At 54.9% G+C, this 60452-nt stretch overlaps 1 protein-coding gene across 1 annotated transcript; it reads left to right on the top strand.

Moving 5' to 3' along the window:
* Positions 1–2999: 2999 nt before the first annotated feature.
* LOC144954027 (CAP-Gly domain-containing linker protein 3-like) lies at positions 3000–38948 on the top strand (the record flags this gene model as incomplete). Its single annotated transcript, XM_078884609.1, has 6 exons — positions 3000–3134; positions 7526–7619; positions 24344–24505; positions 35743–35861; positions 36626–36862; positions 38772–38948. Coding segments are annotated over exons 2-6 (789 nt in total), but the record flags the coding sequence as incomplete, so codon positions are not given.
* Positions 38949–60452: the final 21504 nt, after the last annotated feature.

Below are 60452 nucleotides of genomic sequence, written 5' to 3'. Positions count from 1 at the left end.
CCACCCACACCCACCCCCCACCCCACCCACCCACATCACCCAACCCACCACCTCACCCACGCACACCCACCACCACCCACTCACCCCCCCACCCACCCACCCACCCCCCCCACCCACCCCACCCACCCACCCCCCCCACCTCAACCCACCCACCCACTCTCCCACTCACTCACCCACATCACACCACCCACTCACTCACTCCACCCACTCACCCACCCACTCACCCACCCACTCACCCACTCACTCACGCCACCCAACCCACTCCACCCACCCACACCCACCCACCCACTCACCCACCCACTCACCCACCCCCCACCCACACCACCCACCCACCACCCCACCCACCCACTCACCCACCCACCCACCCCCCCACCCACCCACTCACCCACCCACCCACCCCCACCCACACCACCCACTCACCACCCACCCACCCACCACCCACCCACCCACCCCACCACCCACCCACTCACCCACCCACTCACCCACTCACCCACCCTCCCACTCACCCACCCACTCACCCACCCACTCCACTCACCCACCCACTCACCCACCAACCACTCACCCACCACACCCACCCCCCACTCACCCACCCACCCACTCACCCACCCACCCACCCACACCCACCCACTCACTCACCCACTCACCCACCCACTCACACCACCCACCCACCCACCCACCACCCACCCCACTCACCACTCACCCACTCCACCCACTCACCCACCCACTCACACCCCCCCACACCACCCACCCACCCACCCACCCACCCACACACCACACCACCCACTCCACCCACTCACCCACTCACTCACTCACCCACTCACCCACCCACTCACTCACTCACCCCACCCACTCACCCACCCACCCCACCCACTCACCCACCCACCCACCCACTCACCACCCAACCACTCACACCACTCACCCAACTCACCACCACCCACCCACTCACCCACCCACCCACCCACCCACTCACCCACCCACCCACCCACCCACTCACCCACCCCCCCACCCACCCCCCCACCCACCACCCACCCACCCACTCACCCACCCACCCCCCCACCCACCCACTCACCCACCCACCCACCACCCACCCACCCACTCACCCACCCACCCACCCACCCACTCACCCACCCACCCACCCACTCACCCACCCTCCCACTCACCCACCCACTCACCCACCCACTCACCCACCCACCCACCCACTCACCCACCCACCACCCACTCACCCCACCAACCCACTCACCCACTCACCCACCCCCCCACTCACCCACCCACCCACTCACCCACCCACCCCACTCACCCACCCACCCACTCACCCACTCACCCCCCCACCCACCCACTACTCACCCCCCACCCACCCACCCACTCATCCCCCCACCCACCCACCCACTCACCCACCCACCCACCCACTCACCCACCCACCACCCACCCACTCACCCACCCACCCACTCACCCACCCACTCACCCCCCACCCCACCCACCACCCACCCCCCCACCCACCCACCCACTCACCCCCACCCACTCACCCACTTACTCACCCACCCACTCACCACCCACCCACCCCACCCACCCACCCACCCACTCACCCACCCACCCCACCCTCACTCACTCACTCACCCACCCACCCACTCACCCACTCACCCACCCACCCACCCACTCACACCACCCACCCACTCACCCACTCCCCCCACCCACCCCCCACCCACCACCCACCCACCCACTCACCCACCCACCCACCCCCCCACCCACCCACTCACCCACCCACCCACCACCCACCCACCCACTCACCTCACTCACCCACCCACTCACCCACCCACTCACCCACCCTCCCACTCACCCACCCACTCACCCACCCACCCCCACACCCCACCCACCCACTCACCCACCCACCCACTCACCCACCAACCCACTCACCCACTCACCCACCCGCACTCACCCACCCACCCACACCCACCCACCCACTCACCCACCCACCACTCACCCACCCACTCACCCACCCACCCACCCACCCACTCACCCACCCCCCCACCCACCCCCCCACCACCACCCACCCACCCACTCACCCACCCACCCACCCCCCCACCCACCCCCCACCCACCCACCACTCACCCACCCACCCACCCACTCACCCACCCACTCACCCACTCACCCACCCTCCCACTCACCCACCCACTCACCCACCCACCCACCCACTCACCCCACCCACTCACCCACCAACCCACTCACCCACTCACCCACCCCCCACTCACCACCCACCCACTCACCCACCCACCCACCACTCACCCCACTCCCTCACCACCCACTCACCCACCCACTCACCCACCCACCCACCACCCACCCACTCACTCACTCACTCACCCACCCACCCACCCACCCACTCACCCACCCACTCACCCCCCCACCCACCCACCCACCCCCCACCCACCCACCCACTCACCCACCCACCCACCCACTCACCCACTCACTCACTCACCCACTCACCCACCCACTCACTCACTCACCCACCCACTCACCCACCCACTCACCCACCCACTCACCCACCCACCCACCCACCCACTCACCCACCCACACCACTCACCCACTCACTCACCCACTCACCCACCCACCCACTCACCCACCCACCCACCCACCCACCCACCCACTCACCCACCCACCCACCCACCCACTCACCCAGCCACCCACCCACTCACCCACCCACCCACCCACCCACCCACCCACTCACCCACCCACCCACTCACCCACCCACCCACTCACCCACCCACCCACTCACTCACTCACTCTCTCACCCACCCACCCACCCACTCACCACCACCCACCCACTCACCCACTCACCACCACCACCACCCACTCACCCACCACCCACTCACCCACTCACCCACCCACCCACCCACCCACTCACCCACCCACCCACTCACCCACCCATCCACTCACCCACCCACCCACCCACTCACCCACTCACCCACCCACTCACCCACCCACTCACCCCCCACCTTCCAGGCTTTTCGTTTTTCGACCCGGCCGACGCGGCTTGCCAGGGAATCCTCGCCGACCCGTCCACCTCAGTGGCTCAGCTGTTCGCGGTTGTGCGTCAGTGGGTACCACAGGTGCAACAGAGAGTGGAGCTCATCGGAGAGCAGGTGGGTGGGTGGGTGGGTGAGTGGGTGGGTGAGTGGGTGGGTGGGTGGGTGAGTGGGTGGGTGAGTGGGTGGGTGGGTGAGTGAGTGGGTGGGTGGGTGGGGGGTAGGTGAGTTGGTGGGTGGGGGGTGAGTGTCTGTGTGGGTGGGTGGGTGGGTGAGTGAGTGGGTGGGTGAGTGTGTGGGTGGGGGGGTGGGTGGGTGAGTGTGTGGGTGGGGGGGTGGGTGAGTGTCTGGGTGGGTGAGTGTGTGAGTGAGTGGGTGGGTGGGTGAGTGTGTGAGTGGGTGGGTGGGTGGGTGACTGTGTGCTTGGGTGAGTGGTGGGTGGGGGGATGAGTGTGTGCTTGGGTTAGTGGGTGGGTGAGTGTGTGGGTGGGTGAGTGGGTGAGTGAGTGAGTGGGTGGGTGAGTGGGTGGGTGGGTGGGTGAGTGGGTGGGTGAGTGGGTGGGTGAGTGGGTGGGTGGGGGGGTGAGTGGGTGGGTGGGTGAGTGGGTGAGTGGGTGAGTGAGTGGGTGAGTGGGTGGGTGAGTGTGTGGGTGGGGGGGTGGGTGGGTGAGTGTGTGGGTGTGGGGGTGGGTGAGTGTCTGGGTGGGTTGGTTGGTGAGTGGGTGGCTCGGTCTGTGGGTGGGTGAGTGTCTCAGTGTGGGTGTCTATGGGTCTCTGTGTGGGTCTCTATGAGTCTGTGTGGGTCTCTATGAGTCTCTGTGTGGGTCTCTATGAGTCTCTGTGTGGGTCTCTATGAGTCTGTGTGGGTCTCTATGAGTCTCTGTGTGGGTCTCTATGGGTCTCTGTGTGGGTGTCTATGGGTCTCTGTGTGGGTCTCTATGAGTGTCTCTGTGTGGGTCTCTGAGTCTCTGTGTGGGTCTCTATGAGTCTCTGTGTGGGTCTCTATGAGTCTCTGTGTGGGTCTCTATGAGTGTCTATGGGTCTCTGTGTGGGTCTCTATGAGTGTCTCTGTGTGGGTGTCTATGAGTCTCTGTGTGGGTGTCTATGAGTCTCTGTGTGGGTGTCTATGAGTCTCTGTGTGGGTCTCTATGAGTCTCTGTGTGGGTGTCTATGAGTCTCTGTGTGGGTCTCTATGAGTGTCTATGGGTCTCTGTGTGGGTCTCTATGAGTCTCTGTGTGGGTGTCTATGAGTCTCTGTGTGGGTGTCTATGAGTCTCTGTGTGGGTCTCTATGAGTCTCTGTGTGGGTGTCTATGAGTCTCTGTGTGGGTCTCTATGAGTGTCTATGGGTCTCTGTGTGGGTGTCTATGAGTCTCTGTGTGGGTGTCTATGAGTCTCTGTGTGGGTGTCTATGAGTCTCTGTGTGGGTCTCTATGAGTCTCTGTGTGGGTGTCTATGAGTCTCTGTGTGGGTCTCTATGAGTGTCTATGGGTCTCTGTGTGGGTCTCTATGAGTTTCTCTGTGTGGGTCTCTATGAGTCTCTGTGTGGGTCTCTATGAGTGTCTATGGGTCTCTGTGTGGGTCTCTATGAGTGTCTCTGTGTGGGTGTCTATGAGTCTCTGTGTGGGTGTCTATGAGTCTCTGTGTGGGTCTCTATGAGTGTCTCTGTGCGGGTCTCTATGAGTCTCTGTGTGGGTCTCTATGAGTGTCTATGGGTCTCTGTGTGGGTCTCTATGAGTGTCTCTGTGTGGGTCTCTATGAGTGTCTCTGTGTGGGTGTCTATGAGTCTCTGTGTGGGTGTCTATGAGTCTCTGTGTGGGTCTCTATGAGTGTCTCTGTGCGGGTCTCTATGAGTCTCTGTGTGGGTCTCTATGAGTGTCTATGGGTCTCTGTGTGGGTCTCTATGAGTGTCTCTGTGTGGGTGTCTATGAGTGTCTCTGTGTGGGTGTCTATGGGTCTCTGTGTGGGTCTCTATGAGTGTCTATGGGTCTCTGTGTGGGGCTCTATGAGTGTCTCTGTGTGGGTGTCTATGAGTCTCTGTGTGGGTCTCTATGAGTGTCTCTGTGTAGGTCTCTATGAATGTCTCTGTGTGGGTCTCTACGAGTCTATGAGTCTCTGTGTGGGTGTCTATGGGTCTCTGTTTGGGTCTCTATGGGTCTCTGTGTGGGTCTCTATGGGTCTCTGTGTGGGTGTCTATGAGTCTCTGTGTGGGTCTCTATGAGTGTCTCTGTGTAGGTCTCTATGAATGTCTCTGTGCGGGTCTCTATGAGTCTCTATGAGTCTCTGTGTGGGTGTCTATGGGTCTCTGTTTGGGTCTCTATGGGTCTCTGTGTGGGTCTCTATGGGTCTCTGTGTGGGTCTCTATGGGTCTCTGTGTGGGTCTCTATGAGTCTCTGTGCGGGTCTCTATGAATGTCTCTGTGTGGGTCTCTATGGGTCTCTGTGTGGGTGTCTATGGGTCTCTGTGTGGGTCTCTATGAGTGTCTCTGTGCGGGTCTCTATGGGTCTCTGTGTGGGTCTCTATGAGTGTCTATGGGTCTCTGTGTGGGTCTCTATGAGTGTCTCTGTGTGGGTCTCTATGAGTCTCTGTGTGGGTCTCTATGAGTGTCTATGGGTCTCTGTGTGGGTCTCTATGAGTGTCTCTGTGTGGGTGTCTATGAGTGTCTCTGTGTGGGTGTCTATGGGTCTCTGTGTGGGTCTCTATGAGTGTCTATGGGTCTCTGTGTGGGTCTCTATGAGTGTCTCTGTGTGGGTGTCTATGAGTCTCTGTGTGGGTCTCTATGAGTGTCTCTGTGTAGGTCTCTATGAATGTCTCTGTGCGGGTCTCTACGAGTCTATGAGTCTCTGTGTGGGTGTCTATGGGTCTCTGTTTGGGTCTCTATGGGTCTCTGTGTGGGTCTCTATGGGTCTCTGTGTGGGTGTCTATGAGTCTCTGTGTGGGTCTCTATGAGTGTCTCTGTGTAGGTCTCTATGAATGTCTCTGTGCGGGTCTCTATGAGTCTCTATGAGTCTCTGTGTGGGTGTCTATGGGTCTCTGTTTGGGTCTCTATGGGTCTCTGTGTGGGTCTCTATGGGTCTCTGTGTGGGTCTCTATGGGTCTCTGTGTGGGTCTCTATGAGTCTCTGTGCGGGTCTCTATGAATGTCTCTGTGTGGGTCTCTATGGGTCTCTGTGTGGGTGTCTATGGGTCTCTGTGTGGGTCTCTATGAGTGTCTCTGTGCGGGTCTCTATGGGTCTCTGTGTGGGTCTCTATGAGTGTCTATGGGTCTCTGTGTGGGTCTCTATGAGTGTCTCTGTGTGGGTCTCTATGAGTCTCTGTCTGGGTCTCTATGAGTGTCTATGGGTCTCTGTGTGGGTCTCTATGAGTGTCTCTGTGCGGGTCTCTATGGGTCTCTGTGTGGGTGTCTATGAGTCTCTGTGCGGGTCTCTATGAGTCTCTGTGTGGGTGTCTATGAGTCTCTGTGTGGGTCTCTATGAGTCTCTGTGTGGGTCTCTATGAGTGTCTATGGGTCTCTGTGTGGGTCTCTATGAGTGTCTCTGTGTGGGTGTCTATGAGTCTCTGTGTGGGTGTCTATGAGTCTCTGTGTGGGTCTCTATGAGTCTCTGTGTGGGTGTCTATGAGTCTCTGTGTGGGTCTCTATGAGTGTCTATGGGTCTCTGTGTGGGTCTCTATGAGTCTCTGTGTGGGTGTCTATGAGTCTCTGTGTGGGTGTCTATGAGTCTCTGTGTGGGTCTCTATGAGTCTCTGTGTGGGTGTCTATGAGTCTCTGTGTGGGTCTCTATGAGTGTCTATGGGTCTCTGTGTGGGTCTCTATGAGTGTCTCTGTGTGGGTCTCTATGAGTCTCTGTGTGGGTCTCTATGAGTGTCTATGGGTCTCTGTTTGGGTCTCTATGAGTGTCTCTGTGCGGGTCTCTATGGGTCTCTGTGTGGGTGTCTATGAGTCTCTGTGCGGGTCTCTATGAATGTCTCTGTGCGGGTCTCTATGAGTGTCTCTGTGTGGGTCTCTATGAGTGTTTCTGTGTGGGTCTCTATGAGTCTCTGTGTGGGTCTCTATGAGTGTCTATGGGTCTCTGTGTGGGTCTCTATGAGTGTCTCTGTGTGGGTGTCTATGAGTCTCTGTGTGGGTGTCTATGAGTCTCTGTGCGGGTCTCTATGAATGTCTCTGTGCGGGTCTCTACGAGTCTATGAGTCTCTGTGTGGGTGTCTATGGGTCTCTGTGTGGGTCTCTATGAGTCTCTGTGTGGGTGTCTATGAGTCTCTGTGTGGGTCTCTATGAGTGTCTATGGGTCTCTGTGTGGGTCTCTATGAGTCTCTGTGTGGGTCTCTATGAGTGTCTCTGTGTGGGTCTCTATGAATGTCTCTGTGCGGGTCTCTATGAGTGTCTATGGGTCTCTGTGTGGGTCTCTATGAGTGTCTCTGTGTGGGTGTCTATGAGTCTCTGTGTGGGTGTCTATGAGTCTCTGTGCGGGTCTCTATGAATGTCTCTGTGCGGGTCTCTATGTTGCTACAGATGCTGCTTCGAGACTTCAACGTCAACGACAGAGACGGACTCACCGACATGACGCTGCTCCACTATGCTTGCAAGGCCGGAGCTCAGGGAGTTGGTGAGACCCATAGAGACCCACAGAGACACACAGAGACCCATAGAGACCCATAGAGACCCACAGAGACACACAGAGACCCACAGACACACACAGAGACCCACAGAGACCCACACAGAGACCCATAGAGACCCACACAGAGACCCATAGAGACCCACAGAGACTCACACAGAGACCCATAGAGACCCACACAGAGACCCATAGAGACTCACAGAGACACACAGAGACCCATAGAGACCCACAGACACCCACAGAGACACAGAGACCCATAGAGACCCATAGAGACCCACACAGAGACCCATAGAGACCCACACAGAGACCCATAGAGACCCACAGAGACTCACACAGAGACCCATAGAGACCCACACAGAGACCCATAGAGACTCACAGAGACACACAGAGACCCATAGAGACCCACAGACACCCACAGAGACACAGAGACCCATAGAGACCCATAGAGACCCATAGAGACACATAGAGAATCACAGAGACCCATAGAGACTCACAGATACCCATAGAGACTCACAGAGACAGAGACACACAGAGACACATAAACACACACAGAGTCCCACAGAGACACAGAGACCCATAGAGACCCATAGAGACTCACAGAGACCCATAGAGACTCACAGAGACCCACAGAGACCCATAGAGACCCATAGAGACTCACAGAGACCCATAGAGACTCACAGAGACCCATAGAGACTCACAGAGACACACAGAGTCCCACAGAGACACAGAGACCCATAGAGACCCATAGAGATCCACAGAGACCCATAGAGACCCACAGAGACCCATAGAGACCCACAGAGACACTTAGAGACACACAGAGACACACAGAGACCCATAGAGACCCACACAGAGACACCCATAGAGACCCACACAGAGACACTCATAGAGACCCACAGAGACCCATAGAGACACACAGAGACACACAGAGACCCATAGAGACACACAGAGACACACAGAGAGACACAGATACACAGAGACACACAGAGACCCACAGAGACACACAGAGAGACACAGATACACAGAGACACACAGAGACCCACAGACACACACAGAGACCCACAGAGACCCACACAGAGACCCATAGAGACCCACACAGAGACCCATAGAGACCCACAGAGACTCATAGACACCCATAGAGACTCACAGAGACACACAGAGACCCATAGAGACCCACAGACACCCACAGAGACACAGAGACCCATAGAGACCCATAGAGACCCATAGAGACCCATAGAGACACATAGAGACTCACAGAGACCCATAGAGACTCACAGATACCCATAGAGACTCACAGAGACAGAGACACACAGAGACACATAAACACACACAGAGACCCACAGAGACACAGAGACCCATAGAGACCCATAGAGACTCACAGAGACCCATAGAGACTCACAGAGACCCACAGAGACACACAGAGACAGAGACACACAAAGACACATAAACACACAAAGAGACCCACAGAGACACAGAGATCCACAGAGACACATAGAGACACACAGAGACCCATAGAGACCCACAGAGATCCACAGAGACACATAGAGACACACAGAGACCCATAGAGACCCACAGAGACACACAGAGATACACAGACACACAGAGACACACAGAGACCCACAGAGACACACAGAAACCCATAGAGACACATAGAGATCCACAGAGACCCATAGAGACCCACAGAGACACACAGAGACCCACAGAGACACACAGAGAGACACAGATACACAGAGACACACAGAGACCCACAGACACACACAGAGAGACACAGAGACCCACAGAGACCCATAGAGACCCATAGAGACACATAGAGACACACAGAGATACATAGAGACACGCAGAGACCCATAGAGACACACAGAGACACACAGAGACACACAGAGACACACAGAGAGACACAGAGACACAGAGACACACAGATACCCACAGACACACACAGAGACCCATAGAGACCCACAGAGACACAAAGACACACACAGACACACAGAGACCCATAGAGACCCACAGAGACACACAGAGACACATAAACACACACAGAGACCCACAGAGACCCATAGAGACTCACAGAGACCCATAGAGACCCACAGAGACCCACAGAGACCCATAGAGACCCACAGAGACCCACAGAGACCCATAGAGACTCAAAGAGACCCATAGAGACCCACAGAGACCCACAGAGACCCACAGAGATGCAGAGACACACAGAGACCCATAGAGACCCATAGAGATCCATAGAGACCCATAGAGACCCATAGAGACACACAGAGACCCATAGAGACCCATAGAGACCCATAGAGACACACAGAGACCCATAGAGACACACAGAGACTCACAGAGATCCATAGAGATCCATAGAGACCCATAGAGACCCATAGAGACCCATAGAGACACACAGAGACTCACAGAGACCCATAGAGACCCATAGAGACACACAGACCCATAGAGACTCATAGAGACACACAGAGACCCACAGAGACGCAGAGACACACAGAGACTCACAGAGACCCATAGAGACCCATAGAGACCCACAGAGACCCACAGAGACCCACAGAGACACACAGAGACCCACAGAGACACACAGAGACCCACAGAGACCCACAGAGACACACAGAGACCCACAGAGACCCACAGAGACCCACAGAGACTCACAGAGACGCACAGAGACGCACAGAGACCCACAGAGACACACAGAGAGACACAGAGACCCACAGAGACCCACAGAGACACACAGAGACCCACAGAGACACACAGAGACACACAGAGACCCACAGAGACACACAGAGACCCACAGAGACCCACAGAGACACACAGAGACAGAGACACACAAAGACACATAAACACACACAGAGACCCACAGAGACACAGAGATCCACAGAGACACATAGAGACACACAGAGACCCATAGAGACCCACAGAGATCCACAGAGACACATAGAGACACACAGAGACCCATAGAGACCCACAGAGACACACAGAGATACACAGACACACAGAGACACACAGAGACCCACAGAGACACACAGAAACCCATAGAGACACATAGAGATCCACAGAGACCCATAGAGACCCACAGAGACACACAGAGACCCACAGAGACACACAGAGAGACACAGATACACAGAGACACACAGAGACCCACAGACACACACAGAGAGACACAGAGACCCACAGAGACCCATAGAGACCCATAGAGACACATAGAGACACACAGAGATACATAGAGACACGCAGAGACCCATAGAGACACACAGAGACACACAGAGACACACAGAGACACACAGAGAGACACAGAGACACAGAGACACACAGATACCCACAGACACACACAGAGACCCATAGAGACCCACAGAGACACAAAGACACACACAGACACACAGAGACCCATAGAGACCCACAGAGACACACAGAGACACATAAACACACACAGAGACCCACAGAGACCCATAGAGACTCACAGAGACCCATAGAGACCCACAGAGACCCACAGAGACCCATAGAGACCCACAGAGACCCACAGAGACCCATAGAGACTCAAAGAGACCCATAGAGACCCACAGAGACCCACAGAGACCCACAGAGATGCAGAGACACACAGAGACCCATAGAGACCCATAGAGATCCATAGAGACCCATAGAGACCCATAGAGACACACAGAGACCCATAGAGACCCATAGAGACCCATAGAGACACACAGAGACCCATAGAGACACACAGAGACTCACAGAGATCCATAGAGATCCATAGAGACCCATAGAGACCCATAGAGACCCATAGAGACACACAGAGACTCACAGAGACCCATAGAGACCCATAGAGACACACAGACCCATAGAGACTCATAGAGACACACAGAGACCCACAGAGACGCAGAGACACACAGAGACTCACAGAGACCCATAGAGACCCATAGAGACACACAGAGACCCACAGAGACCCACAGAGACCCACAGAGACACACAGAGACCCACAGAGACACACAGAGACCCACAGAGACCCACAGAGACACACAGAGACCCACAGAGACCCACAGAGACCCACAGAGACTCACAGAGACGCACAGAGACGCACAGAGACCCACAGAGACACACAGAGAGACACAGAGACCCACAGAGACCCACAGAGACACACAGAGACCCACAGAGACACACAGAGACCCACAGAGACCCACAGAGACACACAGAGACCCACAGAGACCCACAGAGACACACAGAGACAGAGACACACAAAGACACATAAACACACACAGAGACCCACAGAGACACAGAGATCCACAGAGACACATAGAGACACACAGAGACCCATAGAGACCCACAGAGATCCACAGAGACACATAGAGACACACAGAGACCCATAGAGACCCACAGAGACACACAGAGATACACAGACACACAGAGACACACAGAGACCCACAGAGACACACAGAAACCCATAGAGACACATAGAGATCCACAGAGACCCATAGAGACCCACAGAGACACACAGAGACCCACAGAGACACACAGAGAGACACAGATACACAGAGACACACAGAGACCCACAGACACACACAGAGAGACACAGAGACCCACAGAGACCCATAGAGACCCATAGAGACACATAGAGACACACAGAGATACATAGAGACACGCAGAGACCCATAGAGACACACAGAGACACACAGAGACACACAGAGACACACAGAGAGACACAGAGACACAGAGACACACAGATACCCACAGACACACACAGAGACCCATAGAGACCCACAGAGACACAAAGACACACACAGACACACAGAGACCCATAGAGACCCACAGAGACACACAGAGACACATAAACACACACAGAGACCCACAGAGACCCATAGAGACTCACAGAGACCCATAGAGACCCACAGAGACCCACAGAGACCCATAGAGACCCACAGAGACCCACAGAGACCCATAGAGACTCAAAGAGACCCATAGAGACCCACAGAGACCCACAGAGACCCATAGAGATCCATAGAGACCCATAGAGACCCATAGAGACACACAGAGACCCATAGAGACCCATAGAGACCCATAGAGACACACAGAGACCCATAGAGACACACAGAGACTCACAGAGATCCATAGAGATCCATAGAGACCCATAGAGACCCATAGAGACCCATAGAGACACACAGAGACTCACAGAGACCCATAGAGACCCATAGAGACACACAGACCCATAGAGACTCATAGAGACACACAGAGACCCACAGAGACGCAGAGACACACAGAGACTCACAGAGACCCATAGAGACCCATAGAGACACACAGAGACCCACAGAGACCCACAGAGACCCACAGAGACACACAGAGACCCACAGAGACACACAGAGACCCACAGAGACCCACAGAGACACACAGAGACCCACAGAGACCCACAGAGACTCACAGAGACGCACAGAGACGCACAGAGACCCACAGAGACACACAGAGAGACACAGAGACCCACAGAGACCCACAGAGACACACAGAGACCCACAGAGACACACAGAGACACACAGAGACCCACAGAGACACACAGAGACCCACAGAGACCCACAGAGACACACAGAGACCCACAGAGACCCACAGAGACCCACAGAGACTCACAGAGACGCACAGAGACGCACAAAGACACACAGAGACACACAGAGACCCACAGAGACTCACAGAGACACTCAGAGACCCACAGAGACCCACAGAGACCCACAGAGACCCACAAAGACCCACAGAGACCCATAGAGACCCATAGAGACTCACAGAGACCCACAGAGACGCACAGAGACCCACAAGAGACCCGCAGAGACCCACAGAGACACGCAGAGACCCACAGAGACCCACAGAGACCCACAGAGACCCACAGAGACACGCAGAGACCCATAGAGACCCATAGAGACACACAGAGACACACAGAGACCCATAGAGACCCATAGAGACCCATAGAGACACACAGAGACACACAGAGACACACAGAGACCCATAGAGACCCATAGAGACCCATAGAGACACACAGAGAGACACAGAGACCCATAGAGACCCATAGAGACCCATAGAGACACACAGAGACACACAGAGACCCATAGAGACCCATAGAGACCCATAGAGACACACAGAGAGACACAGAGACACAGAAACACACAGAGAAACACAGAGACCCACAGAGACCCACAGAGACACACAGAGACCCATAGAGACCCACAGAGACCCACAGAGACACACAGAGACCCACAGAGACCCACAGAGACCCACAGAGACACACAGAGACCCACAGAGACCCACAGAGACACACAGAGACTCAGAGACCCACAGAGACCCACAGAGACTCACAGAGACACACAGAGACTCAGAGACACACTGAGACCCACAGAGACCCACAGAGACCCATAGAGACCCACAGAGACCCACAGAGACACACAGAGACACACAGAGACCCATAGAGACCCATAGAGACACACAGAGAGACACAGAGACACAGAAACACACAGAGAAACACAGAGACCCACAGAGACCCACAGAGACACACAGAGACCCACAGAGACCCACAGAGACACACAGAGACCCACAGAGACCCACAGAGACCCACAGAGACCCACAGAGACTCACAGAGACTCAGAGACTCACAGAGACCCACAGAGACTCACAGAGACCCACAGAGACCCACAGAGACCCACAGAGACCCACAGAGACACACAGAGACACACAGAGACCCATAGAGACCCATAGAGACACAGAGAGACCCACAGAGACCCACAGAGACCCACAGAGACACGCAGAGACCCATAGAGACCCATAGAGACCCATAGAGACACACAGAGACACACAGAGACCCATAGAGACCCATAGAGACCCATAGAGACACACAGAGACACACAGAGACACACAGAGACCCATAGAGACCCATAGAGACCCATAGAGACCCACAAGAGACCCGCAGAGACCCACAGAGACACGCAGAGACCCATAGAGACCCACAGAGACCCACAGAGACCCACAGAGACCCACAGAGACACGCAGAGACCCATAGAGACCCATAGAGACCCATAGAGACACACAGAGACACACAGAGACCCATAGAGACTCACAGAGACCCATAGAGACCCACAGAGACCCATAGAGACCCACAGAGACCCATAGAGACCCACAGAGACCCACAGAGACCCATAGAGACACACAGAGACACACAGAGACCCACAGAGACACACAGAGACCCATAGAGACCCACAGAGACCCATAGAGACACACAGAGACACACAGAGACCCATAGAGACCCACAGAGACCCATAGAGACACACAGAGACCCACAGAGACCCATAGAGACCCACAGAGACACACAGAGACCCATAGAGACCCACAGAGACACACAGAGACCCATAGAGACACACAGAGACACACAGAGACCCATAGAGACACACAGAGACACACAGAGACCCATAGAGACCCACAGAGACACACAGAGAACCACAGAGACCCATAGAGACCCACAGAGAGACACACAGAGACCCATAGAGACACACAGAGACCCATAGAGACCCACAGAGACACACAGAGACCCATAGAGACCCACAGAGACCCACAGAGACACTTAGAGACACACAGAGACACACAGAGACCCATAGAGACACACAGAGACACACAGAGACCCACAGAGACACACAGAGACACACAGAGACCCATAGAGACACACAGAGACCCATAGAGACCCACAGAGAGACACACAGAGACCCACAGAGACACACAGAGACACACAGAGACCCATAGAGACCCACAGAGACCCACAGAGACACTTAGAGACACACAGAGACACACAGAGACCCATAGAGACACACAGAGACACACATAGACCCATAGAGACACACAGGGACCCATAGAGACCCACAAAGAGACACAGAGACCCATAGAGACACACAGAGACCCATAGAGACCCACAGAGACACACAGAGACCCATAGAGACCCACAGAGACCCACAGAGACACTTAGAGACACACAGAGACACACAGAGACCCATAGAGACACACAGAGACACACAGAGACCCATAGAGACCCACAGAGACACACAGAGACCCATAGAGACACACAGAGACACACAGAGACCCACAGAGACCCATAGAGACCCATAGAGACCCACAGAAACACACAGAGACCCATAGAGACACACAGAGACCCACAGAGACCCACAGAGACCCACAGAGACCCATAGAGACCCACAGAGACCCACAGAGACCCATAGAGACCCACAGAGACCCATAGAGACACTTAGAGACACACAGAGACACACAGAGACCCATAGAGACACACAGAGACACACAGAGACCCACAGAGACCCATAGAGACCCATAGAGACCCACAGAGACACACAGAGACCCATAGAGACTCACAGAGACACACAGAGACCCATAGAGACCCATAGAGACTCACAGAGACACACAGAGACACACAGAGAGACACAGAGACCCATAGAGATACACAGAGTCCCACAGAGACCCATAGAGACACAGAGACACACAGAGACTCACAGAGACCGATAGAGACACACAGAGACCCACAGACACACTTAGAGACACACAGAGACACATAGAGACCCATAGAGACCCATAGACACCCACAGAGACCCATATAGACACACAGAGACACACAGAGAGACACATAGAGACCCATAGAGACCCATAGACACCCACAGAGACCCATAGAGACACACAGAGACACACAGAGACCCATAGAGACCCACAGAGACCCATAGAGACCCATAGACACCCACAGAGACCCATGGAGACACACAGAGACACTTAGAGACACACAGAGACCCACAGAGACCCATAGACACCCACAGAGACCCATAGAGACACACAGAGACACACATAGACCCACAGAGACCCATAGAGACCCACAGAGACCCACAGAGACCCATAGAGACACACAGAGACACACAGAGACCCACAGAGACCCATAGAGACCCACAGAGACCCACAGAGAGACACATAGACCCATAGAGACTCACAGAGAGACACAGAGACCCACAGAGAGACACAGAGACACACAGAGACCCATAGAGACCCACAGAGACACACAGAGACCCACAGAGACCCACAGAGACCCATAGAGACCCATAGAGACCCACAGAGACACAGAGACACATAGATACCCATAGAGACCCATAGAGACCCACAGAGACACACAGAGACCCACAGAGACCCACAGAGACCCATAGAGACCCACAGAGACCCATAGAGACACAGAGACGCACAGAGACCCACAGAGACCCATAGAGACCCATAGAGACCCACAGAGACACACAGAGACCCACAGAGACCCACAGAGATCCATAGAGACCCACAGAGACACACAGAGAGACACAGAGACACACAGAGAGACACAGAGACCCATAGAGACACACAGAGAGACACAGAGACACACAGAGACACACAGAGACCTACAGAGACACACAGAGAGACACAGAGACACACAGAGACACACAGAGACCTACAGAGACACACAGAGATCCACAGAGACACACAGAGACTCACAGAGACTCACAGAGACACACAGAGACTCACATAGACCCACAGAGACCCACAGAGACCCACAGAGACACGCAGAGACCGATAGAGACACACAGAGAGACACAGAGACCCATAGAGACCCACAGAGATCCATAGAGATCCATAGAGACCCACAGAGATACACAGAGACCCACAGAGACACGCAGAGACACACAGAGACCCACAGAGACACACAGAGACACACAGAGACACACAGAAAATGACAGAGACTCACAGAGACACACAGAGACACTTAGAGACACACAGAGACCCACAGAGACCCATAGACACCCACAGAGACCCATAGAGACACACAGAGACACACATAGACCCACAGAGACCCATAGAGACCCACAGAGACCCACAGAGACCCATAGAGACACACAGAGACACACAGAGACCCACAGAGACCCATAGAGACCCACAGAGACCCACAGAGAGACACATAGACCCATAGAGACTCACAGAGAGACACAGAGACCCACAGAGACACACAGAGACCCATAGAGACCCACAGAGACACACAGAGACCCACAGAGACCCACAGAGACCCATAGAGACCCATAGAGACCCACAGAGACACATAGATACCCATAGAGACCCATAGAGACCCACAGAGACACACAGAGACCCACAGAGACCCACAGAGACCCATAGAGACCCATAGAGACCCACAGAGACCCATAGAGACACAGAGACCCACAGAGACCCACAGAGACCCATAGAGACCCATAGAGACCCACAGAGACACACAGAGACCCACAGAGACCCACAGAGATCCATAGAGACCCACAGAGACACACAGAGAGACACAGAGACACACAGAGAGACACAGAGACCCATAGAGACACACAGAGAGACACAGAGACACACAGAGACACACAGAGACCTACAGAGACACACAGAGAGACACAGAGACACACAGAGACACACAGAGACACACAGAGACCCACAGAGACCCATAGAGACCCACAGAGACCCATAGAGACACAGAGACGCACAGAGACCCACAGAGACCCATAGAGACCCATAGAGACCCACAGAGACACACAGAGACCCACAGAGACCCACAGAGATCCATAGAGACCCACAGAGACACACAGAGAGACACAGAGACACACAGAGAGACACAGAGACCCATAGAGACACACAGAGAGACACAGAGACACACAGAGACACACAGAGACCTACAGAGACACACAGAGAGACACAGAGACACACAGAGACACACAGAGACCTACAGAGACACACAGAGATCCACAGAGACACACAGAGACTCACAGAGACTCACAGAGACTCACAGAGACACACAGAGACTCACAGAGACCCACAGAGACCCACAGAGACCCACAGAGACACGCAGAGACCGATAGAGACACACAGAGAGACACAGAGACCCATAGAGACCCACAGAGATCCATAGAGATCCATAGAGACCCACAGAGATACACAGAGACCCACAGAGACACGCAGAGACACACAGAGACCCACAGAGACACACAGAGACACACAGAGACACACAGAAAATGACAGAGACTCACAGAGACACACAGAGACACTTAGAGACACACAGAGACCCACAGAGACCCATAGACACCCACAGAGACCCATAGAGACACACAGAGACACACATAGACCCACAGAGACCCATAGAGACCCACAGAGACCCACAGAGACCCATAGAGACACACAGAGACACACAGAGACCCACAGAGACCCATAGAGACCCACAGAGACCCACAGAGAGACACATAGACCCATAGAGACTCACAGAGAGACACAGAGACCCACAGAGACACACAGAGACCCATAGAGACCCACAGAGACACACAGAGACCCACAGAGACCCACAGAGACCCATAGAGACCCATAGAGACCCACAGAGACACAGAGACACATAGATACCCATAGAGACCCATAGAGACCCACAGAGACACACAGAGACCCACAGAGACCCACAGAGACCCATAGAGACCCATAGAGACCCACAGAGACCCATAGAGACACAGAGACCCACAGAGACCCACAGAGACCCATAGAGACCCATAGAGACCCACAGAGACACACAGAGACCCACAGAGACCCACAGAGATCCATAGAGACCCACAGAGACACACAGAGAGACACAGAGACACACAGAGAGACACAGAGACCCATAGAGACACACAGAGAGACACAGAGACACACAGAGACACACAGAGACCTACAGAGACACACAGAGAGACACAGAGACACACAGAGACACACAGAGACACACAGAGACCCATAGAGACTCACAGAGACTCACAGAGACTCACAGAGACACACAGAGACTCACAGAGACTCACAGAGACCCACAGAGACCCACAGAGACCCACAGAGACACGCAGAGACCGATAGAGACACACAGAGAGACACAGAGACCCATAGAGACCCACAGAGATCCATAGAGATCCATAGAGACCCACAGAGATACACAGAGACCCACAGAGACACGCAGAGACACACAGAGACACACAGAAAATGACAGAGACTCACAGAGACACACAGAGACACTTAGAGACACACAGAGACCCACAGAGACCCATAGACACCCACAGAGACCCATAGAGACACACAGAGACACACATAGACCCACAGAGACCCATAGAGACCCACAGAGACCCTCAGAGACCCATAGAGACACACAGAGACACACAGAGACCCACAGAGACCCATAGAGACCCACAGAGACCCACAGAGAGACACATAGACCCATAGAGACTCACAGAGAGACACAGAGACCCACAGAGAGACACAGAGACACACAGAGACCCATAGAGACCCACAGAGACACACAGAGACCCACAGAGACCCACAGAGACCCATAGAGACCCATAGAGACCCACAGAGACACAGAGACACATAGATACCCATAGAGACCCATAGAGACCCACAGAGACACACAGAGACCCACAGAGACCCACAGAGACCCATAGAGACCCATAGAGACCCACAGAGACCCATAGAGACACAGAGACCCACAGAGACCCACAGAGACCCATAGAGACCCATAGAGACCCACAGAGACACACAGAGACCCACAGAGACCCACAGAGATCCATAGAGACCCACAGAGACACACAGAGAGACACAGAGACACACAGAGAGACACAGAGACCCATAGAGACACACAGAGAGACACAGAGACACACAGAGACACACAGAAACCTACAGAGACACACAGAGAGACACAGAGACACACAGAGACACACAGAGACACACAGAGACACACAGAGACCCATAGAGACTCACAGAGACTCACAGAGACACACAGAGACTCACAGAGACTCACAGAGACCCACAGAGACCCACAGAGACCCACAGAGACACGCAGAGACCGATAGAGACACACAGAGAGACACAGAGACCCATAGAGACCCACAGAGATCCATAGAGATCCATAGAGACCCACAGAGATACACAGAGACCCACAGAGACACGCAGAGACACACAGACACCCACAGAGACACACAGAGACACACAGAGACACACAGAAAATGACAGAGACTCACAGAGACACACAGAGACACGCAGAGACACACAGAGACCCACAGAGACCCACAGAGACTCACAGAGACCCACAGAAACCCACAGAAACTCACAGAGATACACAGAGACACACAGAGACCCGCAGAGACCCACAGACTCACAGAGACCCACAGAGATACACAGAGACACACAGAGACCCACAGAGACACACAGAGAGACACAGAGAGACACAGAGACCCATAGAGACACACAGAGACACACAGAGAGACACAGAGACAGACAGAGACCCAGAGACCCACAGAGACACACAGAGACACACAGTGACACACAGAGACCCACAGAGACCCACAGAGACACGCAGAGTCTCATAGAGACCCACAGAGACCCACAGACACCCACAGAGACCCACAGAGACTCACAGAGACTCACAGAGCCCCACAGAGACTCACAGAGACCCACAGAGACCCACAGAGAGACACAGAGACACACAGAGACACACAGTGACACACAGAGACCCACAGAGACCCACAGAGACACACAGAGACACGCAGAGTCTCATAGAGACACACAGAGACACACAGAGAGACACAGAGACACACAGAGAGACACACAGTGACACACAGAGACACACAGAGACACACAGTGACCCACAGAGACACACAGCGACCCACAGAGACACACAGAGACCCACAGAGACCCACAGAGACCCACAGAGACCCATAAAGACCCACAGAGACACACAGAGACACACAGAGACTCACAGAGACCCATAAAGACCCACAGAGACCCATAAAAACGCACAGAGACACACAGAGACACACAGAGACACACAGAGACTCACAGAGACCCATAAAGACCCACAGAGACCCATAAAAACGCACAGAGACCCACAGAGACCCACAGAGACCCACAGAGACCCACAGAGACCCACGGAGACGCACAGAGACCCACAGAGACCCAAACTCATAGAGACCCACAGGGTCTGGATTGATCCCACGACCTCCCGCGTACCAGGCGAGGCAGTCAACATCTCATCAGGGTCGGGATCGATCCCACGACCTCCTGCGTACTAGGCGAGGCAGTCAACATCTCATCAGGGTCGGGATCGATCCCACGACCTCCTGCGTACCAGGCGAGGCAGTCAACATCTCACCAGGGTCGGGATCGAACCCACGACCTCCTGCGTACCAGGCGAGGCAGTCAACATCTCACCAGGGTCGGGATCGAACCCACGACCTCCTGCGTACCAGGCGAGGCAGTCAACATCTCACCAGGGTCGGGATCGATCCCACGACCTCCTGCGTACCAGGCGAGGCAGTCAACATCTCACCAGGGTCGGGATCGATCCCACGACCTCCTGCGTACCAGGCGAGGCAGTCAACATCTCACCAGGATCGGGATCGAACCCACGACCTCCTCGGTACCAGGCGAGGTAGTCAACATCTCATCAGGATCGGGATCGATCCCACGACCTCCTGTGTACCAGGCGAGGTAGTCAACATCTCATCAGGATCGGGATTGAACCCACGACCTCCTGCGTACCAGGCGAGGTAGTCAACATCTCATCAGGATCGGGATCGATCCCACGACCTCCTGTGTACCAGGCGAGGCAGTCAACATCTTATCAGGATCGGGATCGAACCCACGACCTCCTGTGTACCAGGCGAGGTAGTCAACATCTCATCAGGATCGGGATCGATCCCACGACCTCCTGTGTACCAGGCGAGGTAGTCAACATCTCATCAGGGTCGGGATCGAACCTACGACCTCCTGCGTACCAGGCGAGGTAGTCAACATCTCATCAGGATCGGGATTGAACCCACGACCTCCTGCGTACCAGGCGAGGTAGTCAACATCTCATCAGGATCGGGATCGAACCCACGACCTCCTGCGTACCAGGCGAGGTAGTCAACATCTCACCAGCGTCGGGATCGAACCCACGACCTCCTGTGTACCAGGCGAGGTAGTCAACATCTCACCAGGGTCGGGATCGAACCCACGACCTCCTGCGTACCAGGCGAGGTAGTCAACATCTCATCAGGGTCGGGATCGATCCCACGACCTCCCGCGTACCAGGCGAGGCAGTCAACATCTCATCAGGGTCGGGATCGATCCCACGACCTCCCGCGTACCAGGCGAGGTAGTCAACATCTCATCAGGGTCGGGATCGATCCCACGACCTCCCGCGTACCAGGCGAGGTAGTCAACATCTCATCAGGGTCGGGATCGATCCCACGACCTCCTGCGTACCAGGCGAGGCAGTCAACATCTCATCAGGGTCGGGATCGAACCCACGACCTCCTGTACACCAGGCGAGGCAGTCAACATCTTATCAGGGTCGGGATCGAACCCACGACCTCCTGCGTACCAGGCGAGGCAGTCAACATCTCATCAGGGTCGGGATCGATCCCACGACCTCCTGCGTACCAGGCGAGGCAGTCAACATCTCATCAGGATCGGGATCGAACCCACGACCTCCTGCGTACCAGGCGAGGTAGTCAACATCTCATCAGGGTCGGGATCGATCCCACGACCTCCTGCGTACCAGGCGAGGCAGTCAACATCTCATCAGGGTCGGGATCGAACCCACGACCTCCTGTGTACCAGGCGAGGCAGTCAACATCTCATCAGGGTCGGGATCGATCCCACGACCTCCTGCGTACCAGGCGAGGCAGTCAACATCTCATCAGGGTCGGGATCGAACCCACGACCTCCTGTGTACCAGGCGAGGCAGTCAACATCTCATCAGGGTCGGGATCGAACCCACGACCTCCTGTACACCAGGCGAGGTAGTCAACATCTCATCAGGGTCGGGATCGAACCCACGACCTCCTGCGTACCAGGCGAGGTAGTCAACATCTCATCAGGGTCGGGATCGAACCCACGACCTCCTGTACACCAGGCGAGGCAGTCAACATCTCACCAGGGTCGGGATCGAACCCACGACCTCCTGTGTACCAGGCGAGGTAGTCAACATCTCATCAGGATCGGGATTGAACCCACGACCTCCTGTACACCAGGCGAGGCAGTCAACATCTCACCAGGGTCGGGATCGAACCCACGACCTCCTGCGTACCAGGCGAGGCAGTCAACATCTCATCAGGGTCGGGATCGAACCCACGACCTCCTGCGTACCAGGCGAGGCAGTCAACATCTCATCAGGGTCGGGATCGATCCCACGACCTCCTGCGTACCAGGCGAGGTGGTCAACATCTCATCAGGGTCGGGATCGATCCCACGACCTCCTGCGTACCAGGCGAGGCAGTCAACATCTCATCAGGGTCGGGATCGAACCCACGACCTCCTGCATACCAGGCGAGGCAGTCAACATCTCATCAGGGTCGGGATCGAACCCACGACCTCCTGTACACCAGGCGAGGTAGTCAACATCTCACCAGGGTCGGGATCGAACCCACGACCTCCTGCGTACCAGGCGAGGTAGTCAACATCTCATCAGGGTCGGGATCGAACCCACGACCTCCTGCGTACCAGGCGAGGCAGTCAACATCTCTTCAGGGTCGGGATCGAACCCACGACCTCCTGCGCACCAGGCGAGGCAGTCAACATCTCATCAGGGTCGGGATCGAACCCACGACCTCCTGCGTACCAGGCGAGGCAGTCAACATCTCACCTGATGGTGACCCCGTCTCGACCTGTGTGTGTTCCCCTCCTGCCCGCAGGGTGTCCCGAGGCTGCAGGGCGCCTGGCCCAGCGACTCCTTGAGCTGGGAGCCGACCCAGCCGTGCGCTGCCGTTGGACGGACATGAACGCCCTGCACTACGCTGCCTACTTTGACAGCCCTGCACTCGTCAGGGTGCTGGCTCTCAGCATCAACCCGCCAGGTACCTGCTAAGTCAGTTAGTCAGTCAGTTAGTTAGTCAGTCAGTCACTCAGTCAGTCAGTCACTCAATCACTCACTCAGTCAGTTAGTTAGTTAGTCAGTTAGTTAGTCAGTTAGTCAGTTAGTTAGTTAGTCAGTCAGTTAGTTAGTCAGTTAGTTAGTCAGTCAGTTAGTTAGTTAGTTAGTCAGTCAGTTAGTTAGTCAGTTAGTTAGTCAGTCAGTTAGTTAGTTAGTCAGTCAGTCAGTTAGTTAGTCAGTCAGTCAGTCAGTTAGTTAGTTAGTTAGTCAATCAGTTAGTTAGTTAGTCAGTTAGTCAGTTAGTTAGTTAGTCAGTCAGTCAGTCAGTCAGTTAGTTAGTCAGTCAGTCAGTTAGTTAGTCAGTTAGTTAGTCAGTCAGTTAGTTAGTTAGTCAGTTAGTTAGTCAGTCAGTTAGTTAGTTAGTCAGTCAGTTAGTTAGTGAGTCAGTTAGTTAGTCAGTCAGTCAGTCAGTCAGTTAGTTAGTCAGTTAGTTAGTCAGTCAGTTAGTTAGTTAGTCAGTTAGTTAGTCAGTCAGTTAGTTAGTTAGTCAGTCAGTTAGTTAGTTAGTCAGTTAGTTAGTCAGTCAGTCAGTTAGTCAGTTAGTTAGTTAGTTAGTTAGTTTGTCAGTTAGTTAGTCAGTCAGTTTGTCAGTGAGTTAGTCAGTTAGTTAGTTAGTCAGTTAGTCAGTTAGTCAGTGAGTTAGTCAGTTAGTTAGTTAGTCAGTTAGTCAGTTAGTCAGTTAGTCAGTTAGTCAGTTAGTCAGTTAGTTAGTTAGACAGTTAGTCAGTCAGTTAGTTAGTTAGTTAGTCAGTCAGTTAGTCAGTTAGTTAGTTAGTTAGTCAGTTAGTCAGTTAGTCAGTTAGTTAGTCAGTTAGTCAGTCAGTTAGTTAATTAGTTAGTCAGTCAGTTAGTCAGTTAGTTAGTTAGTTAGTCAGTTAGTCAGTCAGTTAGTTAGTTAGTTAGTCAGTTAGTCAGTCAGTTAGTTAGTTAGTCAGTTAGTCAGTCAGTTAGTTAGTTAGTTAGTTAGTTAGTTAGTTAGTTAGTCAGTTAGTCAGTTAGTCAGTTAGTTAGTCAGTTAGTCAGTTAGTCAGTTAGTTAGTTAGTCAGTTAGTCAGTCAGTTAGTTAGCTAGTTAGTTAGTTAGTCAGTCAGTCAGTTAGTTAGTTAGTTAGTCAGTTAGTCAGTCAGTTAGTCAGTTAGTTAGTTAGTTAGTTAGTCAGTTAGTCAGTCAGTTAGTTAGTTAGTCAGTCAGTCAGTTAGTCAGTTAGTTAGTTAGTCAGTTAGTCAGTCAGTTAGTTAGTTAGTTAGTCAGTCAGTTAGTTAGTTAGTTAGTCAGTTAGTCAGTCAGTTAGTCAGTTAGTTAGTTAGTTAGTCAGTTAGTCAGTCAGTTAGTTAGTCAGTTAGTTAGTTAGTCAGTTAGTCAGTTAGTTAGTCAGTTAGTTAGTTAGTTAGTTAGTTAGTCAGTTAGTCAGTCAGTTAGTCAGTTAGTTAGTCAGTTAGTCAGTTAGTCAGTCAGTTAGTTAGTTAGTCAGTTAGTTAGTTAGTTAGTTAGTCAGTTAGTCAGTTAGTTAGTTAGTTAGTCAGTTAGTCAGTCAGTTAGTTAGTTAGTTAGTCAGTTAGTTAGTCAGTTAGTCAGTCAGTTAGTTAGTTAGTCAGTCAGTTAGTTAGTCAGTTAGTCAGTCAGTTAGTTAGTTAGTCAGTCAGTTAGTTAGTTAGTCAGTCAGTCAGTTAGTTAGTCAGTTAGTTAGTTAGTCAGTTAGTTAGTCAGTCAGTTAGTTAGTCAGTTAGTTAGTCAGTTAGTCAGTTAGTTAGTCAGTTAGTTAGTTAGTCAGTTAGTAAATCAGTTAGTTAGTCAGTTAGTTAGTTAGTCAGTTAGTTAGTTAGTTAGTCAGTTAGTCAGTTAGTAAATCAGTTAGTTAGTCAGTTAGTTAGTCAGTTAGTTAGTTAGTCAGTTAGTAAATCAGTTAGTTAGTCAGTTAGTTAGTTAGTCAGTTAGTTAGTCAGTTAGTTAGTTAGTCAGTTAGTTAGTTAGTCAGTTAGTCAGTTAGTTAGTTAGTCAGTCAGTTAGTTAGTTAGTCAGTCAGTTAGTCAGTTAGTCAGTTAGTTAGTCAGTCAGTTAGTTAGTTAGTTAGTCAGTCAGTCAGTTAGTTAGTTAGTTAGTTAGTTAGTTAGTCAGTCAGTTAGTTAGTTAGTCAGTTAGTTAGTTAGTCAGTCAGTCAGTTAGTTAGTCAGTTAGTTAGTTAGTCAGTTAGTTAGTCAGTCAGTTAGTTAGTCAGTTAGTTAGTCAGTTAGTTAGTTAGTCAGTTAGTAAATCAGTTAGTTAGTCAGTTAGTTAGTTAGTCAGTTAGTCAGTTAGTTAGTTAGTTAGTCAGTTAGTTAGTTAGTCAGTCAGTTAGTTAGTTAGTCAGTTAGTTAGTTAGTCAGTCAGTCAGTTAGTTAGTCAGTTAGTTAGTTAGTCAGTTAGTTAGTCAGTCAGTTAGTTAGTCAGTTAGTTAGTCAGTTAGTTAGTTAGTCAGTTAGTAAATCAGTTAGTTAGTCAGTTAGTTAGTTAGTCAGTTAGTCAGTTAGTTAGTTAGTTAGTCAGTTAGTCAGTTAGTTAGTCAGTTAGTTAGTTAGTCAGTTAGTTAGTTAGTCAGTCAGTTAGTTAGTTAGTTAGTCAGTCAGTTAGTTAGTTAGTTAGTTAGTCAGTTAGTTAGTTAGTTAGTCAGTTAGTCAGTTAGTTAGTCAGTTAGTTAGTTAGTTAGTCAGTTAGTCAGTTAGTCAGTTAGTTAGTCAGTTAGTTAGTTAGTCAGTTAGTTAGTTAGTCAGTTAGTTAGTTAGTTAGTTAGTCAGTCAGTTAGTTAGTTAGTCAGTCAGTTAGTCAGTTAGTTAGTTAGTTAGTTAGTCAGTTAGTTAGTCAGTCAGTTAGTTAGTTAGTTAGTTAGTTAGTCAGTTAGTTAGTCAGTCAGTTAGTTAGTTAGTTAGTCAGTCAGTTAGTTAGTTAGTCAGTCAGTTAGTCAGTTAGTTAGTTAGTTAGTTAGTCAGTTAGTTAGTCAGTCAGTTAGTTAGTTAGTTAGTCAGTTAGTCAGTTAGTTAGTCAGTCAGTTAGTTAGTTAGTTAGTTAGTTAGTCAGGCAGTTAGTTAGTTAGTCAGTCAGTTAGTTAGTCAGTTAGTTAGTTAGTCAGTCAGTTACTTAGTTAGTTAGTCAGTTAGTTAGTTAGTCAGTTAGTTAGTCAGTCAGTTAGTCAGTTAGTCAGTTAGTTAGTCAGTCAGTCAGTCAGTTAGTTAGTCAGTTAGTTAGTCAGTTAGTCAGTCAGTTAGTTAGTTAGTCAGTCAGTTAGTTAGTTAGTCAGTCAGTCAGTTAGTTAGTCAGTTAGTTAGTTAGTTAGTCAGTTAGTCAGTCAGTTAGTTAGTCAGTTAGTTAGTCAGTTAGTCAGTTAGTTAGTCAGTTAGTTAGTTAGTCAGTTAGTAAATCAGTTAGTTAGTCAGTTAGTTAGTTAGTCAGTTAGTCAGTTAGTTAGTTAGTTAGTTAGTCAGTTAGTTAGTTAGTCAGTCAGTTAGTTAGTTAGTCAGTCAGTTAGTCAGTTAGTCAGTTAGTTAGTCAGTCAGTTAGTTAGTTAGTTAGTCAGTCAGTTAGTTAGTTAGTTAGTCAGTCAGTTAGTTAGTTAGTCAGTCAGTCAGTTAGTTAGTTAGTCAGTCAGTTAGTTAGTTAGTCAGTTAGTTAGTTAGTCAGTCAGTTAGTTAGTTAGTCAGTTAGTTAGTTAGTTAGTCAGTTAGTTAGTTAGTCAGTCAGTTAGTTAGTTAGTTAGTCAGTCAGTTAGTTAGTTAGTCAGTCAGTCAGTTAGTTAGTTAGTCAGTCAGTTAGTTAGTTAGTCAGTTAGTTAGTTAGTCAGTCAGTTAGTTAGTTAGTCAGTTAGTTAGTTAGTTAGTCAGTTAGTTAGTTAGTCAGTTAGTTAGTCAGTTAGTCAGTCACTCGCTCACTCGCTTACTCGCTCGCTCGCTCAATCACTCAATCACTCAATCACTCACTCGCTCAGTCAGTCACTCAATCACTCACTCAGTCACTCAGTCACTCACTCACTCAGTCAGTCACTCACTCACTCAGTCAGTCACTCAGTCACTCACTCACTCAGTCACTCACTCTCTCGCTCACTCACTCACTCGCTCACTCAGTCAGTCACCTACTCAGTCACTCACTCACTCAATCACTCACTCACTTAGTCACTCACTCACTCAGTCACTCACTCACTCAGTCACTCACTCACTCGGTCACTCACTCACTCACTCAGTCACTCACTCATTCACTCACTCAGTCACTCAGTCACTCAATCACTTACCTACTCGTTCACTCAGTTACTCACTCACTCAGTCACTCAGCTACTCACTCACTCAGTCACTCAGCCACTCACTCAGTCACTCACTCAGTCACTCACTCAGTCACTCAGTTACTCACTCAGTTACTCAGTCACTCACTCAGTCACTCGCTCACTCACTCAGTCAGTCACTCACTCAGTCACTCAGTCAGTCACTCAGTCACTCACTCGCTCAGTCACTCACTCACTCAGTCACTCAGTCACTCACTCAGTCACTCACTCAGTCACTCAGTCACTCAGTCACTCAGTCACTCACTCAGTCACTCGCTCACTCACTCGCTCAGTCACTCACTCACTCAGTCACTCAGTCAGTCACTCAGTCACTCACTCGCTCAGTCACTCACTCACTCAGTCACTCAGTCACTCACTCAGTCACTCACTCACTCAGTCACTCAGTCAGTCACTCAGCCACTCACTCAGTCACTCACTCACTCAGTCACTCACTCAGTCACTCAGTTACTCACTCAGTTACTCAGTCACTCACTCAGTCACTCGCTCACTCACTCAGTCAGTCACTCACTCAGTCACTCAGTCAGTCACTCAGTCACTCACTCGCTCAGTCACTCACTCACTCAGTCACTCACTCAGTCACTCACTCACTCAGTCACTCAGTCACTCAGTCACTCAGTCACTCACTCAGTCACTCGCTCACTCACTCGCTCAGTCACTCACTCACTCAGTCACTCAGTCAGTCACTCAGTCACTCACTCGCTCAGTCACTCACTCACTCAGTCACTCAGTCACTCACTCAGTCACTCACTCACTCAGTCACTCAGTCAGTCACTCAGCCACTCACTCAGTCACTCACTCACTCAGTCACTCACTCAGTCACTCAGTTACTCACTCAGTTACTCAGTCACTCACTCAGTCACTCGCTCACTCACTCAGTCAGTCACTCACTCACTCAGTCACTCAGTCAGTCACTCAGTCACTCACTCGCTCAGTCACTCACTCACTCAGTCACTCAGTCACTCACTCAGTCACTCACTCACTCAGTCACTCAGTCACTCAGTCACTCAGTCACTCACTCAGTCACTCGCTCACTCACTCGCTCAGTCACTCACTCACTCACTCACTCAGTCAGTCACTCAGTCACTCACTCGCTCAGTCACTCACTCACTCAGTCACTCAGTCACTCACTCAGTCACTCACTCACTCAGTCACTCAGTCAGTCACTCAGCCACTCACTCAGTCACTCAGTCAGTCACTCAGCCACTCACTCAGTTACTCACTCAGTTACTCAGTCACTCAGTCACTCACTCAGTCACTCGCTCACTCACTCGCTCAGTCACTCACTCACTCAGTCACTCAGTCAGTCACTCAGTCACTCACTCGCTCAGTCACTCACTCACTCAGTCACTCAGTCACTCACTCAGTCACTCACTCACTCAGTCACTCAGTCAGTCACTCAGCCACTCACTCAGTCACTCACTCACTCAGTCACTCACTCAGTCACTCACTCACTCAGTCACTCACTCAGTCACTCACTCACTCAGTCACTCACTCAGTCACTCAGTTACTCACTCAGTCACTCACTCAGTCACTCACTCACTCAGTCACTCACTCACTCAGTCACTCAGTCAGTCACTCAGTCACTCACTCGCTCAGTCACTCACTCACTCAGTCACTCAGTCACTCACTCAGTCACTCACTCACTCAGTCACTCAGTCACTCAGTCACTCAGTCACTCACTCAGTCACTCGCTCACTCACTCGCTCAGTCACTCACTCACTCAGTCACTCAGTCAGTCACTCAGTCACTCACTCGCTCAGTCACTCACTCACTCAGTCACTCAGTCACTCACTCAGTCACTCACTCAGTCACTCAGTCAGTCACTCAGCCACTCACTCAGTCACTCACTCACTCAGTCACTCACTCAGTCACTCAGTTACTCACTCAGTTACTCAGTCACTCACTCAGTCACTCGCTCACTCACTCAGTCAGTCACTCACTCACTCAGTCACTCAGTCAGTCACTCAGTCACTCACTCGCTCAGTCACTCACTCACTCAGTCACTCAGTCACTCACTCAGTCACTCACTCACTCAGTCACTCAGTCACTCAGTCACTCAGTCACTCACTCAGTCACTCGCTCACTCACTCGCTCAGTCACTCACTCACTCAGTCACTCAGTCAGTCACTCAGTCACTCACTCGCTCAGTCACTCACTCACTCAGTCACTCAGTCACTCACTCAGTCACTCAGTCACTCAGTCAGTCACTCAGCCACTCACTCAGTCACTCAGTCAGTCACTCAGCCACTCACTCAGTTACTCACTCAGTTACTCAGTCACTCAGTCACTCACTCAGTCACTCGCTCACTCACTCGCTCAGTCACTCACTCACTCAGTCACTCAGTCAGTCACTCAGTCACTCACTCGCTCAGTCACTCACTCACTCAGTCACTCAGTCACTCACTCAGTCACTCACTCACTCAGTCAGTCACTCAGCCACTCACTCAGTCACTCACTCAGTCACTCACTCAGTCACTCACTCACTCAGTCACTCACTCAGTCACTCACTCACTCAGTCACTCACTCAGTCACTCAGTTACTCACTCAGTCACTCACTCACTCAGTCACTCACTCACTCAGTCACTCACTCACTCAGTCACTCACTCACTCAGTCACTCAGTCAGTCACTCAGCCACTCACTCAGTCACTCACTCACTCAGTCACTCACTCAGTCACTCAGTTACTCACTCAGTTACTCAGTCACTCACTCAGTCACTCGCTCACTCACTCAGTCAGTCACTCACTCACTCAGTCACTCAGTCAGTCACTCAGTCACTCACTCGCTCAGTCACTCACTCACTCAGTCACTCAGTCACTCACTCAGTCACTCACTCACTCAGTCACTCAGTCACTCAGTCACTCAGTCACTCACTCAGTCACTCGCTCACTCACTCGCTCAGTCACTCACTCACTCAGTCACTCAGTCAGTCACTCAGTCACTCACTCGCTCAGTCACTCACTCACTCAGTCACTCAGTCACTCACTCAGTCACTCACTCACTCAGTCACTCAGTCAGTCACTCAGCCACTCACTCAGTCACTCAGTCAGTCACTCAGCCACTCACTCAGTTACTCACTCAGTTACTCAGTCACTCAGTCACTCACTCAGTCACTCGCTCACTCACTCGCTCAGTCACTCACTCACTCAGTCACTCAGTCAGTCACTCAGTCACTCACTCGCTCAGTCATTCACTCACTCAGTCACTCAGTCACTCACTCAGTCACTCACTCACTCAGTCACTCAGTCAGTCACTCAGCCACTCACTCAGTCACTCACTCACTCAGTCACTCACTCAGTCACTCACTCACTCAGTCACTCACTCAGTCACTCACTCACTCAGTCACTCACTCAGTCACTCAGTTACTCACTCAGTCACTCACTCAGTCACTCACTCACTCAGTCACTCACTCACTCAGTTACTCAGTCACTCACTCAGTCACTCACTCAGTCACTCACTCACTCAGTCACTCACTCAGTCACTCAGTTACTCACTCAGTCACTCACTCAGTCACTCACTCACTCAGTCACTCACTCACTCAGTTACTCACTCACTCAGTTACTCACTCGCTCAGTTACTCAGTCACTCACTCAGTCACTCACTCACTCAGTCACTCACTCAGTCACTCACTCACTCAGTCACTCACTCAGTCACTCAGTTACTCACTCAGTCACTCACTCAGTCACTCACTCACTCAGTCACTCACTCACTCAGTTACTCAGTCACTCAGTCACTCACTCAGTCACTCACTCACTCAGTCACTCACTCAGTCACTCAGTTACTCACTCAGTCACTCACTCAGTCACTCACTCACTCAGTCACTCACTCACTCAGTTACTCACTCACTCAGTTACTCACTCGCTCAGTTACTCAGTCACTCACTCAGTCACTCACTCACTCAGTCACTCACTCAGTCACTCAGTCACTCACTCAGTCACTCGCTCACTCACTCGCTCAGTCACTCACTCACTCAGTCACTCAGTCAGTCACTCAGTCACTCACTCGCTCAGTCACTCACTCACTCAGTCACTCAGTCACTCACTCAGTCACTCACTCACTCAGTCACTCAGTCAGTCACTCAGCCACTCACTCAGTCACTCACTCACTCAGTCACTCACTCAGTCACTCACTCACTCAGTCACTCACTCAGTCACTCACTCACTCAGTCACTCACTCAGTCACTCAGTTACTCACTCAGTCACTCACTCAGTCACTCACTCACTCAGTCACTCACTCACTCAGTTACTCAGTCACTCACTCAGTCACTCACTCAGTCACTCACTCACTCAGTCACTCACTCAGTCACTCAGTTACTCACTCAGTCACTCACTCAGTCACTCACTCACTCAGTCACTCACTCACTCAGTTACTCACTCACTCAGTTACTCACTCGCTCAGTTACTCAGTCACTCACTCAGTCACTCACTCACTCAGTCACTCACTCAGTCACTCACTCACTCAGTCACTCACTCAGTCACTCAGTTACTCACTCAGTCACTCACTCAGTCACTCACTCACTCAGTCACTCACTCACTCAGTTACTCAGTCACTCACTCAGTCACTCACTCAGTCACTCACTCACTCAGTCACTCACTCAGTCACTCAGTTACTCACTCAGTCACTCACTCAGTCACTCACTCACTCAGTCACTCACTCACTCAGTTACTCACTCACTCAGTTACTCACTCGCTCAGTTACTCACTCACTCAGTCACTCACTCACTCAGTCACTCAGTTACTCACTCAGTTACTCAGTCACTCACTCAGTTACTCACTCACTCACTCAGTCACTCAGTCAGTCACTCAGCCACTCACTCAGTCACTCACTCACTCAGTCACTCACTCAGTCACTCAGTCACTCACTCAGTCACTCGCTCACTCGCTCACTCACTCTCTGTCTCTCTCTGTCTCTCTCTGTCTCTCTGTGTCTCTGTGTCTCACTGTGTGTCTCTAGATCTGAACGCGCCGTGTCTCTCTGTGTGTCTCTCTCTAGATCTGAACGCGCCGTGTCTCTCTCTGTGTGTCTCTCTCTGTCTCCGTGTCTCACTGTGTCTCTCTGCGTGTCTCTCTCTGTGTCTCTGTGTGTCTCTGTGTGTCTCTGTGTCTCTGTGTGTCTCTGTGTCTCTGTGTGTCTCTGTGTCACTGTGTGTCTCTGTGTGTCACTGTGTGTCTCTGTGTGTCTCTCTGTGTGTCTCTGTGTCTCTCTGTGTCTCTCTGTGTCTCTGTGTGTCTCTGTGTCTCTGTGTGTCTCTGTGTCTCTGTGTGTCTCTGTGTCTCTCTGTGTGTCTCTGTGTCTCTGTGTGTCTCTGTGTCTCTCTGTGTGTCTCTGTGTCTCTGTGTGTCTCTGTGTCTCTGTGTGTCTCTGTGTCTCTGTGTGTCTCTGTGTCACTGTGTGTCTCTGTGTGTCACTGTGTGTCTCTGTGTGTCTCTCTGTGTGTCTCTGTGTCTCTGTGTCTCTCTGTGTCTCTCTGTGTCTCTGTGTGTCTCTGTGTCTCTGTGTGTCTCTGTGTCTCTCTGTGTCTCTCTGTGTCTCTGTGTGTCTCTGTGTCTCTGTGTGTCTCTGTGTCTCTGTGTGTCTCTGTGTCACTGTGTGTCTCTGTGTGTCACTGTGTGTCTCTGTGTGTCTCTCTGTGTGTCTCTGTGTCTCTCTGTGTCTCTGTGTCTCTGTGTCTCTGTGTGTCTCTCTGTGTGTCTCTGTGTCTCTCTGTGTCTCTCTGTGTCTCTGTGTGTCTCTGTGTCTCTGTGTGTCTCTGTGTCTCTGTGTGTCTCTGTGTCACTGTGTGTCTCTGTGTGTCACTGTGTGTCTCTGTGTGTCTCTCTGTGTGTCTCTGTGTCTCTCTGTGTCTCTCTGTGTCTCTGTGTGTCTCTGTGTCTCTGTGTGTCTCTGTGTCTCTGTGTGTCTCTGTGTCTCTCTGTGTGTCTCTGTGTCTCTGTGTGTCTCTGTGTCTCTCTGTGTGTCTCTGTGTCTCTGTGTGTCTCTGTGTCTCTGTGTGTCTCTGTGTCTCTGTGTGTCTCTGTGTCACTGTGTGTCTCTGTGTGTCACTGTGTGTCTCTGTGTGTCTCTCTGTGTGTCTCTGTGTCTCTCTGTGTCTCTCTGTGTCTCTGTGTGTCTCTGTGTCTCTGTGTGTCTTTGTGTCTCTCTGTGTCTCTCTGTGTCTCTGTGTGTCTCTGTGTCTCTGTGTGTCTCTGTGTCACTGTGTGTCTCTGTGTGTCACTGTGTGTCTCTGTGTGTCTCTCTGTGTGTCTCTGTGTCTCTCTGTGTCTCTCTGTGTCTCTGTGTGTCTCTGTGTCTCTGTGTGTCTCTGTGTCTCTGTGTGTCTCTGTGTCTCTCTGTGTGTCTCTGTGTCTCTGTGTGTCTCTGTGTCTCTCTGTGTGTCTCTGTGTCTCACTGTGTCTCTGTGTGTCTCTGTGTCTCTCTGTGTGTCTCTGTGTCTCACTGTGTCTCTGTGTGTCTCTGTGTGTCTCTGTGTCTCTGTGTGTCTCTCTGTGTCTCTGTGTCTCTGTGTGTCTCTGTGTCTCTGTGTGTCTCTGCGTGTCTCTCTGTGTCTCTGTGTGTCTCTGTGTCTCTGTGTGTCTCTCTGTGTCTCTCTGTGTCTCTCTCTGTGTCTCTGTGTGTGTCTCTCTGTGTCTCTGTGTGTGTCTCTCTGTGTGTGTCTCTCTGTGTGTCTCTGTCTCTCTAGACCTGAACGCGCCGTGTGTGGACGTGCGAGGGGGCACGGCTCTCCACGTCACCGCCTCCAACTTGTGTGTGTCTCTCTCTGTGTGTGTCTCTCTGTGTGTGTCTCTCTGTGTCTCTGTGTGTGTCTCTCTGTGTGTGTCTGTGTCTCTGTGTGTCTCTGTGTGTCTCTGTGTCTCTCTAGACCTGAACGCGCCGTGTGTGGACGTGGAAGGGGGCACGGCTCTCCACGTCGCCGCCTCCAACTTGTGCGTCGCGGCCGTCAAGTCGCTGCTGGAGCACGGAGCCGACCCCTCCTGCAGGGTCAGTGCGACCTTTGACCTGCCAGAATAACCTTTGAACTGCCGCCCCCTTCTGAGTAACCTTTGAACTGCCGCCCCCTTCTGAGTAACCTTTGAACTGCCGCCCCCTTCTAAATAACCTTTGACCTGCCGCCCCCTTCTGAATAACCTTTGACCTGCCGCCCCCTTCTGAGTAACCTTTGAACTGCCGCCCCCTTCTAAATAACCTTTGACCTGCCGCCCCCTTCTGAATAACCTTTGAACTGCCGCCCCCTTCTGAGTAACCTTTGAACTGCCGCCCCCTTCTAAATAACCTTTGACCTGCCGCCCCCTTCTGAATAACCTTTGAACTGCCGCCCCCTTCTGAATAACCTTTGACCTGCCGCCCCCTTCTAAATAACCTTTGACCTGCCGCTCCCTTCTAAATAACCTTTGAACTGCCGCCCCTTTCCGGAATAACCTTCGAACCCGCCCTCTCTCCCTCCCGCCCACTTTCTTCCCAGAATTCCCGGGGCCAGGTGGCGGCCGAGATGATGCCACCCCGAATAACCTTTGAACTGCCGCCCTCTTCCGAATAACCTTTCGACCTGCCGCCCCCTTCGCGGAATAACCTTCGAACCCGCCCCTCTCTCCCTCCCTTCCCAGAATTCCCGGGGCCAGGTGGCGGCCGAGATGATGCCACCCCGAATAACCTTTGAACTGCCGCCCTCTTCCGAATAACCTTCGACCTGCCGCCCCCTTCGCGGAATAACCTTCGAACCCGCCCCTCTCTCCCTCCCTTCCCAGAATTCCCGGGGCCAGGTGGCGGCCGAGATGGTGCCGCCCCCTTCCGACCTGCCCCTCGACCTCTCGGAGGGCACGGCGGCTTCCGGAGCCCTCCGCCGCCTTCTGCTGGAGGCGATGCCGCTGGTGTGCCCGCTGCCCCGCGCCACGCTGCACAACCACGACAACATGCCCGGAGCCGCTCTCATGGCCACCCTGGGGCTGCAGCTGGGGCAGATGGTGGCTCTGCCCGGTGGGATGGTGAGGGGAGGGGGGGGGAGGGGGGAGGGGGGGAGGGGGGGAGGGGGGGGGGGGAGGGGGAGGGGGGGAGGGGGGGGGGAGGGGGGGGGAGGGGGGGAGGGGGGGGGAGGGGGGGAGGGGGGGAGGGGGGGGGGAGGGGGGGGAGGGGGGGAGTGGGTGGAGTGGGTGGAGTGGGTGGGGGGAGGTGGGGAGGGAGGAGGGGGGAGGGGGGGAGGGAGGAGGGGGGAGGGGGGGGGAGGGGGGGGGGAGGGGGGGAGGGGGGGAGGGGGGGAGGGGGGGGGGGGAGTGGTGGGGGGAGTGGTGGGGGGAGTGGTGGGGGGAGTGGTGGGGGGAGTGGTGGTGGGGGTGGTGGGGGGAGTGGTGGGGGGAGTGGTGGGGGGAGTGGTGGGGGGAGTGGTGGGGGGAGTGGTGGTGGGGGGTGGGGGGAGTGGTGGGGGGAGTGGTGGGGGGAGTGGTGGGGGAGTGGTGGGGGGAGTGGTGGGGGGAGTGGTGGGGGTGGTGATGGGGGTGGTGATGGGTGGTGGGGGGGAAGAGGATGGTGGTGGTTGTTTTCGTCATAGTGGTTGTTGTTATAGTGGTTGTGGTTGTTGTGGTGGTAGTTAACGTGGTGGTTGTTGTAGTTAATGTTGTTAATGTTGTTGTTAATGTTGTTGTTGTTGTAGTTAATGTTGTTGTTGTGGTTGTTGTTGTTGTGGTTGTTGTAGTTGTTGTTGTTAATGTTGTTGTTAATGTTGTTGTTGTTAATGTTGTTGTTGTGGTTAATGTTGTTGTGGTTGTTGTAGTTGTTGTAGTTAATGTTGTTGTTGTGGTTGTTGTAGTTGTTGTGGTTAATGTTGTTGTTGTGGTTGTTGTTGTTGTTGTTGTTGTGGTTAATGTTGTTGTTGTGGTTGTTGTTGTTGTTGTTGTTGTGGTTAATGTTGTTGTGGTTGTTGTAGTTGTTGTAGTTAATGTTGTTGTGGTTAATGTTGTTGTAGTTAGTGTTGTTGTTGTTGTTGTAGTTAATGTTGTTGTAGTTAATGTTGTTGTGGTTGTTGTTGTTGTAGTTGTTGTTGCTGTTGTAGTTGTAGTTAATGTTGTTGTAGTTAATGTTGTTGTGGTTGTTGTTGTTGTAGTTGTTGTTGCTGTTGTAGTTGTAGTTAATGTTGTTGTAGTTAATGTTGTTGTGGTTGTTGTTGTTGTAGTTGTTGTTGCTGTTGTAGTTGTAGTTAATGTTGTTGTAGTTAATGTTGTTGTGGTTGTTGTTGCTGTTGTAGTTAATGTTGTTGTTGTTGTAGTTAATGTTGTTGTAGTTAATGTTGTTGTTGTTGTAGTTAATGTTGTTGTTGTGGTTGTTGTTGTTGTGGTTGTTGTAGTTGTTGTTGTTAATGTTGTTGTTAATGTTGTTGTTGTTAATGTTGTTGTTGTTAATGTTGTTGTTAATGTTGTTGTTGTTGTAGTTGTAGTTAATGTTGTTGTTGTTGTTGTTGTTGTAGTTGTTGTGGTTAATGTTGTTGTGGTTGTTGTGGTTGTAGTTGTTGTGGTTAATGTTGTTGTGGTTGTGGTTGTTGTAGTTGTAGTTAATGTTGTTGTAGTTAATGTTGTTGTTGTGGTTGTTGTTGTTGTGGTTAATGTTGTTGTTGTTGTGGTTGTTGTTGTTGTGGTTAATGTTGTTGTTGTTGTTGCTGTTGTAGTTGTAGTTAATGTTGTTGTTGTTGTTGTTGTGGTTGTTGTAGTTGTAGTTAATGTTGTTGTTGTTGTTGTTGTGGTAGTTGTTGTAGTTAAAGTTGTTGTTGTAGTTGTTGTGGTTGTTGTGGTTGTTGTTGTTGTGGTTGTTGTGGTTGTGGTAGTTGTTGTAGTTAATGTTGTTGTGGTTGTAGTTGTTGTTGTTGTTGTAGCTAATGTTGTTGTGGTTGTGGTTGTGGTTGTGCAGCAGGGCTGGCTGCGTTTCCTGGGCCCTGCCGAGTTCGCGTCTGGCCAGTGGGTGGGGGTGGAGCTCCCGCAGCCGCTCGGCAAGAACAACGGAACCGTGGGGGGCCACCACTACTTCTCGTGCCCCCCCAAACACGGTGAGACACTCAGTGGGGGGCTCGTGGGGGTGGGGGGCACGGTGAGGGGGTGGGGGGCACAGTGGGTGGGGGTGGAGCTCCCGCAGCCGCTCGGCAAGAACAACGGAACCGTGGGGGCCACCACTACTTCTCGTGCCCCCCCAAACACGGTGAGACACTCAGTGGGGGGCTCGTGGGGGGTGGGGGGCACGGTGAGGGGGTGGGGGGCACAGTGGGTGGGGGTGGAGCTCCCGCAGCCGCTCGGCAAGAACAACGGAACCGTGGGGGGCCACCACTACTTCTCGTGCCCCCCCAAAACACGGTGAGACACTCAGTGGGGGGCTCGTGGGGGTGGGGTGGGTGGGTAGGGGGGTGAGTGGGTGGGGGGCACAGTGGGGGGCCACCACTACTTCTCGTGCCCCCCCAAACACGGTGAGAGACACTTAGTGGGGGGCTCGGTGGGGGGGTGAGTGGGTGGGTGGGTAGGGGGGTGAGTGGGTGGGGGGCACAGTGGGGCCACCACTACCTCTCCTGCCCCCCCAAACACGGTGAGAGACTCTTAGTGGGGGGCACGGTGGGTGAGTGGGTGGGTGGGTAGGGGGGTGAGTGGGTGGGGGGCACAGTGGGGGCACCACTACCTCTCGTGCCCCCCCAAACACGGTGAGAGACTCTTAGTGGGGGGGCACGGTGGGTGAGTGGGTGGGTGGGTAGGGGGGTGAGTGGGTGGGGGGCACAGTGGGGGCACCACTACCTCTCGTGCCCCCCCAAACACGGTGAGAGACTCTTAGTGGGGGCACGGTGGGTGGGTGGGTGGGTGGGTAGGGGGGTGAGTGGGTGGGGGGCACAGTGGGGGCACCACTACCTCTCCTGCCCCCCCAAACACGGTGAGAGACTCTTAGTGGGGGGCACGGTGGGTGGGTGGGTGGGTGGGTAGGGGGTGAGTGGGTGGGGGGCACAGTGGGGGGCAACCACTACCTCTCGTGCCCCCCCCAAACACGGTGAGAGACACTTAGTGGGGGGCTCGGTGGGGGGGTGGGTGGGTGGGTGGGTAGGGGGGTGAGTGGGTGGGGGGCACAGTGGGGGCACCACTACCTCTCGTGCCCCCCCAAACACGGTGAGAGACACTTAGTGGCGGGGCACCACTACTTCTCGTGCCCCCCCCAAACACGGTGAGGCTCAGTGGGGGGCCACCACTACCTCTCGTGCCCCCCCAAACACGGTGAGAGACTCTTAGTGGGGGGCACGGTGGGTGGGTGGGTGGGTGGGAGGGTGGGTGAGGGGGTGGGAGGGGGGGTAGGTAGGGGGCGTGTCTCACTGTGAGTGGGCGTGTCTCACTGTGAGTGGGCGTGTCTCACTGTGAGTGGGCGTGTCTCACTGTGAGTGGGCGTGTCTCACCGTGAGTGGGCGTGTCTCACCGTGAGTGGGCGTGTCTCACCGTGAGTGGGCGTGTCTCACCGTGGGTGGGCGTGTCTCACTGTGGGTGGGCGTGTCTCACTGTGGGTGGGCGTGTCTCACCGTGAGTGGGCGTGTCTCTGTGTGTGTCACTGTGAGTGGGCGTGTCTCACTGTGAGTGGGCGTGTCTCACCGTGAGTGGGCGTGTCTCACCGTGAGTGGGCGTGTCTCACCGTGGGTGGGCGTGTCTCACTGTGGTGTGGGCGTGTCTCACTGTGAGTGGGCGTGTCTCACCGTGAGTGGGCGTGTCTCTGTGTGTGTCACTGTGAGTGGGCGTGTCTCACTGTGAGTGGGCGTGCCTCGCTGTGAGTGGGTGTGTCTCGCTGTGAGTGGGCGTGTCTCGCTGTGAGTGGGTGTGTCTCGCTGTGAGTGGGCGTGTCTCGCTGTGAGTGGGTGTGTCTCACTGTGAGTGGGTGTGTCTCACTGTGAGTGGGCGTGTCTCGCTGTGAGTGGGTGTGTCTCGCTGTGAGGGGGTGTGTCTCGCTGTGAGTGGGTGTGTCTCACTGTGAGTGGGCGTGTCTCGCTGTGAGTGGGCGTGTCTCGCTGTGAGTGGGCGTGTCTCGCTGTGAGTGGGTGTGTCTCGCTGTGAGTGGGCGTGTCTCGCTGTGAGTGGGTGTGTCTCGCTGTGAGTGGGTGTGTCTCGCTGTGAGTGGGTGTGTCTCGCTGTGAGTGGGTGTGCCTCACTGTGAGTGGGCGTGTCTCACTGTGAGTGGGTGTGTCTCACTGTGAGTGGGTGTGTCTCGCTGTGAGTGGGTGTGTCTCACTGTGAGTGGGTGTGTCTCGCTGTGAGTGGGTGTGTCTCACTGTGAAGTGGGCGTGTCTCACTGTGAGTGGGTGTGTCTCGCTGTGAGTGGGTGTGTCTCACTGTGAGTGGGTGTGTCTCGCTGTGAGTGGGTGTGTCTCGCTGTGAGTGGGTGTGTCTCACTGTGAGTGGGTGTGTCTCGCTGTGAGTGGGTGTGTCTCACTGTGAGTGGGCGTGTCTCACTGTGAGTGGGTGTGTCTCACTGTGAGTGGGCGTGTCTCGCTGTGAGTGGGTGTGTCTCACTGTGAGTGGGTGTGTCTCGCTGTGAGTGGGTGTGTCTCGCTGTGAGTGGGTGTGTCTCACTGTGAGTGGGTGTGTCTCGCTGTGAGTGGGTGTGTCTCACTGTGAGTGGGCGTGTCTCAGCTGTGAGTGGGTGTGTCTCACTGTGAGTGGGCGTGTCTCGCTGTGAGTGGGTGTGTCTCACTGTGAGTGGGCGTTTCTCGCTGTGAGTGGGTGTGTCTCGCTGTGAGTGGGTGTGTCTCACTGTGAGTGGGCGTGTCTCGCTGTGAGTGGGTGTGTCTCGCTGTGAGTGGGTGTGTCTCACTGTGAGTGGGTGTGTCTCGCTGTGAGTGGGTGTGTCTCACTGTGAGTGGGTGTGTCTCACTGTGAGTGGGTGTGTCTCACTGTGAGTGGGCGTGTCTCGCTGTGAGTGGGTGTGTCTCGCTGTGAGTGGGTGTGTCTCACTGTGAGTGGGCGTGTCTCACTGTGAGTGGGCGTGTCTCGCTGTGAGTGGGTGTGTCTCACTGTGAGTGGGTGTGTCTCGCTGTGAGTGGGTGTGTCTCGCTGTGAGTGGGTGTGTCTCACTGTGAGTGGGCGTGTCTCACTGTGAGTGGGCGTGTCTCACTGTGAGTGGGTGTGTCTCACTGTGAGTGGGCGTGTCTCGCTGTGAGTGGGTGTGTCTCACTGTGAGTGGGTGTGTCTCACTGTGAGTGGGTGTGTCTCGCTGTGAGTGGGCGTGTCTCACTGTGAGTGGGTGTGTCTCGCTGTGAGTGGGTGTGTCTCACTGTGAGTGGGTGTGTCTCGCTGTGAGTGGGTGTGTCTCGCTGTGAGTGGGTGTGTCTCACTGTGAGTGGGTGTGTCTCGCTGTGAGTGGGTGTGTCTCACTGTGAGTGGGCGTGTCTCACTGTGAGTGGGTGTGTCTCACTGTGAGTGGGCGTGTCTCACTGTGAGTGGGTGTGTCTCACTGTGAGTGGGTGTGTCTCGCTGTGAGTGGGTGTGTCTCACTGTGAGTGGGTGTGTCTCGCTGTGAGTGGGTGTGTCTCACTGTGAGTGGGTGTGTCTCGCTGTGAGTGGGCGTGTCTCACTGTGAGTGGGTGTGTCTCGCTGTGAGTGGGTGTGTCTCGCTGTGAGTGGGTGTGTCTCGCTGTGAGTGGGTGTGTCTCACTGTGAGTGGGTGTGTCTCGCTGTGAGTGGGTGTGTCTCACTGTGAGTGGGTGTGTCTCGCTGTGAGTGGGTGTGTCTCGCTGTGAGTGGGTGTGTCTCACTGTGAGTGGGTGTGTCTCACTGTGAGTGGGCGTGTCCTCACTGTGAGTGGGTGTGCCTCACTGTGAGTGGGGTGTGTCTCACTGTGAGTGGGTGTGTCTCACTGTGAGTGGGTGTGCCTCACTGTGAGTGGGTGTGTCTCACTGTGAGTGGGTGTGCCTCACTGTGAGTGGGCGTGTCTCACTGTGAGTGGGTGTGTCTCACTGTGAGTGGGTGTGCCTCACTGTGAGTGGGGCGTGTCTCACTGTGAGTGGGCGTGTCTCACTGTGAGTGGGTGTGTCTCGCTGTGAGTGGGTGTGCCTCACTGTGAGTGGGCGTGTCTCACTGTGAGTGGGTGTGTCTCGCTGTGAGTGGGTGTGCCTCACTGTGAGTGGGCGTGTCTCACTGTGAGTGGGTGTGTCTCACTGTGAGTGGGCGTGTCTCACTGTGAGTGGGTGTGTCTCACTATGAGTGGGTGTGTCTCACTGTGAGTGGGTGTGTCTCACTGTGAGTGGGTGTGTCTCACTGTGAGTGGGCGTGTCTCACTGTGAGTGGGTGTGTCTCACTGTGAGTGGGTGTGTCTCACTGTGAGTGGGTGTGTCTCACTGTGAGTGGGTGTGCCTCACTGTGAGTGGGCGTGTCTCACTGTGAGTGGGCGTGTCTCGCTGTGAGTGGGTGTGCCTCACTGTGAGTGGGCGTGTCTCACTGTGAGTGGGCGTGTCTCACTGTGAGTGGGTGTGTCTCGCTGTGAGTGGGTGTGCCTCACTGTGAGTGGGTGTGCCTCACTGTGAGTGGGCGTGTCTCACTGTGAGTGGGTGTGTCTCACTGTGAGTGGGTGTGTCTCGCTGTGAGTGGGTGTGTCTCACTGTGAGTGGGTGTGTCTCACTGTGAGTGGGTGTGTCTCACTGTGAGTGGGTGTGCCTCACTGTGAGTGGGCGTGTCTCACTGTGAGTGGGTGTGTCTCGCTGTGAGTGGGTGTGTCTCACTGTGAGTGGGTGTGTCTCACTGTGAGTGGGTGTGTCTCACTGTGAGTGGGTGTGCCTCACTGTGAGTGGGCGTGTCTCGCTGTGAGTGGGCGTGCCTCACTGTGAGTGGGCGTGTCTCACTGTGAGTGGGTGTGTCTCGCTGTGAGTGGGTGTGTCTCGCTGTGAGTGGGTGTGTCTCGCTGTGAGTGGGCGTGTCTCACTGTGAGTGGGTGTGTCTCACTGTGAGTGGGCGTGTCTCACTGTGAGTGGGCGTGTCTCACTGTGAGTGGGTGTGTCTCGCTGTGAGTGGGTGTGTCTCACTGTGAGTGGGGTGTGCCTCACTGTGAGTGGGCGTGTCTCGCTGTGAGTGGGCGTGTCTCACTGTGAGTGGGCGTGTCTCGCTGTGAGTGGGCGTGCCTCACTGTGAGTGGGCGTGTCTCACTGTGAGTGGGCGTGTCTCACTGTGAGTGGGTGTGTCTCACTGTGAGTGGGTGTGCCTCACTGTGAGTGGGCGTGTCTCACTGTGAGTGGGCGTGCCTCACTGTGAGTGGGCGTGTCTCGCTGTGAGTGGGCGTGTCTCGCTGTGAGTGGGTGTGTCTCGCTGTGAGTGGGTGTGTCTCACTGTGAGTGGGTGTGCCTCACTGTGAGTGGGTGTGTCTCACTGTGAGTGGGCGTGTCTCACTGTGAGTGGGTGTGTCTCGCTGTGAGTGGGTGTGTCTCGCTGTGAGTGGGGCGTGTCTCACTGTGAGTGGGTGTGTCTCACTGTGAGTGGGCGTGTCTCGCTGTGAGTGGGCGTGTCTCGCTGTGAGTGGGTGTGTCTCGCTGTGAGTGGGTGTGTCTCACTGTGAGTGGGTGTGCCTCACTGTGAGTGGGTGTGTCTCACTGTGAGTGGGCGTGTCTCACTGTGAGTGGGTGTGTCTCACTGTGAGTGGGCGTGTCTCACTGTGAGTGGGTGTGTCTCACTGTGAGTGGGCGTGTCTCACTGTGAGTGGGTGTTTCTCGCTGTGAGTGGGCGTGTCTCACTGTGAGTGGGCGTGTCTCACTGTGAGTGGGTGTGTCTCACTGTGAGTGGGTGTGTCTCGCTGTGAGTGGGTGTGTCTCGCTGTGAGTGGGTGTGTCTCACTGTGAGTGGGCGTGTCTCGCTGTGAGTGGGTGTGTCTCGCTGTGAGTGGGTGTGTCTCACTGTGAGTGGGCGTGTCTCGCTGTGAGTGGGTGTGTCTCACTGTGAGTGGGCGTGTCTCGCTGTGAGTGGGTGTGTCTCACTGTGAGTGGGTGTGTCTCGCTGTGAGTGGGTGTGTCTCGCTGTGAGTGGGTGTGTCTCGCTGTGAGTGGGCGTGTCTCGCTGTGAGTGGGCGTGTCTCACCGTGAGTGGGTGTGTCTCACTGTGAGTGGGTGTGTCTCGCTGTGAGTGGGTGTGTCTCACTGTGAGTGGGTGTGTCTCGCTGTGAGTGGGCGTGTCTCACTGTGAGTGGGTGTGTCTCACTGTGAGTGGGTGTGTCTCACTGTGAGTGGGCGTGTCTCGCTGTGAGTGGGTGTGTCTCACTGTGAGTGGGCGTGTCTCACTGTGAGTGGGCGTGTCTCGCTGTGAGTGGGCGTGTCTCACTGTGAGTGGGTGTGTCTCACTGTGAGTGGGTGTGTCTCGCTGTGAGTGGGCGTGTCTCACTGTGAGTGGGTGTGTCTCACTGTGAGTGGGTGTGTCTCGCTGTGAGTGGGTGTGTCTCACTGTGAGTGGGTGTGCCTCACTGTGAGTGGGTGTGTCTCGCTGTGAGTGGGCGTGTCTCACTGTGAGTGGGTGTGTCTCACTGTGAGTGGGTGTGTCTCACTGTGAGTGGGCGTGTCTCACTGTGAGTGGGTGTGCCTCACTGTGAGTGGGTGTGTCTCACTGTGAGTGGGCGTGTCTCGCTGTGAGTGGGTGTGTCTCACTGTGAGTGGGCGTGTCTCGCTGTGAGTGGGTGTGTCTCACTGTGAGTGGGCGTGTCTCACTGTGAGTGGGTGTGTCTCGCTGTGAGTGGGTGTTTCTCGCTGTGAGTGGGTGTGTCTCACTGTGAGTGGGCGTGTCTCACTGTGAGTGGGTGTGTCTCACTGTGAGTGGGTGTGTCTCGCTGTGAGTGGGTGTGTCTCACTGTGAGTGGGCGTGTCTCACTGTGAGTGGGTGTGTCTCACTGTGAGTGGGTGTGTCTCACTGTGAGTGGGTGTGTCTCACTGTGAGTGGGCGTGTCTCACTGTGAGTGGGTGTGTCTCACTGTGAGTGGGCGTGTCTCGCTGTGAGTGGGCGTGTCTCACTGTGAGTGGGTGTTTCTCACTGTGAGTGGGCGTGTCTCACTGTGAGTGGGTGTGTCTCACTGTGAGTGGGTGTGTCTCACTGTGAGTGGGCGTGTCTCACTGTGAGTGGGCGTGTCTCACTGTGAGTGGGTGTTTCTCACTGTGAGTGGGCGTGTCTCGCCGTGAGTGGGCGTGTCTCACTGTGAGTGGGTGTTTCTCACTGTGAGTGGGCGTGTCTCACTGTGAGTGGGCGTGTCTCACTGTGAGTGGGCGTGTCTCGCTGTGAGTGGGCGTGTCTCACTGTGAGTGGGCGTGTCTCGCTGTGAGTGGGCGTGTCTCGCTGTGAGTGGGCGTGTCTCGCTGTGAGTGGGCGTGTCTCGCTGTGAGTGGGTGTGTCTCGCTGTGAGTGGGCGTGTCTCGCTGTGAGTGGGCGTGTCTCGCTGTGAGTGGGCGTGTCTCGCTGTGAGTGGGTGTGTCTCGCTGTGAGTGGGCGTGTCTCGCTGTGAGTGGGTGTGTCTCGCTGTGAGTGGGGCGTGTCTCACTGTGAGTGGGCGTGTCTCGCTGTGAGTGGGCGTGTCTCACTGTGAGTGGGTGTGTCTCACTGTGAGTGGGTGTGTCTCACTGTGAGTGGGTGTGTCTCACTGTGAGTGGGTGTGTCTCACTGTGAGTGGGTGTGTCTCACTGTGAGTGGGCGTGTCTCACTGTGAGTGGGCGTGTCTCACTGTGAGTGGGTGTGTCTCACTGTGAGTGGGTGTGTCTCACTGTGAGTGGGCGTGTGTCACTGTGAGTGGGTGTGTCTCACTGTGAGTGGGTGTGTCTCACTGTGAGTGGGTGTGTCTCGCTGTGAGTGGGTGTGTCTCACTGTGAGTGGGTGTGTCTCGCTGTGAGTGGGTGTGTCTCGCTGTGAGTGGGTGTGTCTCACTGTGAGTGGGTGTGCCTCACTGTGAGTGGGTGTGTCTCGCTGTGAGTGGGTGTGTCTCGCTGTGAGTGGGTGTGTCTCGCTGTGAGTGGGCGTGTCTCACTGTGAGTGGGTGTGCCTCACTGTGAGTGGGTGTGTCTCGCTGTGAGTGGGTGTGTCTCACTGTGAGTGGGTGTGTCTCACTGTGAGTGGGTGTGTCTCACTGTGAGTGGGTGTGTCTCACTCTGAGTGGGTGTGTCTCGCTGTGAGTGGGTGTGCCTCACTGTGAGTGGGTGTGTCTCACTGTGAGTGGGGTGTGTCTCACTGTGAGTGGGTGTGTCTCACTCTGAGTGGGTGTGTCTCGCTGTGAGTGGGTGTGCCTCACTGTGAGTGGGTGTGTCTCACTGTGAGTGGGTGTGTCTCACTGTGAGTGGGTGTGTCTCACTCTGAGTGGGTGTGTCTCGCTGTGAGTGGGTGTGCCTCACTGTGAGTGGGTGTGTCTCGCTGTGAGTGGGTGTGTCTCACTCTGAGTGGGTGTGTCTCGCGCTGTGAGTGGGTGTGTCTCGCTGTGAGTGGGTGTGTCTCGCTGTGAGTGGGCGTGTCTCACTGTGAGTGGGTGTGTCTCACTGTGAGTGGGTGTGCCTCACTGTGAGTGGGCGTGTCTCGCTGTGAGTGGGCGTGTCTCACTGTGAGTGGGTGTGCCTCACTGTGAGTGGGTGTGTCTCACTGTGAGTGGGTGTGTCTCACTGTGAGTGGGCGTGTCTCACTGTGAGTGGGTGTGTCTCACTGTGAGTGGGTGTGCCTCACTGTGAGTGGGTGTGTCTCACTGTGAGTGGGTGTGTCTCACTGTGAGTGGGTGTGCCTCACTGTGAGTGGGTGTGTCTCACTGTGAGTGGGTGTGTCTCACTGTGAGTGGGTGTGTCTCACTGTGAGTGGGCGTGTCTCACTGTGAGTGGGTGTGCCTCACTGTGAGTGGGTGTGCCTCACTGTGAGTGGGCGTGCCTCACTGTGAGTGGGCGTGTCTCACTGTGAGTGGGTGTGTCTCACTGTGAGTGGGTGTGTCTCGCTGTGAGTGGGTGTGTCTCACTGTGAGTGGGTGTGTCTCGCTGTGAGTGGGCTGTGTGTCACTGTGAGTGGGTGTGTCTCGCTGTGAGTGGGCGTGTTGTCACTGTGAGTGGGTGTGTCTCGCTGTGAGTGGGCGTGTCTCGCTGTGAGTGGGTGTGTCTCACTGTGAGTGGGCGTGTGTCACTGTGAGTGGGTGTGTCTCGCTGTGAGTGGGCGTGTCTCACTGTGAGTGGGTGTGTCTCGCTGTGAGTGGGCGTGTGTCACTGTGAGTGGGTGTGTCTCGCTGTGAGTGGGCGTGTCTCGCTGTGAGTGGGTGTGTCTCACTGTGAGTGGGCGTGTCTCGCTGTGAGTGGTGTGTCTCCTGTGAGGGTGTGTCTCGCTGTGAGTGGGTGTGTCTCACTGTGAGTGGGCGTGTCTCGCTGTGAGTGGGCGTGTCTCGCTGTGAGTGGGTGTGTCTCGACTGTGAGTGGGTGTGTCTCGCTGTGAGTGGGTGTGTCTCACTGTGAGTGGGCGTGTCTCGCTGTGAGTGGGTGTGTCTCACTGTGAGTGGGCGTGTCTCGCTGTGAGTGGGTGTGTCTCACTGTGAGTGGGTGTGTCTCGCTGTGAGTGGGCGTGTCTCGCTGTGAGTGGGTGTGTCTCACTGTGAGTGGGTGTGTCTCGCTGTGAGTGGGCGTGTCTCGCTGTGAGTGGGTGTGTCTCACTGTGAGTGGGCGTGTCTCGCTGTGAGTGGGTGTGTCTCACTGTGAGTGGGTGTGTCTCGCTGTGAGTGGGTGTGTCTCACTGTGAGTGGGTGTGTCTCGCTGTGAGTGGGTGTGTCTCGCTGTGAGTGGGTGTGTCTCACTGTGAGTGGGCGTGTCTCGCTGTGAGTGGGTGTGTCTCGCTGTGAGTGGGTGTGTCTCACTGTGAGTGGGTGTGTCTCGCTGTGAGTGGGTGTGTCTCACTGTGAGTGGGTGTGTCTCGCTGTGAGTGGGTGTGTCTCACTGTGAGTGGGCGTGTCTCGCTGTGAGTGGGCGTGTCTCGCTGTGAGTGGGTGTGTCTCACTGTGAGTGGGTGTGTCTCGCTGTGAGTGGGTGTGTCTCGCTGTGAGTGGGTGTGTCTCACTGTGAGTGGGCGTGTCTCGCTGTGAGTGGGTGTGTCTCACTGTGAGTGGGCGTGTCTCACCGTGAGTGGGTGTGTCTCACTGTGAGTGGGCGTGTCTCGCTGTGAGTGGGTGTGTCTCACCGTGAGTGGGTGTGTCTCGCTGTGAGTGGGTGTGTCTCGCTGTGAGTGGGTGTGTCTCACCGTGAGTGGGTGTGTCTCACTGTGAGTGGGCGTGTCTCGCTGTGAGTGGGCGTGTCTCACCGTGAGTGGGTGTGTCTCACTGTGAGTGGGCGTGTCTCACTGTGAGTGGGTGTGTCTCACTGTGAGTGGGTGTGTCTCGCTGTGAGTGGGTGTGTCTCACCGTGAGTGGGTGTGTCTCGCTGTGAGTGGGTGTGTCTCGCTGTGAGTGGGCGTGTCTCACCGTGAGTGGGTGTGTCTCGCTGTGAGTGGGTGTGTCTCACCGTGAGTGGGTGTGTCTCACTGTGAGTGGGCGTGTCTCGCTGTGAGTGGGCGTGTCTCACCGTGAGTGGGTGTGTCTCACTGTGAGTGGGCGTGTCTCACTGTGAGTGGGCGTGTCTCACCGTGAGTGGGTGTGTCTCGCTGTGAGTGGGTGTGTCTCGCTGTGAGTGGGCGTGTCTCACTGTGAGTGGGTGTGTCTCGCTGTGAGTGGGCGTGTCTCGCTGTGAGTGGGCGTGTCTCACTGTGAGTGGGTGTGTCTCGCTGTGAGTGGGTGTGTCTCACCGTGAGTGGGTGTGTCTCACTGTGAGTGGGTGTGTCTCGCTGTGAGTGGGTGTGTCTCACCGTGAGTGGGTGTGTCTCACTGTGAGTGGGCGTGTCTCACTGTGAGTGGGCGTGTCTCGCTGTGAGTGGGTGTGTCTCACTGTGAGTGGGCGTGTCTCACCGTGAGTGGGTGTGTCTCGCTGTGAGTGGGTGTGTCTCACCGTGAGTGGGTGTGTCTCGCTGTGAGTGGGTGTGTCTCGCTGTGAGTGGGTGTGTCTCACTGTGAGTGGGTGTGTCTCGCTGTGAGTGGGTGTGTCTCACTGTGAGTGGGTGTGTCTCGCTGTGAGTGGGTGTGTCTCGCCGTGAGTGGGCGTGTCTCGCTGTGAGTGGGTGTGTCTCACTGTGAGTGGGTGTGTCTCACTGTGAGTGGGTGTGTCTCGCTGTGAGTGGGTGTGTCTCACTGTGAGTGGGCGTGTCTCGCTGTGAGTGGGTGTGTCTCACCGTGAGTGGGCGTGTCTCACTGTGAGTGGGTGTGTCTCACTGTGAGTGGGTGTGTCTCACCGTGAGTGGGCGTGTCTCACTGTGAGTGGGTGTGTCTCACTGTGAGTGGGCGTGTCTCGCTGTGAGTGGGTGTGCCTCGCTGTGAGTGGGCGTGTCTCGCTGTGAGTGGGTGTGTCTCACTGTGAGTGGGCGTGTCTCGCTGTGAGTGGGCGTGTCTCGCTGTGAGTGGGTGTGTCTCACCGTGAGTGGGCGTGTCTCACTGTGAGTGGGTGTGTCTCACTGTGAGTGGGCGTGTCTCGCTGTGAGTGGGTGTGCCTCGCTGTGAGTGGGCGTGTCTCGCTGTGAGTGGGTGTGTCTCACTGTGAGTGGGCGTGTCTCGCTGTGAGTGGGTGTGCCTCGCTGTGAGTGGGCGTGTCTCACTGTGAGTGGGCGTGTCTCGCTGTGAGTGGGTGTGTCTCACTGTGAGTGGGTGTGCCTCGCTGTGAGTGGGCGTGTCTCACTGTGAGTGGGCGTGTCTCACTGTGAGTGGGCGTGTCTCGCTGTGAGTGGGTGTGTCTCACTGTGAGTGGGCGTGTCTCGCTGTGAGTGGGTGTGCCTCGCTGTGAGTGGGTGTGCCTCGCTGTGAGTGGGCGTGTCTCACTGTGAGTGGGTGTGTCTCACTGTGAGTGGGTGTGCCTCGCTGTGAGTGGGTGTGCCTCACTGTGAGTGGGCGTGTCTCACTGTGAGTGGGCGTGTCTCGCTGTGAGTGGGTGTGTCTCACTGTGAGTGGGTGTGCCTCGCTGTGAGTGGGCTGTGTCTCACTGTGAGTGGGCGTGTCTCACTGTGAGTGGGCGTGTCTCGCTGTGAGTGGGTGTGTCTCACTGTGAGTGGGCGTGTCTCGCTGTGAGTGGGTGTGCCTCGCTGTGAGTGGGTGTGTCTCACTGTGAGTGGGTGTGCCTCGCTGTGAGTGGGCGTGTCTCACTGTGAGTGGGTGTGTCTCGCTGTGAGTGGGTGTGTCTCGCTGTGAGTGGGCGTGTCTCACTGTGAGTGGGTGTGTCTCACTGTGAGTGGGTGTGCCTCGCTGTGAGTGGGTCGTGTCTCACTGTGAGTGGGTGTGTCTCGCTGTGAGTGGGTGTGCCTCGCTGTGAGTGGGTGTGCCTCACTGTGAGTGGGTGTGCCTCGCTGTGAGTGGGCGTGTCTCACTGTGAGTGGGTGTGTCTCGCTGTGAGTGGGTGTGTCTCGCTGTGAGTGGGTGTGTCTCGCTGTGAGTGGGTGTGCCTCGCTGTGAGTGGGCGTGTCTCGCTGTGAGTGGGTGTGCCTCGCTGTGAGTGGGTGTGCCTCGCTGTGAGTGGGTGTGTCTCACTGTGAGTGGGTGTGCCTCGCTGTGAGTGGGTGTGTCTCACTGTGAGTGGGTGTGTCTCGCTGTGAGTGGGTGTGTCTCACTGTGAGTGGGTGTGCCTCGCTGTGAGTGGGTGTGCCTCGCTGTGAGTGGGTGTGCCTCGCTGTGAGTGGGTGTGCCTCGCTGTGAGTGGGTGTGTCTCACTGTGAGTGGGTGTGTCTCGCTGTGAGTGGGTGTGTCTCACTGTGAGTGGGTGTGCCTCGCTGTGAGTGGGTGTGTCTCACTGTGAGTGGGTGTGCCTCGCTGTGAGTGGGCGTGTCTCGCTGTGAGTGGGCGTGTCTCACTGTGAGTGGGTGTGTCTCACTGTGAGTGGGTGTGTCTCACTGTGAGTGGGTGTGTCTCGCTGTGAGTGGGCGTGTCTCACTGTGAGTGGGCGTGTCTCGCTGTGAGTGGGCGTGCCTCGCTGTGAGTGGGCGTGCCTCGCTGTGAGTGGGTGTGTCTCACTGTGAGTGGGTGTGTCTCACTGTGAGTGGGCGTGTCTCGCTGTGAGTGGGCGTGCCTCGCTGTGAGTGGGCGTGTCTCACTGTGAGTGGGCGTGTCTCGCTGTGAGTGGGTGTGTCTCGCTGTGAGTGGGTGTGCCTCGCTGTGAGTGGGCGTGTCTCACTGTGAGTGGGCGTGTCTCGCTGTGAGTGGGTGTGTCTCACTGTGAGTGGGTGTGCCTCGCTGTGAGTGGGCGTGTCTCACTGTGAGTGGGTGTGTCTCGCTGTGAGTGGGTGTGTCTCGCTGTGAGTGGGTGTGTCTCGCTGTGAGTGGGCGTGTCTCACTGTGAGTGGGTGTGTCTCGCTGTGAGTGGGCGTGTCTCACTGTGAGTGGGTGTGTCTCGCTGTGAGTGGGTGTGTCTCGCTGTGAGTGGGTGTGTCTCGCTGTGAGTGGGTGTGTCTCGCTGTGAGTGGGTGTGTCTCGCTGTGAGTGGGCGTGTCTCACTGTGAGTGGGTGTGTCTCACTGTGAGTGGGTGTGTCTCGCTGTGAGTGGGTGTGTCTCGCTGTGAGTGGGTGTGTCTCACTGTGAGTGGGCGTGTCTCGCTGTGAGTGGGTGTGTCTCGCTGTGAGTGGGTGTGTCTCGCTGTGAGTGGGTGTGTCTCACTGTGAGTGGGTGTGCCTCACTGTGAGTGGGCGTGTCTCGCTGTGAGTGGGTGTGTCTCACTGTGAGTGGGCGTGTCTCGCTGTGAGTGGGTGTGTCTCACTGTGAGTGGGTGTGTCTCGCTGTGAGTGGGTGTGTCTCACTGTGAGTGGGTGTGTCTCGCTGTGAGTGGGTGTGTCTCACTGTGAGTGGGTGTGCCTCACTGTGAGTGGGTGTGTCTCGCTGTGAGTGGGTGTGTCTCACTGTGAGTGGGTGTGTCTCACTGTGAGTGGGTGTGTCTCACTGTGAGTGGGCGTGTCTCGCTGTGAGTGGGTGTGTCTCACTGTGAGTGGGTGTGTCTCGCTGTGAGTGGGTGTGTCTCACTGTGAGTGGGTGTGTCTCACTGTGAGTGGGTGTGTCTCGCTGTGAGTGGGTGTGTCTCACTGTGAGTGGGTGTGTCTCGCTGTGAGTGGGTGTGTCTCACTGTGAGTGGGTGTGTCTCGCTGTGAGTGGGTGTGTCTCGCTGTGAGTGGGTGTGTCTCACTGTGAGTGGGTGTGTCTCACTGTGAGTGGGTGTGTCTCACTGTGAGTGGGCGTGTCTCACTGTGAGTGGGCGTGTCTCGCTGTGAGTGGGTGTGTCTCACTGTGAGTGGGCGTGTCTCGCTGTGAGTGGGCGTGTCTCACTGTGAGTGGGCGTGTCTCACTGTGAGTGGGCGTGTCTCGCTGTGAGTGGGTGTGTCTCACTGTGAGTGGGCGTGTCTCGCTGTGAGTGGGCGTGTCTCACTGTGAGTGGGTGTGTCTCACTGTGAGTGGGCGTGTCTCGCTGTGAGTGGGTGTGTCTCACTGTGAGTGGGCGTGTCTCGCTGTGAGTGGGTGTGTCTCACTGTGAGTGGGCGTGTCTCACTGTGAGTGGGCGTGTCTCGCTGTGAGTGGGTGTGTCTCACTGTGAGTGGGCGTGTCTCACTGTGAGTGGGCGTGTCTCACTGTGAGTGGGCGTGTCTCGCTGTGAGTGGGCGTGTCTCACTGTGAGTGGGTGTGTCTCACTGTGAGTGGGCGTGTCTCGCTGTGAGTGGGTGTGTCTCACTGTGAGTGGGCGTGTCTCGCTGTGAGTGGGCGTGTCTCGCTGTGAGTGGGTGTGCCTCACTGTGAGTGGGTGTGTCTCACTGTGAGTGGGTGTGTCTCACTGTGAGTGGGTGTGTCTCACTGTGAGTGGGTGTGCCTCGCTGTGAGTGGGCGTGTCTCACTGTGAGTGGGTGTGTCTCGCTGTGAGTGGGTGTGTCTCGCTGTGAGTGGGCGTGTCTCGCTGTGAGTGGGCGTGTCTCGCTGTGAGTGGGCGTGTCTCGCTGTGAGTGGGCGTGTCTCACTGTGAGTGGGCGTGTCTCACTGTGAGTGGGCGTGTCTCACTGTGAGTGGGTGTGTCTCACTGTGAGTGGGTGTGTCTCGCTGTGAGTGGGTGTGTCTCGCTGTGAGTGGGCGTGTCTCACTGTGAGTGGGCGTGTCTCGCTGTGAGTGGGCGTGTCTCGCTGTGAGTGGGCGTGTCTCACTGTGAGTGGGCGTGTCTCACTGTGAGTGGGCGTGTCTCACTGTGAGTGGGTGTGCCTCGCTGTGAGTGGGTGTGTCTCACTGTGAGTGGGCGTGTCTCACTGTGAGTGGGTGTGTCTCACTGTGAGTGGGTGTGCCTCGCTGTGAGTGGGTGTGTCTCACTGTGAGTGGGCGTGTCTCACTGTGAGTGGGCGTGTCTCACTGTGAGTGGGTGTGTCTCACTGTGAGTGGGCGTGTCTCACTGTGAGTGGGTGTGTCTCACTGTGAGTGGGTGTGTCTCACTGTGAGTGGGCGTGTCTCACTGTGAGTGGGTGTGTCTCACTGTGAGTGGGTGTTTCTCGCTGTGAGTGGGTGTGTCTCACTGTGAGTGGGCGTGTCTCACTGTGAGTGGGTGTGTCTCACTGTGAGTGGGTGTGTCTCACTGTGAGTGGGTGTTTCTCGCTGTGAGTGGGTGTGTCTCACTGTGAGTGGGTGTGTCTCACTGTGAGTGGGTGTTTCTCGCTGTGAGTGGGTGTGTCTCACTGTGAGTGGGTGTGTCTCACTGTGAGTGGGCGTGTCTCACTGTGAGTGGGTGTGTCTCACTGTGAGTGGGTGTGTCTCGCTGTGAGTGGGTGTGTCTCACTGTGAGTGGGCGTGTCTCGCTGTGAGTGGGTGTGTCTCACTGTGAGTGGGCGTGTCTCACTGTGAGTGGGCGTGTCTCACTGTGAGTGGGCGTGCCTCACTGTGAGTGGGTGTGTCTCGCTGTGAGTGGGCGTGTCTCACTGTGAGTGGGTGTGTCTCACTGTGAGTGGGTGTGTCTCGCTGTGAGTGGGTGTGTCTCACTGTGAGTGGGCGTGTCTCGCTGTGAGTGGGTGTGTCTCACTGTGAGTGGGCGTGTCTCACTGTGAGTGGGCGTGTCTCACTGTGAGTGGGCGTGCCTCACTGTGAGTGGGTGTGTCTCACTGTGAGTGGGCGTGCCTCACCGTGAGTGGGCGTGCCTCACCGTGAGTGGGCGTGTCTCGCTGTGAGTGGGTGTGTCTCACTGTGAGTGGGCGTGTCTCACTGTGAGTGGGTGTGCCTCACTGTGAGTGGGCGTGTCTCACTGTGAGTGGGCGTGCCTCACTGTGAGTGGGCGTGTCTCACTGTGAGTGGGCGTGCCTCACTGTGAGTGGGTGTGTCTCGCTGTGAGTGGGCGTGTCTCACTGTGAGTGGGCGTGTCTCACTGTGAGTGGGCGTGTCTCACTGTGAGTGGGCGTGTCTCGCTGTGAGTGGGTGTGTCTCACTGTGAGTGGGCGTGTCTCACTGTGAGTGGGTGTGTCTCACTGTGAGTGGGCGTGTCTCGCTGTGAGTGGGCGTGCCTCACTGTGAGTGGGCGTGTCTCACTGTGAGTGGGTGTGTCTCGCTGTGAGTGGGTGTGTCTCGCTGTGAGTGGGCGTGTCTCACTGTGAGTGGGTGTGTCTCACTGTGAGTGGGCGTGCCTCACTGTGAGTGGGCGTGCCTCACTGTGAGTGGGCGTGTCTCACTGTGAGTGGGCGTGTCTCACTGTGAGTGGGCGTGTCTCGCTGTGAGTGGGCGTGTCTCGCTGTGAGTGGGCGTGTCTCACTGTGAGTGGGCGTGTCTCACTGTGAGTGGGCGTGTCTCACTGTGAGTGGGCGTGTCTCACTGTGAGTGGGCGTGTCTCACTGTGAGTGGGCGTGTCTCGCTGTGAGTGGGCGTGTCTCACTGTGAGTGGGTGTTTCTCGCTGTGAGTGGGCGTGTCTCACTGTGAGTGGGTGTGTCTCGCTGTGAGTGGGTGTGTCTCACTGTGAGTGGGTGTGTCTCACTGTGAGTGGGTGTGCCTCACTGTGAGTGGGTGTGTCTCGCTGTGAGTGGGTGTGCCTCACTGTGAGTGGGTGTGTCTCACTGTGAGTGGGTGTGTCTCACTGTGAGTGGGTGTGCCTCACTGTGAGTGGGTGTGTCTCACTGTGAGTGGGTGTGTCTCGCTGTGAGTGGGTGTGTCTCACTGTGAGTGGGCGTGTCTCACTGTGAGTGGGTGTGTCTCACTGTGAGTGGGTGTGTCTCGCTGTGAGTGGGCGTGTCTCGCTGTGAGTGGGTGTGTCTCACTGTGAGTGGGTGTGTCTCACTGTGAGTGGGTGTGTCTCACTGTGAGTGGGCGTGTCTCGCTGTGAGTGGGTGTGCCTCACTGTGAGTGGGCGTGTCTCACTGTGAGTGGGCGTGTCTCACTGTGAGTGGGTGTGTCTCACTGTGAGTGGGTGTGTCTCACTGTGAGTGGGCGTGTCTCACTGTGAGTGGGTGTGTCTCACTGTGAGTGGGTGTGTCTCACTGTGAGTGGGTGTGCCTCACTGTGAGTGGGTGTGCCTCACTGTGAGTGGGCGTGTCTCACTGTGAGTGGGTGTGTCTCACTGTGAGTGGGCGTGTCTCGCTGTGAGTGGGTGTGTCTCACTGTGAGTGGGTGTGTCTCGCTGTGAGTGGGCGTGTCTCACTGTGAGTGGGCGTGTCTCACTGTGAGTGGGCGTGTCTCACTGTGAGTGGGTGTGTCTCACTGTGAGTGGGTGTGCCTCACTGTGAGTGGGTGTGTCTCACTGTGAGTGGGCGTGTCTCACTGTGAGTGGGTGTGTCTCGCTGTGAGTGGGCGTGTCTCACTGTGAGTGGGTGTGTCTCGCTGTGAGTGGGTGTGTCTCGCTGTGAGTGGGCGTGTCTCACTGTGAGTGGGTGTGTCTCACTGTGAGTGGGTGTGCCTCACTGTGAGTGGGCGTGTCTCACTGTGAGTGGGGCGTGTCTCACTGTGAGTGGGCGTGTCTCACTGTGAGTGGGGTGTGTCTCACTGTGAGTGGGCGTGTCTCACTGTGAGTGGGCGTGTCTCACTGTGAGTGGGCGTGTCTCACTGTGAGTGGGTGTGCCTCACTGTGAGTGGGCGTGTCTCACTGTGAGTGGGCGTGTCTCACTGTGAGTGGGTGTGTCTCACTGTGAGTGGGTGTGTCTCGCTGTGAGTGGGCGTGTCTCACTGTGAGTGGGCGTGTCTCACTGTGAGTGGGCGTGTCTCACTGTGAGTGGGCGTGTCTCACTGTGAGTGGGTGTGTCTCACTGTGAGTGGGTGTGCCTCACTGTGAGTGGGTGTGTCTCACTGTGAGTGGCGTGTCTCACTGTGAGTGGGTGTGTCTCACTGTGAGTGGGCGTGTCTCGCTGTGAGTGGGCGTGTCTCGCTGTGAGTGGGTGTGTCCTCACTGTGAGTGGGTGTGTCTCACTGTGAGTGGGCGTGTCTCACTGTGAGTGGGTGTGTCTCACTGTGAGTGGGTGTGTCTCACTGTGAGTGGGTGTGTCTCACTGTGAGTGGGTGTGTCTCACTGTGAGTGGGTGTGTCTCACTGTGAGTGGGTGTGTCTCACTGTGAGTGGGCGTGTCTCGCTGTGAGTGGGCGTGTCTCGCTGTGAGTGGGTGTGTCTCACTGTGAGTGGGTGTGTCTCACTGTGAGTGGGCGTGTCTCGCTGTGAGTGGGCGTGTCTCACTGTGAGTGGGTGTGTCTCACTGTGAGTGGGTGTGTCTCACTGTGAGTGGGTGTGTCTCACTGTGAGTGGGCGTGTCTCACTGTGAGTGGGTGTGTCTCGCTGTGAGTGGGTGTGTCTCACTGTGACGTGGGTGTGTCTCACTGTGAGTGGGCGTGTCTCACTGTGAGTGGGTGTGTCTCACTGTGAGTGGGCGTGTCTCGCTGTGAGTGGGTGTGTCTCACTGTGAGTGGGCGTGTCTCGCTGTGAGTGGGTGTGTCTCACTGTGAGTGGGTGTGTCTCACTGTGAGTGGGCTGTGTCTCACTGTGAGTGGGTGTGTCTCACTGTGAGTGGGCGTGTCTCACTGTGAGTGGGTGTGTCTCGCTGTGAGTGGGTGTGTCTCACTGTGAGTGGGTGTGTCTCACTGTGAGTGGGCGTGTCTCACTGTGAGTGGGTGTGTCCTCGCTGTGAGTGGGTGTGTCTCGCTGTGAGTGGGGCGTGTCTCAGCTGTGAGTGGGTGTGTCTCACTGTGAGTGGGCGTGTCTCACTGTGAGTGGGTGTGTCTCGCTGTGAGTGGGCGTGTCTCACTGTGAGTGGGCGTGTCTCACTGTGAGTGGGTGTGTCTCACTGTGAGTGGGTGTGTCTCACTGTGAGTGGGTGTGTCTCACTGTGAGTGGGCGTGTCTCACTGTGAGTGGGTGTGTCTCGCTGTGAGTGGGTGTGTCTCACTGTGAGTGGGTGTGTCTCGCTGTGAGTGGGCGTGTCTCGCTGTGAGTGGGTGTGCCTCACTGTGAGTGGGTGTGTCTCGCTGTGAGTGGGTGTGTCTCACTGTGAGTGGGTGTGTCTCGCTGTGAGTGGGCGTGTCTCGCTGTGAGTGGGTGTGTCTCACTGTGAGTGGGTGTGTCTCACTGTGAGTGGGTGTGTCTCACTGTGAGTGGGTGTGTCTCGCTGTGAGTGGGCGTGTCTCGCTGTGAGTGGGTGTGTCTCACTGTGAGTGGGTGTGTCTCGCTGTGAGTGGGCGTGTCTCACTGTGAGTGGGCGTGTCTCGCTGTGAGTGGGTGTGCCTCACTGTGAGTGGGCGTGTCTCGCTGTGAGTGGGCGTGTCTCACTGTGAGTGGGCGTGTCTCACTGTGAGTGGGCGTGTCTCGCTGTGAGTGGGTGTGTCTCACTGTGAGTGGGCGTGTCTCACTGTGAGTGGGCGTGTCTCGCTGTGAGTGGGTGTGCCTCACTGTGAGTGGGTGTGTCTCACTGTGAGTGGGCGTGTCTCACTGTGAGTGGGTGTGTCTCACTGTGAGTGGGCGTGTCTCACTGTGAGTGGGCGTGTCTCACTGTGAGTGGGTGTGTCTCACTGTGAGTGGGTGTGTCTCGCTGTGAGTGGGTGTGTCTCACTGTGAGTGCGTGTGTCTCACTGTGAGTGGGTGTGTCCTCACTGTGAGTGGGCGTGTCTCACTGTGAGTGGGTGTGTCTCACTGTGAGTGGGCGTGTCTCACTGTGAGTGGGCGTGTCTCACTGTGAGTGGGTGTGTCTCACTGTGAGTGGGGCGTGTCTCACTGTGAGTGGGTGTGTCTCACTGTGAGTGGGCGTGTCTCACTGTGAGTGGGCGTGTCTCACTGTGAGTGGGTGTGCCTCGCTGTGAGTGGGCGTGTCTCACTGTGAGTGGGTGTGTCTCACTGTGAGTGGGTGTGTCTCACTGTGAGTGGGCGTGTCTCACTGTGAGTGGGTGTGCCTCGCTGTGAGTGGGCGTGTCTCACTGTGAGTGGGTGTGTCTCACTGTGAGTGGGCGTGTCTCGCTGTGAGTGGGTGTGTCTCACTGTGAGTGGGTGTGTCTCACTGTGAGTGGGCGTGTCTCGCTGTGAGTGGGCGTGTCTCACTGTGAGTGGGTGTGTCTCACTGTGAGTGGGCGTGTCTCACTGTGAGTGGGCGTGTCTCGCTGTGAGTGGGCGTGTCTCACTGTGAGTGGGTGTGTCTCGCTGTGAGTGGGTGTGTCTCGCTGTGAGTGGGCGTGTCTCACTGTGAGTGGGCGTGTCTCGCTGTGAGTGGGTGTGTCTCGCTGTGAGTGGGCGTGTCTCGCTGTGAGTGGGCGTGTCTCACTGTGAGTGGGTGTGTCTCACTGTGAGTGGGCGTGTCTCACTGTGAGTGGGCGTGTCTCGCTGTGAGTGGGCGTGTCTCACTGTGAGTGGGCGTGTCTCACTGTGAGTGGGCGTGTCTCACTGTGAGTGGGTGTGTCTCACTGTGAGTGGGCGTGTCTCACTGTGAGTGGGTGTGTCTCGCTGTGAGTGGGCGTGTCTCGCTGTGAGTGGGCGTGTCTCACTGTGAGTGGGTGTGTCTCGCTGTGAGTGGGCGTGTCTCGCTGTGAGTGGGCGTGTCTCGCTGTGAGTGGGTGTGTCTCACTGTGAGTGGGTGTGTCTCACTGTGAGTGGGCGTGTCTCACTGTGAGTGGGCGTGTCTCACTGTGAGTGGGCGTGTCTCGCCGTGAGTGGGCGTGTCTCACTGTGAGTGGGTGTGTCTCACTGTGAGTGGGTGTGTCTCGCTGTGAGTGGGTGTGTCTCACTGTGAGTGGGTGTGTCTCACTGTGAGTGGGCGTGTCTCACTGTGAGTGGGCGTGTCTCACTGTGAGTGGGCGTGTCTCGCTCGTGAGTGGGCGTGTCTCACTGTGAGTGGGTGTGTCTCACTGTGAGTGGGTGTGTCTCACTGTGAGTGGGCGTGTCTCACTGTGAGTGGGTGTGTCTCACTGTGAGTGGGCGTGTCTCACTGTGAGTGGGTGTGTCTCGCTGTGAGTGGGTGTGTCTCACTGTGAGTGGGTGTGTCTCACTGTGAGTGGGTGTGCCTCACTGTGAGTGGGTGTGTCTCGCTGTGAGTGGGCGTGTCTCACTGTGAGTGGGTGTGTCTCACTGTGAGTGGGTGTGTCTCACTGTGAGTG

Source organism: Lampetra fluviatilis, unplaced genomic scaffold (assembly GCF_964198595.1).
Source record: "Lampetra fluviatilis unplaced genomic scaffold, kcLamFluv1.1 SCAFFOLD_648, whole genome shotgun sequence".
Lineage (NCBI taxonomy): Eukaryota > Metazoa > Chordata > Hyperoartia > Petromyzontiformes > Petromyzontidae > Lampetra > Lampetra fluviatilis.
Note: the sequence above shows the minus strand (reverse complement) of the source record. Positions and strands in the feature narration are given on the sequence as shown.